Source organism: Trichosurus vulpecula, chromosome 1, assembly GCF_011100635.1.
Source record: "Trichosurus vulpecula isolate mTriVul1 chromosome 1, mTriVul1.pri, whole genome shotgun sequence".
Taxonomy (NCBI): domain Eukaryota; kingdom Metazoa; phylum Chordata; class Mammalia; order Diprotodontia; family Phalangeridae; genus Trichosurus; species Trichosurus vulpecula.
The window spans coordinates 18,871,731-18,943,819 of record NC_050573.1 but is presented as its reverse complement, the minus strand read 5'-3'; positions in this window follow the sequence as shown (position 1 = coordinate 18,943,819).

Below are 72,089 nucleotides of genomic sequence, written 5' to 3'. Positions count from 1 at the left end.
ATCTATCTATCTATCTATCTATCTATCTATCTATCTATCTGTCTGTCTGTCTGTCTGTCTGTCTGTCTATCTATCTATCTATCTATCTATCTATCTATCTATCCATCCACCCATCTGTCCATTTATCTCTCTCTCTCTCTCTCTCTCTCTTGCTCTCCCTCCCTTTCTCTCTCCATTTATCCATTTGTTTATTTAATTTTGGTGGTTGTTAGGTATATTATTCTTCTGGTTCCTCTTCTCTCTCTGTCGTGTTCTTATTGTTTCTGCCTGCATGCCCCTGGCATACATCCCCTCCTCTCCACTCACACAGGCAGCAGCCCCCTAGTTCAGGCTGTCATCCCTTCTCCCCTGGACATTCACAATAACCTTCATAGCCTTAGGTCTCTTACCCACTCTAGTCCATCCTCCACTCAGCAATCAAAGTGAGTTTCCCTAAAGCACTATCCCAAATGTGTCATATCCCTGCTCAGTAAATTCTAGAGACTCGCTATTACCTCTAGGAATAAATATAAACAGGTCTGTTTGGCATTCCTGTCTTCCCAGTCTTTTTGTACTTTACTCCCCTTCATGTACTCTGTGAGCCATCATTACAGTTCAGCTTGCTGCTGAACTGGAACACAAAACTCCATCTCCTGAACCTATGCCCTTGTACTGGCCCTCCCCAAAGTCTGGAATACTCTCCTTCTTCATACCTTCCTCTTGCCTGGACTTTTTGGCTTCCATGAAGACTCTGCTCCAATCCTACCTTCTCCAGGAAAGCTTTCCTGGTGTCCCCCACTGCTAGCACATTTCCTCTGAGATTACCTGGCTAGAGTGCTGGCCCTGGAATCAGGAAGACTCACCTTCATGAGTTCAAATCTGGCCTCAGACGCTTACTAGCTGTGTGTGACTGGGCAAATCACTTCACCCTATTTGCCTCAGTTTCCTCATCTGTAAAATGAATTGGAGAAGAAAATGGTAAAACATGCCAGTTTCTCTGCCAAGAAAACCCTAAAGAGGGTCATGAAGGGTTGGACATGACTGAAACAAAGCAGCAACAACAACATTTTGTATGAGGCTTGCAAGTAAACGGTTCTTCACCACTAGAATGGGAGCTCCTTGAAGGCAGGGACCATGTTTTCCCCTTTTTTGTGTCTCCAGTATTTAGCACAGTGCCTGGTACATAGCAGGCACTTAATAAGTGCTTGTTGATTAGCTGCCTCTCTGTCTCTGATTCTTTCTGTCTCTCTCTGTCATTGTCTGTCTGTCTGTCTCTGTCTCTTTGTCTCTGTCTTTGTCTTTCTCTTTCTGTCTCTTTGTCTCTCTCTCTGTCTCTCTCTCTGTCTCTCTCTCTCTTTCACACACACACACACACACACACACACACACACACACACACACACTCCACTAGTTAGAAAGTATACTAGTCTTGTAGCTAGGAGACCTGGGTTCCAGTTCTAGCTTACTCTAATTTTGTGTGTGTGAGCTTTAGCAAGTCAGTTCCTTTATATGGGCTTCAGTTTCTTCCTTTGCAGAATTAAGGATTTGGATTATATGATCTGTAAGGTCTCACCCACCCCTGACATTCCATGTTCAAGGCCCCTCCCAGCTCTGATATTCCATGAGTCCGTCGTTCAGGAAGCCAATGAGTGTCTGAGCCCTCGTTGAGATGCAGAGGGACAGGGAATATCCAAATAGATCAGCTCATTGAGGGCTGACTTTGCTGGGGGCAGTGGCATCTCTCCTTGGGAGGGTGGGGAACTGGGCCACCAGGAGTCTTCCAATTCCTCCCCCTCAGAACACCTCCTCTGGAGGAAGCTCTGGGTGGGAGGGCAGCCATGAGGGCTGACTGAACTCTCTGCCACTGTCACCTCATTCCCCAAGTCCCTCCAGTTTGCTAAGAATGATAGACAGTAATTAAAACTAAGCTAATAACCTTCTCACTCTTGACATTTCTATGGGGTTTTGGCTCACCATTATCTACATATAGATTAAAAATTGTAATTGGACCAGCGATCAGGTTACAAAAACCAGCCACCTTCCCAATGTTCGTTTGCCAGTGAGTGACACATTGAAATTTTATTTAATCTGAGAAAATTGAGTTGAACTCTAGCACCCTAGGAAAAGCTGAGTTCTCTTAAAGGACTAATATATCAACTAAAAAAAGAAAGCACAAGGAGATGGGTTTAGGGATATACTGCCAGTAGGTGTTAATTCCAGATTCTAATTCAGTCCACTAGTTATGTGATCAGTAGTCACTTAACCTGAGTCTCAACTTTACTATCTGAATAATGGGGGTAATTATCCTTGTAATCCACCAATCAATCAACAGGCATTTATTAATTACCTACTGTGTGCAAGATATTGTGCTGAGCACTGGGCATACAAAGAAAAAAAAAGAAATGATCTCTTAAGGATCTTACATTCTACTGAGGGAAATAATTAAATAATGAACAAGCATTTATGAAGCACCTGCTGTATGTTAGGCACTTGAAGACACGGATCAAAAAAAAAAAAAGAACCTGAAACCATCAAAGGGTTCTACATTCTAGTGAAGAGAAAACCAAGTATACATATAAGTCTATTGAATATAGTTGTTTAGCCTATTCAGTCATGTCTGATTCTTTGTGACCCCATTTGGACTTTTCTGTACCCACTGCACCACCTAGCTACCTGAATTGAATATTGAATATGGAGGGTGTCCCAAAAGTTTTGGTGCTGTTTTCAACTCTTAAAGTGAATATAAACACAAAGTAATTTGGGGAGTCAGAGGCATAAGCAGTTAGGGTGGGGTCAGGAAAGATATCCATGTGGGAGGTAGCGTGTCAACTAAGCTTTGAGAGAAACTAGGGATTCTGAGAAGTGAGGAGGGAGAGTATAGTCAGTACTAAGGAAGGGGGTGGGAGATGGATTATCATGGGTGGGATTCTACACACATAGGTTCCCAAAATGGGTGAAACCACCCCCTGGTGGGGCATTTTTACAATCCAGGGGGCAGTAGTGGCCTTGGGTGCAATTAGGGGGCATTGAATAAAATAAGGGGGCAGTGGAAGCATAAGGAAAGAAGATAGAAAAATTTGAAAAACTATTTGTGAGAAAACCATCTGTTGTGTAACAGAGTTAAAGTCTACATTATTTTCTAAATAAACACACAAAATTCAAGTTATAATTAACTAGTGGTCAAGTCCGCCAACAGGTCTTAACAAGCAAGTGTTGGCAGGCGAGCATGTTGCACATTGTCGGAAAGTCCAGCATGCATCAGCAGGAATATGTTCATGTAATGACTGGTTTACAATATAATACTACATAGTTACATGACCCAATATTGTGTCATCAAAATTTTGATGCGGGAAAACCACCACAAATTTATAATAAATTATTAAATTTAAGATGTGTCATTTAAAAATATGTATTTTTTGAGATGAAGCAAATTTAAAAAAACCCAAAGGATTAGAGAAAGGGGAGAGGTGAATAATGTTTTTTTGAAAAGGGAATGATAGGCCAAATAAGTTTGAGAACCTCTGATACAGGTAGGGTCATTTTTACTAGAACGCAAAGTATGTAGAAAGGGTGAAATGCGTAATGAGGATGGAAACATAGGTTAGGGCTGAGCTGAGAAGAGAATTAAATATCAGATAACAGAATTTGTATTTTCTGTTAGAGGCAATACCAGAGCTTTTTGCTCTACCAATTTCTGAAGTTGTTTGGAGGAAAATATTTTGTAAGCCTTAAAGTACTCCAGAAATGATAATTATTGTGATTTCCCGTTCCTTCAGTTCCCAGGACACAGCAGGAACACTTAGCTGCAGGAACAAGATAGATGTCCTCTTACCCCCTTGCTCAACGATAATGATCATAACCCTATTTTATATGTGTGTGTGTGTGTGTGTGTGTGTGTGTGTGTGTGTGTGTGTGTGTGTGTGAGAGAGAGAGAGAGAGAGAGAGAGAGACAGACAGACAGACAGACAGACGGGGTGAGAGTGGGGCCAGCACTCTCCAGTTTGTAAAATGTGTTCCTCACAATGAGCACATGAGAACTGGGAGCAGGACAAAGATCATTAGCGATAATGTACATTTATAAATTGCCTTTAAACTTGCAAAGTGCTTTGCAAATTTTCTCTTTAAGCCTCATAAGGGACCTGTGAGGTATGTAATTCAGATTATTTTTATCCCCATTTTATTGACTTACCCATGGCCAGTCAGGTGTTCAGCAGGATTTGAACTTACTTAAGAAAGACTTGGTCTTTCTTACCCCAAGTCCAGTCCTCTGTCCACTAAGCCCCCTGAATCCCAGGAGGTAGGTAAGGCCATACCGAGATTTTATCCATGGTTCTCTTCTGAGGTCTCCCTGCAGAATAGAGGTCTTGATGGGCTTTCCAAGGTTATGTAAGTTGACTTGGCTAATCCTACTAATGTGGGAGGCTGTTGAGTATGAGCCTAGCAACATATTTTATGTCATCTTAGGACCATACTAGCTGACCACTCTAGCTCAAAAGAAACTTGAGATGTGTAAATTTAGAGAGGTCTTCATTCCAAATGTTCCTACAGAGTGTTTGTGCTCGACCTGTTGTAGAGCCTTCTGAGCTCATATTGGTCTGATGAATCACAGTTGGATACATTGGACCTTGACCCCGACATAGTGATGTCATTTGGGTCTTCTTTGAGCATGAAGGACAACAACCAACTAGGTCAACAATGATGATGATGATGGTGATGATGATGATGGTGATGGTGACAGTAACTGACATTTTTTGTACTTTAAAGTTTACAAAGTACTTCACATGTTATCATCTTCAGTGCTCACAAAAGCCGGGGAGATATTATCCTCATTTTACCAATGAGATAACTGAGACACACAAAGTAACTTGATTAGAGTCACACAGCTAGTTTATATCTGAAGCAAAATTTGAACTCAGATCTTCCTGACACTAAGTCAGCTCTTTCTACTGTATCAGATTCATGATAAAGGTTGGCCATTAGGTAATGAACATTTTTGGTCTTGGTAGTTGATGAAGAATGCATACTCCAACGTGGTGAGACCTTAATCTGTGACTTGCAGAGGGAGTAGACACGTGGATGAAATACGAGTTTTGGCTTTGGTTTTGGGTTCCTCAATTTATGAAGGGATGTTGAAAAAGCTGGAGAGTATCCAGAGGAGCAGCTAAGTGGTGCAGTGCATAGAGCACCAGGCCTGGAGTCAGCAAGATCTGAGTTCAAATCTGCCTTCAGACACTTGCTAGCCATGTGACCCTGGGCAAGTCTCTTTACCCTGTTTGCCTCAGTTTCCTCACCTGTAAAATAAGCTGGAGAAGGAAATAGCAAACTGCTCCAGTGTCTTTGCCGAGAAAACCCCAAATAGGGTCACAAAGAGTCAGACATGGCAGAAACAACTGAACAACAACAATACTTCAAAAGATCCACTTTCAGAGAAGCAGAGAATCTTAGAGTCAGAAGGAATCTTAGCATCCATCAAGACCAACCTACTCTTTCCACTCTCATTTGGCCCTAGAAGGCAGAACCAATAGCAATTGCTGGAAGCTTGGAAGAGGTCTATTTCAAATCAAGTCAGGACAAACTTCCTAAGGATGGGAGCTACCCCCCAAGTAGGATGGGCTCTTTCAAGAGGTGGTGAATTCCCTAGTTTTGGAGGTTTGGGGAGGCACCACAAAACACAGAGCTCTGGACTTGAGTTAAAATCCTACCTCAGACACTTACCAGCTGTGTGTCGCTGGGCAATTAAATTAACTATTGTTTGCCTCAGTTTCTTCTACTATAAAATGGAGACAGTAAAAGTGCCTACCTTGCAGGGTTGTTGTGAGGATCAAATGAGATGATGATTGTAAAGTATTTTTGACTGTATATATTTTATTTAATATTTTAGTTTTCAATATCGATTTCCACAAAATTTTGAGTTACAAATTTTCTCTCCATTTCTACCCTACCCCCACTCCAAGATGGCATATATTCTGACTGCCTCATTCCCTAGTCAGACCTCCCCTCTTTCACCCCACTCCACCCCCATCCCCTTTCCCCTTACTTTCTTGTATGGCAGGATAAATTTCTATGCCCCATTCCCTATATATCTTGTTTCCCAGATGCAAGCGAAAAAAACAACAATTTTTTTAAAAAAAATTTTAAGCATCTGCTTTTAAAACTTTGAGTTCCAAATTCTCTCCCTTCTTCCCTTCCCACCCACCCTCCCTAGGAAGGCAAGCAATTTAACATAGATCACACATGTATCATTATGTAAAACACTTCCACAATCCTCATGTTGTGAAAAGCTAACTATATTTCCTTCCATCCTATCCTGTCCCCCTTTATTCAGTTTTCTCCCTTGACCCTGTCCATTTTCAAATGTGTTTGCTTTTGATTACCTCCTCCCCCTTTCTGCCCTCCCTTCTATCATCACCCCTTTTTGGCCCCTTCCCCTTACTTTCCTGTGGAGTAAGATACCAAAGTGAGTGTGTATGTTATTCCCTCCTCAAGTTGAATCCGATGAGAGTAAGATTTGCTCATTCCCCCTCACTTGCCCCCTCTTCCCTTCCAACAGAAATGCTTTTTCTTGCCACTTTTATGTGAGATAATTTACTCCATTCTATCTCTCCCTTTCTCCCTCTCTCAATATATTCCTCTCTCACACCTTAAATTTATTTCTTTTTTTTTTAGATATCATCCCTTCATATTCAACTTATTCTGTGCCCTCTGTCTATATTCCCTTCAACTCCCCTAATACTGAGAAAGGTCTCATGAATTACACACATCATCTTTCCATGTAGGAATGTAAACAAAACAGTTCAACTTTAGTAAGTCCCATATGAATTCTCTTTCTTGTTTACCTTTTCATGCTTCTCTTGATTCTTGTGTTTGAAAGTCAAATTTTCTATTCAGCTCTGGTCTCTTTACTGAGAAAGCTTGAAAGTCCTTTATTTTATTGTAAATCAATATTTTGCCTTGGAATATGATACTCAGTTTTTCTGGGTAGGTGATTCTTGGTTTTAATCCTAGCTCCATTGACCTCTGGAATATCATATTCCAAGCCCTTCAATCCTTTAATGTAGAAGCTGCTAGATCTTGTGTTATTCTCATTGAGCATTTCTTTCTGGCTGCTTGCAGTATTTTCTCCTTGACCTGGAAACTCTGGAATTTGGTGACAATATTCCTAGGAATTTTCTTTTTGGGGAATTTTTCAAGAGGCCATTGGTGGATTCTTTCAATTTCTATTTTACCCTCTGGCTCTAGAATATCAGGTCAGTTCTCCTTGATAATTTCTTGAAAGATGATGTCTAGGCTCTTTTTTTTTTTGATCATGGCTTTCAGGTAGTCCAATAATTTTTAAATTATCTCTCCTGGATCTATTCTCCAGGTCAGTGGTTTTTCCAATGAGATATTTCACATTGTCTTCCATTTTTCATTTCTTTGGTTCTGTTTTATAATATCTTGGTTTCTCATAAAGTCACTGGCTTCCACTTGCTCCAATCTAATTTTTAAAGTGGCATTTTCTTCAGTGGTCTTTTGGACCTCCTTTTCCATTTGGCTAATTCTGCCTTTCAAGGCATTCTTCTCCTCATTGGCTTTTTGGAACCCTTTTGCCATTTTGATTAGTCTATCCTTTAAGGTGTAATTTTCTTCAGTATTTTTTGGGTCTCCTTTAGTAAGTCATTGACTTGTTTATCATGGTTTTCTTACATCACTCTCATTTCTTGTCCCAATTTTTCCTCTACTTCTCTTACTTGCTTTTCCAAATCCTTTTTGAGCTCTTCCATGGCCTGAGCCCAATTCATATTTTTCTTGGAGGCTTTTGATGTAGGATCTTTGACTGTGTTGACTTCTTCTGACTGTATGTTTTGCTCTTCTTTGTCACCAAAAAAGGAATCTAGACTTTGAGTTTGAGTCTGAGTTCATTTTTTGCTGCCTGTTCATGTTGCCAGCCAATTACTTGACCCTTGAGCTTTTTGTCCAGATATGACTGCTTGTAGAGTAGAGAGTACTTTGTCCCAAGCTTTAGGGTCCAAGGGCTGCTGTTTTCAGAGCTACTTCTACTCCACTGTCAGCCCAGGCTCTGTCACAGCAGTGCTCCTACTCCTTCAAGAACCAGCAACAAGGACTGCAATACAGATTCAAGCAGAGCACAGCAAGAGAATCTGCCTTCATGCCTGCAAAGTGCTCCTTGCAGTCCCTCTCTGATCTGCTGCTAGATCCTCCTACTGTGTGAGCCAGGGACTCAGGAAGCAGCTGGCACTGTAGCTCTGGAAGCAGCCTCAGGAGTTTCCTGCTGCTGCCACTGTCACAGCTGCACCACCTCCTCCATCTCCAGAGCTGGCAGCCAGACCTCTCTGAACTCAATTCCGCAGTTTTCCCCTAAACTGCTCTTTGGTGTTTGTGGGTTGAGAAGTCTGGTAACTGCCACAGCTCACTGTTTCATGGCCCCAAGGCCTCTTCTGACTGGCTGACTCTGGGTTGGGTCTGTCCTGGTGCAGCCCACACTGGGCTGCCCTCCGCTCTCAGCACGGTGTGATAGACCCTTCCCGGCGACCATTCAGGCAGGCTCTCCTGGGCTGGAGACCGGTTTCCCTCTGCTATTTCATGGGTTCTGCATCTCTAGAATTTGTTCAGAGCCATTTTTTACTGGTGTTTGGAGGGGCTTGGGGGAGAGCTTAAGGAAGTCCCTGCTTTCCAGCAGTCTTGGCTCCACCGATTGTAAAGTATTTAGCACAGGGCTTGGCACATAATAGATACTATATAAATGCATAGCCCCTTCCCTCCTCCCCCTCCCTTTAAGCAGAGGCTGCATAACCATTTGTTGAATGTTTTAGGAAGATTATTTTGGGGGTTATAGGTTGGTCCTGATGGATGCTAAGATTTCTTCTAACTCTAAGATTCTCTGCTCCTCTGAACTTGGATCTTCTGACTAGTAGTAGTAGTAGTAGTAGTAGTAGTAGTAGTAGTAGTAGTAATAGTAGTAGCAGTAGTAGTGGTAGTAGTAGTAGTAGTAGTGGTAGTAGTGGTAGTAGTAGTAGTAGCAGCAGCAGCAGCAGCAGTAGTAGTAGTAGTAGTAGTAGTAGTTGTTGTTGTTGTTGTTGAGTTTTTTCAGTTGTGTCTGACTCTTTGTGACCCCATTTTGTGTTTTCTTGGCAAAGATACTGAAGCAATTTATCATTTCCCTCTCTAGCTCATTTTACAGATAAGGAAACTGAGGCAAACAGGGTTAAGTGACTGGCCCAGGGTCATAAAGCTGGTAAATGTCTGAGTTCAGACTTGAACTTAGGCCTTCCTGACTCCAGGCTGTTTGAAGCATTGACAGATGGACAAGTTGCAGCTTGCCTAATGTCTTAGTAAGTGGTGGGGACTCAAGCCAAGCACTTTTTTTTCCAAGTCTTGTTCTCTGTCCACTACCCTACTCTGTCTCTAGTAAAATAGGATGTGATTTTTGAAAAAAAACACTTTAAAGTGTGTAAAGCTTTGCCATCCTGTGATGTACATCATGACTGTTTTCTTCTGGACTACCTCCTAGCACACAAGGGATGGTAGATTCAGGAAATGGCCATGACCTCCTCAGACCAAAGAGAGAGGCCCTGTCTGGGTGCATCATTAGCCCACCAAATGTGCTTGGCTTTCTCCTAATCTCTATTGCATTTTCTAATTCCCAAAGAATTTGTTCCTTCATTTGTTCCTCTTGACCACTTTGTGAGGTAGGCAAGGCAGGGATTACTATCTCTGTTTTACAGATGAGAGAATTGAGGCCCCTGGATAGGCGTGCCCAAGGTCAGTCACTCAGTTGAATCCTTGTGGATTCCAGGGCAGGGTAAAACCCAACCCCACTCACCCATTCTATGTTAGCTTTGAAACCATAACACTAGATGAGTCTCAATCAACTTAAAGACTTTAGGATAAGTGTCAAAAAAGTCTTTGAAAGACACTGGACAAAAGTGAAATGAAAGGACATTTGTTCCAAACATCTGGAAGATGTGGTCAAGCTTCCAGTCAATTAGTCAGTAAGAATTTATTAGGCACCTATCATGCACCAGGCAGCTAGGTGGGACGGTGGATATAGGGCCAGGCATGGAGTCAGGAAGACTTGTCTTCTTGAATTCAAATCTGGCCTCAGACCAGATTTGTGTGACCCTGGGCAATTCACTTAACCCTGTTTGCCTCAGTTTCCTCATTTGTGAAATGAGCTGGAAAAAGAAATGGCAAACTACTCCAGTATCTTTGCCAAGAAAACCCCAAATGGGGTCATGGAGTGTCAGACACAACTGAAACAACTGTACAATAACACAATTTATCTTCCTTAAGGTAGTAGAATAAATACCCAGAGAGCTAGTTCAGGCTGGCTGACTAAATGTTTCCCAACTAATAATCTTGGGAGGGGAGGGAGTTGAGCCAATGGCATTAGAGTATCACTCCTTGTTCCTCAGGGATATTCTTAGAACCATCAAGGGAAGATAGAGCCAAGATCTAGGGACATCACTCATCAGAGAGAGTAAGAGTTGGGATAAGGACACCTCACATCTTATGTGGGCTGCATTAGGATTTACATTTATTAGAGAGGCAGCTTGCTACCATTGAAAGGATACTGGACTTAAAGTCAGAGATGTAGCTTTGAATCCCAGTTCTGACAATTCCTACATCTCTAGCTCTCATTTGAGTTATCTATAACATAAAAGACATGGACCAAATTATCTCTGGCTATCTCCGCCATTACCTCATCAACCACATCGACTCTAGGCAGGTACCCTTTATCTTCCCCTCGCAGACCCCATAGTTCTGAAACCATGACTACGATCAAATTGAGTCTGACATTGTTCCTGGATAGAGAGTAGCACTTTACCCTTTTTCCCCTACTCACCATTCCTGTAGCCCTTCATCCTAGAAAGTTCTCCTTTCTCGTTTTGAATGTAAGCTTCCTGAGGGCAGCATCTGCCTTTGCTTTTTGTATTTGAGTCCCCAGCACTTAGTTCAGTGCTTGACACATTGTACAGCTTAATAAATGTCTTTTCATCTATCCATCTATCCATCCAACCATCTATCTGTCCGTCCGTCCATCTATCTATCTATCTATCTATCTATCTATCTATCTATCCATCTATCTATCTATCTATCTATCTATCTGCCTGTCTGTCTCTCTATCTTTCCATCTATTCATCCATCCATCCATCCATTTATCTATGTATTTATGCATCTATCTATCTGTCTGTCTGTCTGTCTGTCCATCCATCCATCTATTTGTCTATCTATCTATCTACCTGTCTGTCTCTCTATCTTTCCATCTATTCATCCATCCATCCATCCATCCATCCATCCATCCATCCATCCATCCATTTATCTATGTATCTATGCATCTATCTATCTGTCTGTCTGTCTGTCTGTCCATCCATCCATCCATCCATCCATCCATCTATCTATCTTTTTATCTATCTATCTATCCATCCATCTGCCCATCTATTTGTTCTAAGGCCCTTTCAGTTTAAAATATCATAACCCTATTTAATTTCATTATTGTTCACTTGTTTCAGTCACATCCGACTCTTCATGATCCCATTTGGGGTTTTCTTGGCAGAGATATTGGAGTGGTTTGCCATTTCCTTCTCCAGCTCATTTTATAGATAAAGAAACTAAGGCAAACAGGGTGAAGTGACTTGCCCAGGGTCATCCACCTAGTAAGTGGCTGAGGCCAGATTTGAATTCAAGTCTTCCTGACTTCAAGGCTGATAGATGAGGAAACTGAGGCAAACACAAAAGTTCAATGACTTGCCCAGGGTCACACAGCTAGTACGTGTTTAAGGCCAGATTTGAACTCAGGTCTTCCCGACTTCAGGGATGTCTCTCTATTCACTGGGCCACCTAGTTGCTCCCTAATCTTTTTTTATGGACTCCCATAAACACAGACTTAAATATGGCAAAGACCTCAGAGATCATTTTGTCCAATGCATACACAAATCCCATTTCCTATATATGTTTGTCCAACCTGGGCTTGAGTCATTGACCTAGTACCCCCAGAGGCAGCACATTGCACTTTGTTTAGCTCTAGTTGTTAGGTGATGTTTCTGAATCCGGAATTGAATCTGCTTCCATAACTCCCCCTCCCCCACACCTGCTCCCCATCACTTTCCTGCTGTTGTTCCTGGTGCTTCCCCCTGCAGCCAAATTGAAAACCAAACAAATTTAATCCCCTTTCCATGGGGATTTAGTCTTTCGAAAGAACCATCCTGCCCTCCTAAATTGTCTCTTCTTGACAGCCAGGGGATACAGAGGATAGATCAATGGGCCTATAGTCAGGAAGATCTGAGTTCAAATGTGGTCTACAGTACTTGACCCCCAATCACTGCGTGACTCTGGGCAAGTCATGTTACCTCTTGCTGCCTGTAACCAGAATGGACTTTGTTTTCTTTGAATGACTCAGCTTACCTCATTGAGCTTCCCTGGACACTGGGGCTTGCTCTTCCAGGGCGGGGGGGGTCCAGCGACCGTGCCGGGAATCAGAGAAGTTCCTGTGTGATGAGTCAGGGGGCTGGCTGAGGGGAGGTGTGTTAACCTGGTCTACGCTAGGGGGAGGGGCCAAGTCAAGAACCAATCGGCCCTGGTCGTTCAGGCGGTGCTTGATGATGTCAAAAACTCTATAAGAGGGGAGAGGACAGCTTGAAGATTCTCTCTCTTCCGGTTGGAGCCAGAGACACCTACAGCCAAAGCTGAGCTGCCGATAGCAGAGCTGACTGGAGGCTAGTGGGTAATCTTCTTACCGTAGAGGGGAAGTATGTATACGATTTTGTCTTATACCATCTCGCTTCTCTGTGGCCTCCTGGTTACCCTTGTGAGGCGGACTTATTGGGCCTGGAAGCTTTTGATGAAAATATCAAAATGGGGATGCTGGTTTGTGGGCTTGTTACTGTGGAGTGTAAATACATGCTTTAGTTCTCCTGCCTTCTGCTTAGAGAATTCCTTATATCCTGCGGTTCCGGACCTTTTAGGCACATATGAAATTCTCTTTGAAATCATAAATTCTGCCTTCTTAATATACTGCCTCAATTTCTTCAACTGTAAAATGGGAGTCATACTAGCATTTACCTCCCAGGGTTGTTGTGAGGATCAAAGGTGATAGTATTTGTAAAGTATTCAGCACAGTGCTTGCCACACAGTAGGTGCTTAATAAATGCTTATACTTTCCTTCTCTGCCCCTACTTCACTCAGATATGGTGCCCAGAACTAGAAATACTCTGGGTATTGCTGACCAGTTCAGAGGACCTGCTCCCATCATACTAACTCTCTTGACCCGGACGATAGGCCTCTTGTGTCGCTGCCGAAGATTTAGGAAGCTTTCCTGGTTGGTTGCTAAGAAATTACACTGTTGGCTCAGTGAGTTTGTGGTCCATCAATGCCCCACTATCTTTTTCAAATAAATTGCAGTCTGGCTATGCTTCCCTCATCAGGTACTTGCAAAATTGATTATTTGAACCCAAAGGTAAGACGTTGCACTGTTTTTTTTAAGTGTCATCTTAACAGGTCTGGCTTGACATTGTCCTGAGTTCTCGGATCTTTCTGGATTATTTCCCCTTTTATTATTCCTGCAATAAAACTCTGGCTATCCAAGGAGCCACTTCTGATAATCCCTCTCCTATGGTAAAGGCTGATGTGGTTCAGTGGAGGAGGAATCAGTTTGGAATTCAGTTGGACCACCAATTCTGCAGTCAACTCACATATGGCCTTGGGCTTCTTACTTGGGTTACTCTGGGTCTATTTCCTCCTTTATTTTGACCTTCCTGTTCTAATAGTTTGTATTCAAAGGCCCCTCCCAGCCCTGACATCCCCTGTTCTGAGGCCCCTTCCAGCTCTGACCTTCCCTGTTCTAAGGCCCCTCCCAGCCCTAACATCCCCCATTCTAAGGGCCCTCCCAACTCTGACATCTCTTGTTCTAAGGTCCCTCCCAGATCTGATATTTTCTGTTCCAAAGTGTCTCCTAGCTTTGACATCCCCTGTTCTGAGGCCCCTTTCAGCTCTGACATCCCCTGTTCTGAGGCCCCTCCCAGCTCTGACCTTCCCTGTTCTAAGGCTCCTCCCAGCCCTAACATCCCCCATTCTAAGGGCCCTCCCAACTCTGACATCTCTTGTTCTAAGGTCCCTCCCAGATCTGATATTTTCTGTTCCAAAGTGTCTCCTAGCTTTGACATCCCCTGTTCTGAGGCCCCTTTCAGCTCTGACATCCCCTGTTCTGAGGCCCCTCCCAGCTCTGACATCCCCTGTTCTAAGGTCCCTCCCAGATCTGATATTTTCTGTTCCAAAGTGTCTCCTAGCTTTGACATCCCCTGTTCTGAGGCCCCTTTCAGCTCTGACATCCCCTGTTCTAAGGATCCTCCCAGTTCTGAAATTATCTTTTTAAGGGCTCCAGGATCTCTAACAATCCATGAATCTCTGCCACCTGAGGGACATTCCTCCAGTCTCACAATGTTTGCCATGATTCCTGCTGCTCAGAACCAGTTCTTCTGAAGGGCGAGAACATAAGGCTTGGCCCCCGCCCCCACTAAGGCTTTTCTCTTCAGTTTAGAATACATGCTCCGGCCGCCTCTTGGTTTTGGTTCCCAATTGGGCATTTTTTCCTCCTTGGCCTTTTTCTCTGGGTCAGTGAAGTCCTGATTTTTAAAATTTACTATTAACAGTATTTACTGTGGAGAATTGAGCCAAGAAATGGCAGAAATTGCCTTTCTCTTTCTCTCTTTATTGGATGACAGACAACTTATTCTAAGGGCCTGGGTTGGGAAAAGAAAGAGACTTAAATGACCAAGGAGGTGAAGGGACCAATCCCAGTTTTGAAAGAGAAGCAACCAGGGCAGGGAACATGCGAGTGCCTGAAATGTAAAGGCAGACCCATAGGGGCTGAGGGGAACTTCTGAGATCAAGACTCTTACTTAATAGAAGAATAAACTGAAACCCCAAGATGGGATTTATTTCAGACTGGAACTAGCAGATTGAGTTCAGGAAGGGGTTTGAGAGACAGCCTGTCCAGCTCACCCATTTTTCAGATTAGGAAATTGGGGTTCTGAGATGTTGTGGTCCACTAGGGGTTGCACAGAGGGTTAGTGGTCACCCAGGTGTGCTCTGCTGTTCCGATTAAGTTTTCAGTGTGGGCACCTCCCTTCCACCCACTCCAGTCTATCCTTCACTGGGCTCTGAAAGTGACCTTCCTAAAGCACAAATCTGACTATGTTGCCCCTTACCAATAAACTCCAGTGCCTCCCTATGACCTCCAGGAGCAACTATAGAATCCTCAGAGTGGCTCTCGCCCAACTTTCCAGGCTTCTTACACCTCACATCCTCCCTTCTTCCCCTCCACCACACTTTGATCCAGTGCTTGGTCTCCTTGCAAGAGACCCCAACTCCAGACTCTGGGCATTTCCTCTGACTGTGCCCCCTGCCTGGAATGCTCTTCCTCCTCATTCCCACCTCCCAGCTTCCTTCCTTCAAGTCCCAGCTAAAACCCCACCTTCTACAGGAAGCCTTTCCTAATTCTTCTTGATTCTAGCCCTTTCCCTCTTTTAATTATTTTCTATTTCTCCTGCATAGAGCTTGTTGGCACATTATTTATTTGCTTGTTGTCTCCCCCATTAGACTGGAAGCTCCTTGAGGGCAGGGACAGTCTTTTGCCTTTCTTTGTTTCCCCAGTGTTGAGCTCAGTGGATAGCACATAGTAGGTGCTTAATTTATCTTGATTGAGTAAGCAGTTACCCAACAAAAATTGGCAAATTACTCAAAATTACTATAAATTTACAAATTTCTATAAATTTACAAATTATTCAAAATTACCCTAAAATAAGTCTTTGTTTAGTCATTTTCAGTTGAGTCTGATTTTCCGTGATCCCATTTGCTAGTAAGTGTCTGGGATCAGATTTAAACTCATAAAGATGAGTCTTCCTGACTCCAAGCCCTGTGCTCTATGCACTGTGGTACCCCCTAGCTGCCCTATGGGAAGAGGTTACCCTTGAAGGTCATATAGCCATCCTTTCCATAAGAATGAATTATCAATCATGCATAAGGGTTATTAAAGCCAACTTCAGACCCAGGAATACCTGGGTTCAAGTTCTGTCTCTGGCACTTACTGGCTGGGTGACCATGGCCAAGTTACCTACACCCCTGGTGATGTAGGCAACCCTCTGATTAAAAGCTGCAGAAAAGGTTCCATTTTGCTTTGCTAGAGGGAGTTTCATATGCCAATGAAATAATAGAGCTAGTCCCTATCCCTAATAATTACTGATATTTTCAGTCAGTCAGTCAACAAACATTTACTAAGTGGCTACTGTGTGCCAGGCACTATGCTGAGGGCTAGGGAGACAAACAAAGACAAAAGACAAGTCCTGCCCTCAAGGGGCTTCTAGTCTAATGCAGGAGGGGGAAAATATGAAGACAACTACACACAAACAAAATACGTAAAGGATGAATTGGAGATAATCAGCAGAGGGAAGGCACTAGGATCAAGGGGGATCCATGCATTGTCTTATCTGAACTTCACAACAGCTCTGTGAGCAAGGCTCTATGGATATTATTATGCCCATTTTAGGGATGTGGAAAGACTCAGAGGGACTTGCTCATGGCCACATAGCAAGTTAAGTGTAGGGCCTCTCTTGACTCCATGTGCAGAACTCATTCTGTCTAAGCACCAGGACAGATGAGTATTTGCCTGAGTCATTAATATAAACACTGAGATCTTAGGAGATCAAAGAAGCAGGCATCAGGCTTTTTGTAGGTAAAAAGGCCATTCTCTGCCTCATTTCTCACCTAGCCTTAATCATTGAATGGGTGTTGCCTCAAACTGAGACCTGGGAAAAACCTTAGCTTAAAAAGGCCCGGGTCTCCCACTACATCTGGGGCCATCTCCAGTCATCCTGATCTGTATCTTGCCACTGGACCCAGATGGCTCCAGAGGAGAGCCTGAGGCTGGTGACTTTGCACAGCTTTCCCTCACTTAAATCCAATTCACTTGCAAATCCTGGCATCATCTTCCTGATATCATGGTCCTCTTCCAGAATGAAGGACAAACCAGATCTTAGAAGATCAAAGAGGCAGCAGGCTCAAGGAAATTAGGCAGTGAGTCTAATGTACTCGGGGTGATATCCTCCATCCCCTTCATGCCAAACAAGGATCCAGTGAAGGACTAGTGACTGGAGAGGGGAAGAGTGGGGGTGGGGTGGGGAGCAGGGTTAGGATAAGTACAATAACGGTCTTCTAATATTTGAAGAGTTGTTTTATGGAAGAAGAGTCAGACTCTTTCTGTGTGGCTCCAGAAGACAGAACTAGATGCAATGGTGAGGAGTTAGAGAGGTAGATTTGGGTTGGATTTCCCGAGTCAGAGCTATCCAATGGAATGCCACTGGAGGGAGGGGCTTTCCCTTCCTGGAGGTCTCTAGGCTCAAGCTGAAGGACCGGTTCTGAGAAAGGACTTTAATAGTCGACCACCTCATCCAGCATATCTGTGACTGATGAGTCCCTTCTCTGCCCTCCACATGTATCCTGATTCAGACACAGCTTGGAGACTTCCAGTGAAGGGCAGCTCACTGCGTCAAAAGGTAGTTTGGGATAGCTCCAATGACAAAGAGGTTTTTCCTGACTTCACATCTAAACCTGCCTCTCTAAAACTCCTCCCCAGCCCCCAGACTTGATCTTAGTTCTTCCCTCTGGGGGCAACCCAACTTCAATTAACTAATACCTTTTCGAAGGGATGGTTTTCCAAAGGCAACTGTGCCTAGGTAGCACAGTGGACAGAGTACTGGGCCTGGAGTCAGGAAGACCTGAGTTCAAATCTAGACTCAGATACTTGCTGACTGCATTACCCTGGGCAAGTCACTTAACCTCTGCTTTCAAAAGCATGGAGATAGAAATCATGCTTTTTCTTCTACAGGCTAAAAAATCCCTGGCTCTTCAAATGATTTTTATGTATTGTGATGTATCAGATCATTGATTTTGTTCAGGTTTTATTTGTCCTTCCTCCAGACTGCAAGCTTCCTGAGGACAGGCCAATATCTTTATAATAATAATTCATACTTCTATAGTGTCCAAGGGCAGCGTGGAGTTAGGAAGATGTGAGTTCAAATCCTACTTCAGATACTTACTAGCTGTGTGACCCTGAGTAAGTCACTTAACTCTGTTTGCCTCAGTTTCTTCATCTGTAAAATGATCTGAAGAAGGAAATGGCAAACCATTCTAGTATCTTTGCCAATAAAACCCCAAATGTCACCAAGAGTCAGATATGACTGAAACAACTGAACAGCATTTTGATACTTTCTGTGTCTATATCATCTTGATTCCTGATCACCCCACTTTCATAATTAGTGGTCCCTTCCCCATAGCCAGAAATAATAAAGAAAGAAGAAAAGTAAAAGCAGTTACTTAGAATTAAGCAATATGCTAGCTGACTCCAACAAGATCCCCTAACTCTATTTATTCCCACACCTTTGCAAGAAGGGAGGCAGATATATTTTATTTCTTCTTTGTGGTCATTTTTGGTTACTATAATTTCACAATGTTTGGTTTTGCTGTTTTCTTTTCTAGTTACATCGTTGCAGTCTTTGTGTATGTCACTTTCTTGTTCTGCTGACTTGACTCTGCATCAGTTCATTTAAGTCTTCCTAAGCTTCTTGGTATTCTTCATATACATGGCTTCTTGTACTACAGTAATCAGTTACTCAATGAACTGTCTAGTATTTATTAAATGATGTTCCTGCCCTCAAGGAGCTCCCAGTCTAATGGGAGATACTATGTGTAAACAACTATATGCAAACATGATAATTACAGAATGAATTGGGGGTAGTCTCAGAGGGAAGGCACTAAGATTAAGGAAGACTAATAAAGATTTTTTTTTTTTTGCAGAAGGTGGGACTTTAATGATATTGTTATGTCTGTGTGCCATGAGTAATTTAGCCATTTACCAGTGTATGGGTATCCATTTTATCTCCAATTCTGTCTTATCACAAAAATGTGCTGCAATGATTATTTTGGATTATATGGATTATTATTTGGATTATATGTATTTTGTTTGTCATTGAAGTCCTTGGGATATATGTTTAGTAGTGGGATCTCTGAGTCAGTGTGTCCACTTTGGTCAGTTTCTTAACCTAATTCCAAATACTTCTCTAGAATGGTTGGACCAACAATTATAGTTCCATCTACAGCATATGAGCGTGCCTGTCTTTTCACAGTCCCTCCAACATTGGCTACTGCCATATTTTATAATCTTTGGGTGTAAAGTCCACAGAGTTCTTTACTCAGGACAACCCTGTATTATTTAGTCATGTCTGACTCTTTATGACCCCATGGACCACACCATCCATGGGGTTTTCTTGGCAAAGATACTGAAGTGGTTTGACATTTTCTTCTCCAGTTAAGACAAACAGAGGTTACATGACTTGCCCAGGGTCACACAGCCAGTAAGTGTCTGAGGTCATATTTAAATTCAGGTCTTCCTGATGCCAGACCCAATGCTCTATCCACTGAGGTACCTAGCTGCCTCCAACCCTGTGAAGGTAATGCAAATCTTACTATCCTCATTTCACAGATGATACAAGACCCAAAGGGATGAGATGACCTTGCTAAAAGGCACAGAAATAGATGGTGGGTGGATTTGAATTTAGGAGGCAGAGGGGCATGATGGTAAAAAGCCTTGGATTAGGACCTGGATTCAAATGCTGCTTCTTTCAGTTACCTGTGAAATTACCTGCCTGACCTTGGGCAAATCTCTTGTATTCTCTGGATCTCAGGTTCTTTGTCCACACAATGAAAGAGCTGAGTTAGACGACCCTTACGTTTCTTCTAGGTCTAGACATAGGACACTAAGCACCTGTCCAGGCTTCCTGAGCCCAGCCCTGGCATTCCTAGCATAGCCCTAATAGCTACAAGTTCCCTCTTCTGATGGGTGACTCAAGTATTGCTCAGGATTAGCGTGAAGGTGGGAGGGAAGTGAAGGACCTCTGCTTCTGGCATGGTCAGCACAGAGCTGTCCCACCTGGAGCCAGCCAGCTGGTCCAGAGTCTCCTGGCTCATTAGCAAATGGCTAGCAGGCAGTGGCAGGGAGGGGGTAGGCAGGGCTGGAGTCTTGCTGAGCTCTGAGGAGCTAGGGGGAGGGGAGAAAGGAGATTGAGAAGGCTGCCCCACGGGGTCACTAGGGGTCAGCAGACCCAGACTCTGCTCATGAATTTCATCACGTCAGGCCAGACAAAGAGGAAACTATGAGATACGGTTACCTTGGCAACCCTTTGTACGAAGAGAAGGGGGTGGTAGGGAGAGAGAGGGTGTGGATGTGATGGGGGTGTGGAAGGGAGAGAGAGTGTGGGAAAGAGGAAGGCTGAGGCTGCTCCTGTGTAAAAGAGTGCTAGGGAGCAATGGCAGAGGGGAGCAGGAGGCCCATTTTGAGGCAGGAGTGTCCCTGAGGGCTAGAGGTAGGGGTAAGGGGCTGGGGACAAGGCCCTAGGGCCTTGGGCTTCAGAGGGCCATTGGACCACTTGTCTACACAGGAGAATTAGAATCATAGACTTATAGAATGCTAGTCCTGGGAGGGACCTTAGAGCAGGGAATGTCAGAGCTGGGAGGGGCCTTAGAACAGGGGATGTCAGGGCTGGGAGGGGCCTTCAAACAGAGAACATAGAACAGTGGAACCAGAAGGGACCCTCTAGACCCTTAGAGACCCTCTAGCCCAAGCCCCTCATTTTGCAGAGAAGGACATGGACATTCAGAGGCATCAGATGACCTTCCAGAAGCCACGCAGCTATAAGTGGAAGTCAGGGGTTTAGGATCCAAGGCTTCCAAAATCTTCCCACATTCTGTTGGTGAGGAGTGAGAAATATTTGCCTCTAGAGGCTGACAACTCTTCATCCATCTAGCCAACTCCCTCATTTCACAGAAAAATAAACGGAGTCTCTGAACAGTTAGAGGACTTGTCTGAGGTCACACAGCTAGAGAATGAGAGAGCGAGGATTTAATCCCAGTTCTCTAACTCCAGGTCCAAAAGCTTTTCCATTACATTTTGGTGACCTTCTTGTGGCTTTATTGTCTCTTAATAAAATAAGAACCTTCATTTCCCTCCCCCCATTCTCTTTCAAAAGTCCACGTTGTCTTATGCTTAGTAAAAATGCCTGCAAATTGGAGGAAGGGGAGGAGTGAGGCCTGGCTCCCTTTTGTCAAGGACCTTGAATCTTCACCTTACACAATGGATGGCATTTATCCATTCCTGAAAAACTGTGCTTTAATTGAATCCTTTTCCCCTGTTGACCAACATTGGCATTTCTGCATCTCTCTATCTCCATTCCTGATTGATCTTCCCTTGACTAGACCCTGCTGGGGCTCCGGGCTCTCTCCCCAACCTCCCTGGTGACCAGTCCATCTTCCAGCCTTGAAGTCAAACAGTTATCTGTCAGCAAACACAAAAAGGCACCTGGGGAGCTTCTCATGTTGAAAAAGCCAAGACCGTTTGGGAAGTTAAAAGTCCCTCTGTCATACTTACTAGTCACCCCCTTCATTTCCGTTTTTTTCCAGTTTGGTTTTGGGGACATTAGGTTTTCTTCTCCAGGGCTACTTTGCCCACATCACACTCCCACTGGTGGCTGGAGCTCCAGAGGGTTGACGATGCCTTCTCTCACCAGGGTTCTTGGGTAACCCCAAGGTGTTGGGACATGAGTTCTGGTACAATATTGCTATGATGGATGTTTTGGAAGCACAAATTTATTCAAATGAAATTGATGTATCAGGGAACATTTTGAGCATAATTCCAATTTCAAGTTTGCCTTTGCACAATTTCTTTCTCGAGGAACTTCCAGGATTCAGAAAACAGACCACTTCACAAGAGCCCTTCCCATACCCACTTCCACAAGCAGATTTTAGGTCAAGATAAAGTGCTTTATTTATTGTGTCAAACTACCCCTACCCTCATTCTCATCCCTTCCCCTTCCCGCCATGGACGTAGACTTCAGCTCTGAGACCAGGAGTTTCAAGCCTGCCCAACTTGCCAGGGTGAAGGCCAAGTACCATCAGAGGTGGCCTCTATTTATTGTAGTATTTATGCATTTCTTAATCATTGAACATGTATAAAACTGTGCTATCATTTTATTAGGTGTCTATCTTTTGTGTGTGTGTGGTGCGTGTGTGTGTGTGTCACTGGTGATATTTTTGAGCATTGTGCCCCTAACCCCATTTCCCTCCATAAGCTCCATGGTTTTTTATTGTGCCATTTTGCAGAATGCTGTGGTTTTTTGGGAACACATAAATCAAGTTATAGCAGAACTCATCGTACTATTATTGGTCAGGAGCCCCCATTGGGTGTGTTTCTCTCCTATCCACCACCAATTAATATCTCCCTAATGCCAACGAACCAATGAATATCAATGGACATTTAACCTAGGACTATTTACTGAAAAGACAAAGTAAGGACCAAGGCACAATGATAACTCCTCAAAAGCTGTTGGTCAATCAAGTTATTATTATTAGTAATATAATAATAATAGCTAACATTCATTAAGTGCCTGGCACCATGCCAGATCCTTTGCAAACATTGTCTTATTTGGTCCTCACAACAACCCTGGGAGGCAGGTACTATTATTGTTACCATTTTCAGTTGAGGAAACTGAGGCAAAGATTAAGTGACTTTTTCAAGGTTATGCAGCTAGTAAGGTTACACAGTGATATATGCCAGGCTCTGTGCTAAGCACAAAGGATACAAAAAAGGGCAAAAAATAATCCATTTTCTCGAAGGGCTTACAGTCTAATTGGGGTAGAAAAATCTGGAGCAAACTCTCCTACAAGTCCATGCAGATACCAGAGGACAATGAGTATGATCTTACAAACTCCATGTGGCACAGGGTAGCTCATAACCTCAGTTGGTTAGAAGTCCTTTGCGTCTTTTGTGGAGTCTTTCAGAAGTTCTTCTGAGATAGGTCTAGTTTGTCTTCCTTTAGCTCCTAGATGGATACTGTTCATTATCACTGATGACATGGTGTGTTGGTAAGCAAAATGGGCTCTTAGCACTTAGTTGGCTTTTGTTTCCTTTGAGTAATTCAGTGTATTTCATTGAGCCTTACTAGGTGCTAAGCCCCAGGCCCAAACCCCTGTTAGGTGTAAAACCTATGTGGGTGTGGATTGGTAACTAAGGTGGGGCTCAAGGTGGGGCTAACTCAGGGGAGGGCCTAGTTTACACATGAGCTTGAGTGACATGTCTGGGATAGCAGAGGCTTTTAGACCATGTGGGTTTAAGTCACCTCTTTGTGATGATTCTAGGTCACGTGGGTGAGTCACATGTGTGACTCACGCTGGACCCTGAAAAAGATATAAAACCAGGGGTTGGCTTTCTCTTCTTCGGAGCTCCTACCCACAGCAGTGGTGGTGCATGTGATTCTGGACCAGCCCCTTTCATGAGCTCCAGGGCTGAACCTAGATGTTGGTAACTATGAATCTGTATTTGGTCTGTCTGTTGATGTTTGTAATTTGTTTGTAATTTGCTCTAAAATTCAGTGTGCTGGTCTTTCCCCCTGAACTAAGTGAATGATATTTGTATGCTGAATTAAAGTAAGCTTGTCAACCCCTTAATGTGGCTTTGCTTAGTTAAGCAGATCAAAAGAACCTGTGCTTTTGCAGCGTGCTGGTAGCATTCTTGTTGTTGGGCTCGGGTTGGTCTTACACCCCCACAATAGCTGCTAGCTGGATTGTTGGAACACATGGTCACTTGTGTGTGTTGGGGGCGGGGAGCGGGCAGGGAGACAGAGACTCTCCCCCTTGCTACCTTCTGGTCATGGGAATAAAGGGTTGAAGTTCCTCAAAACATTCCTGTAGCTTGATTCTGAAAGTGGCTGTTGAAATCCTTTGCTGGAGTTTCCTTCTATTGTGTATTTAGAGCCAAAGGTGTGTCTAATTTTTTCAATGAATCCCAAGACATTTCTTGTGTTTATACCTAGCTTTGATTGGTTGACTCAACAGATGTATGGGTTCTCTGTGTTCTATTGCGGTGGATCCCTATCCTCATAGTAAAGACTCACAGGTCCTCAGGACTATGGGGTAGGTCAATTCGATTAGGAACTTTGGGAAATGATCACAGTTTTGGGAGCATTCATTCATTACTCATTTTAGCCACAATGTTCTGAAGCCCTTTTCTACTCCAACAGTCTGTGTTCAATTAATAAACTAGCATTTATTAACCATTTATTATGTGCCAGGAACCATGTTAGTCAGGGGGGACATGAAGAAAAAGTGAGTCCATATAAGGTGAACTTGGAGAGTTCTAGCAGGTACTGGCAGGTGAGGGGACCAGGAGAAGCCTCATACAGGAGATGGTACCTAAACTGAGCCCTGAAAGAAAAGGGGGAGTTCTAAAAGGAGGCATTCAGGGAATGGCTGGATAATATAGTATGAGAAAGGGAATAATGTCAAATAAGTCTGGGAATGTACATGGGAACCATATTGAGGATGACTTCAAATTCAACCCAACCTAATCAATGTTTATTAAGCACCTACTACATACAAGACACTGTGCTAGATAATGGGAAGAGTTTGTGTTTTATCCTATAGGCACTAGGGAGCTACTGAAGATTTTTGAGGAAGGCAGTGAGATGGGTCCACCTCTTCATTCACAGAGGCATTCAAATACTTGAACACGCTCATCATGATTTCCACTTCCCATTCCTCCTTCACCCCAAGTCCTCTCTAGGATAAAGATCTCTGGTGTCATGTACTTATCTTCATGGGGTGTATGATCTCAAAGCTCTTTCAGCATCCTGGTCACCTTCCTCTGGATGCTATCCAGTTCAATGTCTTTTCTACACTATGACCCCCAGAGCCAAACATAATACCTTGAATGTGTCCTGAACAGAGCAGCATACAGAGGGACAGTCTCCTCCTTAGTTCTAGACACTATGCCTCTATTCATGCAATGTAAGATCATTGAAGTTTTTTTGTTATGGAATGATGTTGACTCACATACATATCTTAAAATGATAGAAACTCCTTGGGTCTTTCCATTTTGAACTATTGTCTAGCTATACCACCTCCATCATTGTGCTGTTGATTTTTTGGACTCAAAGTGTAAGACTTTACATTTCCCCCTTTAAAATTTATTTCTAGGGGCAGCTAGGTGGCACAGTGAGTAGAGCACTGGCCCTGGAGTCAGGAGGACCCGAGTTCAAATCCAGTCTCAGACAGTTGACACACTTACTAGCTATGTGACCTTGGGCAAAACACTTAACCCCAATTTCCCAGCCTTCCCCCTCCAAAAAACCCACAACATTTATTTCTAATAGATTTCACCCGCACTTCTAGTTAGGTGAATTCTCTTTCAGTTTTGATTATGTAACGATAATAGCAAAGTGTTTTATTTGTATTATCTCATTTCTTTTGTTACTTGGTCCTACTAAGCTTCCTGTAATCTGAAGATTTCATAAGCATTCCACTTATACTTTCATTGAAATAACTGACAAGAATCTTGACTTATTCAAAGTCACTGATCTGGTCAGTGGTAGAACAGGATATGGAACTCAGGTCTCTTGTCTTGAAGTCCATGTACTTTCCAGTACACATCTTTACTTTCCATTAATATTGTTATTTTAAACTTTTGCAGCTTTTGCAAAGTCATTTAAAACTTTAAAGCATTCTATGTCTATGATACTGGCCTCCTTGTTCCTTCCCCAAGACACTCCATCTATAGACTGTGGGAATTTTCACAGGCTGTTCCTCATGCCCGGAATACTCTCTTTCCTCATTTCCCTCTTCTGGCTTCCTTCAAGTCTTAGCTAAAAATTCAAGCTTCTACAAGAAGCTTTTCCTATCCCCTTAATACTAGTACCTGCCCTCTGTTGATCACCTGTAATTTATCTTGTCTATATCTTCTTCGTACATAGTGAAATTGAACAAAGTAGGCTAGATTTCCTTTAGGCAACCAAGACTTGCTTTAAATGACCCCAAGCATCTCCTCCCTGAAACAGAAGACTTATCTTCTTAACAATAATATTCTTTCCATGTTTGCATGCTATCTCCACCATTAGACTATGAGCTACTTAGAAGCTGGCACTATCTTTTAACCTTTTTTTGATCCCTTGCTTTTATGGACTGATCACATAGTGAGTTCCTCTAGATGGTCCTGTTTGCAAGAAACATTCTACTAGTTGTGGTAAGCCCTAGAACTCTGCAGACTCTCCTAAATGAGATACATAATCACTCCAAAGAGTTTGGTTTAACTATCCACACAGGAAAAATGAAGTGGATGAAGAATATTCATCAGAATGGACTCTGACATGAAATTAGACAATCCATAAAACTGGTCAATCAGCACGTATATCTTAGGCAGACATTGTAAATGGACACTGAACTGAGTTCAGAGTTGACCAGGAGGAAGAAAGTGGACTGGACTGCCTTTGGGAATCCAATAATTGCTTTAAATGATACCAAGTATCTTTTCCCTGAAATAGAAACTGGTCTTTTTAATGATAATATTCTTTCCATGTTGCTGTGTGGCCTGAGTCATGAGATGCCATAGTCTCTGAAGCATTAAAGTCTAGGTCACCCAGAAACTTATAGTTAGTGGGAGAAGACTATAGCATATTACAAGTGAAAAAGAATCATGCAAGTGGCATCAAAGATATCATTAGAGAGAGAGCTGTAACTGGAAATGGAAGATGGGCCAGTCATTTAGTGAGAAAGAAGGGTAACTGATGGACATTTATATCCTTCTTTGGTTCCCATATAAGGTCAAGAGAACTAGAGAAAGATCCCAGCATGTAAGGTGGGCTCCATTTCCTCCCTAAGGAGTAGAGGTTATGGGAAGGCATGAATAAGAGCTGCATAGGATTATGTATGGATGTATGCATGTATGGATGTATGCATGTATGGATGTCTTGAAACTTGCATTATAGGAAGGAGTTCCCTCATTGAAAATAGGTCCATCAAAGTATCAACATAGTGAAATAAAGAATTATTTAAGGAAATATTACACATTTTTCCTTTTTTGTTTCTATGAATTCTTGAGAATGGTGCCCTATGTCTTGATACATGTGTCACAGATCTTCACATGTCCCCCCTTGCCACACCCATCAACCCAATTCCATCTACTCGGAGACCATCACAGGGCTCTGGAGGGTGGTGCCCACCAGAACTACCATGAGACCCCCTCAAACATCTGTCCTACCACCCCAGTCTCCCCTAGAGACCACTACTGGGGGGCTCCTGCCAGTGGATCCAACCCAACCCTCCCTGCCCAGATCCTGACAGGATTTCCCCTTCTCAGTAGCGCTTCCTAACCCCCTTGATCTTGCCATTAAACTTGATGCTGTACCCTCAGGACTGTACCACTGGCCCTTTCCAATCACCTTACAGCTCAACTCTTCTCTATTTGCTGTCCTCCCCTATTAGATTATGAGCTCTTTAAGAATAGAGATGGTCTTTTTCTCTTTTCATTCCCAGTGCTTAGCACAGTTCTTGACATAAAGCAGCTGATTAATAAATGTTTTACCATTCCATTTCATGTGTATAAGTTTCTCTGTCTCTCTCTGTCTCTCTCTGTCTCTCTCTCTGTCTCTCTCCCTTCTCCTCCTCCTCCCTCTCTCCCTCCTCCTCCCTCCCTCTCTCCCTCCTCCTCCTCTTCTCTCTCTCTCTCTCCCTCTCTCTCTCTCTCTCTCTCTCTCTCTCTCTCTCTCTCTCTCTCTGTCTCTGTCTCACCCCCTCCCTATCCCTTTCTCTCTATCCCTGTCTCCCATTCTCTCTGTCTCTGTCTTTCTCTCCCTTCTCTTAGTAAATGAATAACCCTATTCTCATGGCCTCTACCCTACCATACTAGCTACCATAATGACCACATGTGTGGATGGGCCTGTTTCCTTCATCCTTGCAACATTTTCTTCCTCCTGCTAACACACTATACCTTGGCTTGGTTTGATACCAATCACTCATAATGCACCTCGGCTTGGCTGAACACCAACTCACACACAGAGCTTGGCATACCTGGTGGGGTCTCACCATTTTGAATGTCTCACTTTTGTTACAGATTGTGTGGGCCCATGATCTATCAGTGCCACTTAGAAGCATAAATGGCCAATCATATTCCTATCTATATCTTCGTTTGTCAAATCCACATTCTGGGAGCCATTGAAGATAGCTGAGCAGAACCATAGAATCTCAGAGCTGAAAGGAACCTCAGAGGACATTTGGTCATAGGGTCATCGATTTAGAGCTGGAAGGGGACTTAGAGGTCATGGAGTCCAATCCTCTCATTTTATAAGTGAGGAAACTGAGGAGCAAAGAGACTTACCATGACTTACATGACTTACCAAGTGTCACACAGCTAGCAAATGTCTGAGGTGGGTTTTGAACCCAGGCCTCCCTGACTCCAAATCCTGTGCTCTATCCAGTAAGCTCCCTTCCCAATGTTGCTCCCTTGTTGAGTGAGAATCTTGTCTACAACATCTCAGACAAGTAAGTCACATAAATAGCCATTGTTGGAGTGCTTCTAGTGCTGGGGAAGTCACAGTCCCCTAAGGTATTTTTTTTTGCATTTGGACAGCTCCAATTGTTAGGAAATTCTTTCCTATGGAGATCCAATTGCCTCCCTCTATTTTCCACATATCACTTCTAGTTCTTCCTCCTGAGGCCAGGAGAGGATATAAGGAGAGTCTTCAGAAGAGGGACGTAAGACTATTACAAAGTATATGGAAATAGGGAGAGACTGGAGTCAGAGGGGCCAGCTAACATGTTGTTGTCCAATTTATGCCCTAAAATACACAGCAGGAATTTAATAAATGCCCATGATTGAAGGCAACCTCCTGATGCCCTGCAATATTTCCTTCATTCTTGGCTTGGAAAAGCTAGGAGTCAGGGTCTGACTTGGTTCCCCAATTTTCTGAGCAGCTGTCTTCCTGTGCCCCGTGTCCCAGCCTTCAAGGTAACAGGCTAGGGGGATAGTGGGGAGATGAGAGGATGGTTGAGCAGGAGCTCCCCTATTTCTCCCACAACTTCAATCTTACCAGGTTTGCAATCTTGGTGCTGTCTTCCAAATGGCATCATCTGGGCTTGCAAGTTACTTTAAACTCTCTTTCTACAGGGTACCTCTTGCCTTCCAGATAGTGAGGGTGGGTGTGGGGATATTAGTGCTGCCCCCAACCAGATTAAGATGTAATTGGGAAATAGTTAACAATAAATAATGATTCAATAAATCATTGATAACATTATATTTCCAAACTATGTCAATATGCATCCTTATGTGTGGATTAGTGGCCCCATTTCTGTTTGGGTTTGATCCCAGGTGTAATGATAGAAATCTAACCTGGCAAGAAGAACTGCATTCAAATTTCGCCTCTAACACATAAGGGCAGCATGACCTTGAGCTGGCCATGCAATCTATCATTGCTCTAGGGAACTTTCTAATACCATAAGTAGATAGGTGCATGGATGTATAGATGGACAGATAGACAGGATAGATAGATAGGTAGGCAGATAGATAGACAGGATAGATAGACAGATAGATAGACAGGATAGATAGGTAGATAGATGGATAGATAGATGGATGGATGGATGGATGGATAGATAGATAGATGGGTAGATAGATAGATAGGATAGATAGATAGATGGGTAGATAGATAGATATATAGATAGATAGATAGATGGGATAGATAGATAGATGGATAGATAGAGAGATAGGATAGACAGAGAAGATAGATAGATGGGTAGATACATAGACAGATAGGATAGATAGATTGATAGATAGGCAGACAGATAGACAGGATAGATAGATACACAGATAGGCAAATGGGATAGATAGACAGGATAGATAGAGAAATGAATAGATAGATAGATAGATAGATAGATGGATAGATAGATAGGCAGACAGATAGGATAGATATGCAGATAGACAGATAGGATAGATAGAAAGATATATAGACAGACAGACAGATAGATAGATAGATAGATAGATAGATGGATAGATAGATAGATAGATGGATAGATGGGTAGATAGATAGATGGGATAGATAGATAGATAGATAGATAGATAGATAGATAGATAGATAGACAGATAGGATAGACAGACAAGACAGATAGATGGATAGATAGATAGATAGACAGGATAGATTGATAGATAGATAGATAGGCAGACAGATAGACAGGATAGATAGATACACAGATAGACAGATGGGATAGATAGGATAGATAGATGGATAGATAGATAGATGGATAGATAGGCAGACAGATAGACAGGATAGATAGATACGCAGATAGATGGGATAGATAGATAGATAAACAGACAGACAGATAGATAGATAGATGGATAGATAGATAGATGGATAGATAGACAGGGTAGATAGATAGATAGATAGATAGATAGGCAGACAGATAGGATAGATAGATAAGCAGATAGACAGATGGGATAGATAGATAGATAGGCAGACAGACAGATAGATAGATAGATGGATAGATAGATAGATAGATAGATGGATAGATAGACAGGATAGATAGGTAGATAGGTAGATAGATAGATAGATAGATGGATAGGCAGACAGACAGACAGATAGAATCACACATATATAGATGGATAGAACATTTCTTAAGCCTTTACAGTGTGTTATTATTCATTGTGCTAAGTGCTAGGGATACAAATACAAGCAAGCCAGTTCCTACTCTCAAGGAACGAACATTCCAATGGGGAAAGACAGTATATAAAGGGGAGCTGGAAAGTAGGGATAGTGGTGTTCACCTGCTGAATGAAGGGAGCATGGCTGGGGCTTCTCCAGAAATAGTGGTCTGGGTAGGCTGTTTACCAATTAGGACAGCAGGCCTCAGGCCAGAGATTTTTCCAGGATGTGAAGCAGATACTGTGGAAGAGAGGGATCCCAGAGTAAAATGAGTTGAAATATAGCTGGGGGAGAATAAATGAATGCAGTCATTGAAGAGAAGGTAGAAGTTTCTTCACCTGGTGCTCTCCTGTACCAATGAAATCACAGATCCAGTCTCATCTATCCATCCATCCATCTGTGTGTGTCTCTGTCTGTCTATCTATCCAATTATCCATCCATCTATCTACTGAATAATTAGAGGTCTATTTTATCACAAATAAATGTAGTTTCTGAGAGTCATTTTTTTTCCTTTTCAGTTGTGGGAGTGCATTGGTGCCAAAGTTTCTTGTGCTCTGACAGTCACTAGATCTGTGAGTTTCAGTTTCCTATCTAAAATAGGGATAGTAATCACTGTCCCATCACTCATAGGCTTTTTGAGAAGCTCTTTCCCTCCCCTCCCCCTCCCCCTCCCCCTCTTCCTTCCCCTCTCCCTCTCCCTCTCCCTTTCCCTCTCTCTCTCCCTCTCCCTCTCTCTCTCCCTCTCCCTCCCTCTCTCCCTCTCCCTCTCTCTTCATCTTCCTCTTCTTCTCCAAAGGAAGGTAAATTTGGATGGCTGAAAACTGCCAGGTTAACTTGGGGTTTTCTGGCTAAATTTCTTTCTCAAAGACCAAACTTTGAACCCAATTTACTCGATCTCAGGGACTGGACAACAACAGGTCCCTGCCCAAGCACCACTTAATGGTTATTTTTTGGGCCTCCTGGCTCAGAGTGAATGTAAATCAGTAACTGTTTCTCTTTTGGCCAGCAACCCTGAGGATCTTCCCCTCCCAGCTTGATTTTTCTTATGGATTAAAGGGGCCATCCTTTGACTCATTTCTTAAAGAGGCCTATTCACTGAATGGGTGTTACCTCACTCAAAGTGAGAACCTGGAAAGGCCTTAGCCTAAAAGGGCCGGGGTCTTCCAATGCATCCTGGGCCATCTCCAGTCATTCTGGTGAATATCTGGCCACTGGACCCAGATGGCTCTGGAGGAGAAAGTGAGGCTGGTGACCTTGCACAGCCCTCCTTCACTCAAATCAAAGTCAACTGCAAGTCATGTCATCATCTCTTTGATGTCATGGGCCTCTTTGAGAATGAAGGACAAACACAACAAATGTTCAAGTATTATATAAATATTGACTAATAATTATAATTATTTTATTATTGCTATAATTTCATCAACTGTTGATCTATATTCAGAGACTCTATGCGTGGTCAGAAACCTCATGAATAAAAGCCAAGAGACATTTTTTAATGATGGTGTCCTAGGCACAGGTAGGGTGTGCCATGGTACATAGAGTGAGAAGGGCCTGGAGTCAGGAAAGCTCTTCTCCCTGAGTTCAAATATGGCTTCAGACACTTACTAGCTGTGTGACCCTGGGCAAGTCACTTAACCCTTTTTGCCTCAGTTTCCTCATCTATAAAATGAGCTGGAGAAAGACATTGCAACTCACTCTAGTATCTGCCATGAAAATCCCAAATGGGGTCATGGAAAGTCAGAGACAACTGAACAAAAGCATCCTACTGAGCTGAGGCGCATTGTGGCTAGCAGTATTCCAATAAAGTCACTTGTGTCATGGGCCATTGCCTTCCCTTCCAGCCATTTTGGAGCCAAGGTATATTGTAGGGGATGGTAAGTCAATAAGGCAGAATACATTTTATGCAATGTTTGAGTGGTGATGTGGATAGATTTCTGGATTTGGAGTCAGGAAGGCGTGAGTTTGACCCCAGGCTCAGAGCCTATTTGAGGCTAACATACAACTTACATTAAATGTCAGTAATTACTGGTAGAAGCATTTATCAAACAGAGTAAGACAGACATGGTTCCTGTGCCTTAGAGTTTTTGGAAGTCTCCCCTGATCATCTTCAGTCTTACCATAGGTTGGGATAACCAGGATGCCAGATAAAGTCAAACTCAGCCTCATATTCAGGGCTCTCCATGATGGGCTTTCAACCCAAACTTCCATCATTACCTCCCACCACCCCCTTACATGCATCCGCAGCTTCAGCCAGACTGGTCTCCTCATTGTCTCCCATTACTTTCCTGTTTCAGTACCTTAATTCATGCTGTGGTTGATCTAGAAACACCCTCCCAAAGCCTACTCTAACAACACAATCCGATGAGCCTTTATTAACTTTCCATTATGAATAATAATAGCTGGCAGTTATACAGTACTTTGAAGTTTTCAAGACATCATAAATATTGCCTCATTTCATCCTTGCCACAACTCTGGGAGGGGGATGCTCTCATTAGGTAACTGCTATTATTATCCGAATTTTCCAGATAAGGGAACTGAGGTAGACAGAGGTTAAGTGACTTAAGATGACTCAATCAGAATATGTCTGAAGCCGGATTTGATTTCAGGTCTTCCTGACTCCAGGTCCAGAGTTCTATTCACTGCATTATCTCTCTGCCTCAGGTTGTAAGACACCACACTGGATGCTGGAGGTACAAAAGGCAGTTTTTGCCCTACTGGGTGAGGGAGCAGGGATAGGATATAAACAGATAGATATGTATTAGATAGACTAGCTAGGTGAGGCCGCCATGAATAAAGTGCTGGGCTTGGACTTAGAAAGACTCATCTTCCTGAGTTAAAATCTGGCCTCAGATACTTACTAGCTGTGTGTCTCTGGGCAAGGCACTTTACCCTGTTTGCCTCAGTTTTCTCATGTGTAAAATGAGCTGGAGAAGGAAATGGCAAACCATTCCAGTATCTCTGACAAGAAAATACCAAATGGGGTCACAAAGAGTCAGACATGACTGAAACAACAGAACAATAAATATATTGGACAGGATAAAATCAAAATCCTACAGAAACCTCAAGGCTTGGCTCAAGCACCTCCTCCTCTGGGGTGCCTTCCTTCATCATCCAACAGTGATCTTTCCTTCCTCTGATATCGTATAGTGCTCCTGTCTTTAACATTCCTTGGATCTTAAGCGTGGGCTACTTGGGATTTTTGGTGATATTTTCATGTTCATCTCTGTCTTAACTCCTCAATTATATTGTAAGCTCCACATAGACAGGAACCCCATGAATGCCTTGCAGCACCCACCCAGGAAAGCATTAGCTATATCAAAGGTATGCAACAAAGACTGCTTTTTACCCCTTGGTCTGCAGAGAATCTCAGAGTTGGAAGAGACCTTAAGGTCATCTAGTCAAATGTCTTTTTGGTGGAGGAATCCCCTTTACAGCACCCTTAGTGAGAGGCCATCTGGCCTCTGCTTGGGCACCTGGGGGAGTGATGGGGAGATCACTATCTCCTGAGGAAGTTCATTGCATTGTGAGTTATCTTAAAGTTTTAGCAAGTTTTTTTGTATGCTGAGACAAAATGGTAGAAGTGGTATAAATACAAATATAATATACAAATGTAATAAAATACAAAAATAACCTACAAAATGGTATAAAAGACAAAATAGAATCACAGAATGTCAGGCCTCGAGAGACCTTAGAGATCATCTAGTCTAACTCTATCATTATATGGTGGAGGAACCTGAGGCTGCTCGGGACAGAGGAAAGACTAGCGTCTCTGGAGTCACAGAATCTGAGTTTAAATCCTGCCTTTGGGGTTTTCTCTGTGAAATGAGGAGGCTGGCTCAGATGGCCTTTGAGGGTCATCATAGCTCTTGATAATCAACCATCCATCTATCCATCTATCTATCTAATTGTCTGTCTGTCTTTCTGTCTGTCTATCTTCATCTATCCATCCATCCATCCATCCATCCATCCATCCGTCTGTCTGTCCGTCCGTCCGTCCGTCCATCTGTCTGTCTGTCTATCTTCATCTATCTTTGTATCTGTCTATTTGTCTATCTATCTATCTGTCTGTCCATCTGTCTATCTTCATCCGTCCATCTATCTGTCTGTTTGATTGTCTGTCTATCTGTCTATATTCATCCATCTATCTATCTACCTATCTGTCTGTTTTCCATCTACCCATCCATCTGTCTGTCTGTTATTCTATCTATCTATCTATCTATCTATCTATCTATCTATCTATCTATCCATCTATCCATCTGTCTATGTCGTATGAGGCCAAAGGTCATATCACACCATAAATATATGGCAGAACTGGGATTCAAACCCAGGTTCATGGTGTCCAAGGTCAGTGCTCTCTCCCCACACCATGCCTCCTTGCCTTCTATTGACTTCCCCACATTGGTTCTAGTTCTACCCTCTGGGACCAGTCTGAACAAGTCTAGTCCCTTGACCATGTGAAGGCCTTTATCCTTCAAGTCCATGAGCATAGCCTTCCTATCTGATTCTCCTTCCAAAGTCTTTTCTCAGCTAAATGCCCCCAATTCCTTTACTTTAACTGCCACTCAGAATGCCTGTTCCTAGTCTTCTATTCTTAGTCGCCTCTCTCTGGATGCATCATAGCTTGCCGTTGGATTGGAGCAACCCGTGTGGATTACAGTGCCCATTATGTTCAAAGTAGTGTGTTAGGCATTGTATATACAAAGACAAATGACAACATTCCCTGCCCTCAAGGCGTGTACATTCTATTTTCCTTCTTAAAATATGACATCCCATTAATGTTTCTCTGCCCAAGTGTTTGTGTGTCCCTCTGGATCTGACTCTGTGTCTGTTTTTATCTTTTTATCTGTATATTGCAGCAGTTAGGCTAACCAGCCACAGAATGGGCTGCCTCCAGGTGTCAGTAGGCTCCCCCTGTCAAGAAAAGCCTGGAGGACCAGTTGTTGGGGATATTGTAGAAGGAATTGAGAGATGTAGTGTAATGTCCTGGGGAGAGAACTGAATTCAGGAGATCTGGGTTTAAGTTGTCTTTCAGACACTTTCTTGCTGTGGGATCCTGGACAAGTTACTTCACATTTGTGAGCCTCAGTTTCCCCAATATCTAAAATGAAAAGGTTGGAACCAATGGCCTCTCAGGTCTCTTCCAGCTCTATCTATGATCCTATGATCCTAAATCACTTTTATTGGTCTCAGTTTCCCCATCTGTACAATGAGGGGATTGGACTCATTAACACCTAAGGTCCCTTCCAAGTGATTCTAAGATTCTTGTTCCAATTCAGGTTGGGCTGGATGACCTCTGTGGTGCTTTCTAACCTTGAGATTATGATTCTGTGTGTGTGTGTGTGTGTGTCCATTTGTGTGAATACAATAAGATTTCCTCTGTCCTTATTGTTCTCAGAGGTTGTGCTGATGCTCAGTTATGCCTCCAGGTTGCTGGGAGGTGGCTATAGGCAGTGTGGAGACGGGTAATAGGGAATGCATGGGCTTGGAAGGGAATCCAGCTCCTTTGGCCACCCATAAATCTGCTGTGTGCCTGAAAAAAAAACAGCAAATGTGGGAATTTCCATTCTCCCAAGTCCAGTCCTCCAAGATCTGCCATCAAGCACAGCTTTAGACACCTCAGAAAGATGGATTCAGTCAGCAATGACCTCTGCCCTGGCTGCCCATCCTGAGGCATGAGTTGGCTGGAGAGAATGCCATCCGTGGTCCTTGGATTCTAGGCCCAGCCTTGGGGCTCCCAGGAGCAAAATGAAGGGGAAGCAGAGCCCACAGTTCCACACTCTGCCACACGGTGTCACCATTCACCTGCAAGAGCACCCCTCTGTGGGCCACATCCCCACTGCCTGTGTTGGAGGCTGCCTGGCTGCCAATCCCAGCTCTAGGTCCATTTATCATGTTGAGACCTGCTAGTCCTTTCCCAGACAATGAGGGGAAATCGGCCTTTTCAGGAGAGTAGGCTTGTTGTTTATACAAAGGAGTTTGGCTGTTAACACATGTAAAGTAATGGGATCCCCTACTGGCTCTTCCCGGGGCTCTCGCACACTCCGGCAGGCCTGATGGATGGCCCACACCATTCATCTAAATTATGTCAGCGCCAATAAGCCGCCTGCTTCATCTGCCTAGACCAGGGCCCACTTGGTGGCTGTTGAGGCCGCTGGAAGACTTGGTTCTGCTGCCCCTTCCCTAGTATATGGGGTGAGGGGGCCAGTGACCTCCCAGTAACCCATCTCCCCTCCCCAGGTTAGGTAGAAGGGGAAGCCCATCTTTCCATTGGGTTCCACCTCCCCATGTATTATGGGAAAGACTCCCAAGCTCTCTATGGCTCATGACTTGAGGCATGGTGATAGAATGGAAAGTAGGATTGAATTCTGCCCCTTCCCTGGTGGTATGAACTGGAACACAGAGCATGGAACTAAGGAAAGGGATAGAGTTAAGGCCTAGGGTTAGGGACTGGGTCTATGGTATCATTGTATGGGGACTCCCAGATAAGGAAATTTCTCTAGTGTTAGAGATCAGAATCTGTGCTGCAACTAAGAATCTTGGGGAGTTGCCTGGGGGTGGGGGGAAGGGGAGCTGAGAGGTTAAATAGTTTGTCCAGGTTCACACAGCCAGTATGTATCAGAGGAGAGACTTGAATGGAGTCTCTCTTCTCAGATTGGCTCTCTCTACACTACATCTTATAGTTTCTCACATGGTACCTAGCAAGAATTTACCAAGTATTTTCTAAATGAGTGATTAAACAAGTCAATTCACCTTTCAAGACTTAGTTTCTACCTGTAAAATGACTATATCTGGGATACTTCTAACCATGCCTACTGCATGCTGCCAATGAGGAACTGCTTACAAGCATTGCTGGAGAGCTCTGGACTTTTGGTCACAGGGACTGGATTCAAATAATGTCTCTGGGAGCCTTTTAACAAGTCACTTCAATACTCTCCATTTTATTTTCCTCATCTATGAAATTAGGATAATATTTGTGGTGGGCACAGTGGATAGAGTGCTAGGCCTGGAGTCAAGAAGACTTAGCTTCATAAGTTCAAATCCAGCCTCAGACACTTACTAGCTGTGCGAACCTGAGCAAGTCACTGAATCCTGTTGCCTCAGTTTCCTCATCTGTCAAATGAGCTGGAGAAGGAAATGACAAACCTCTCCAGTATCTCTGCTGGGAAAATCCCAAATAGAGTCGTGAAGAGTTGGACACAAGTGAGACAACTGAACAACAATGCTTATGATGCCAGCTATAACTCTGGGCACCGATGTATTACTTGATAAATGACTCACTTGTAAGAGTTGGTATTGAGTTCTGTATCTGGAATCAGGGGGTCTGGGTTTGAATCCTGGCTCTGTGACGCTTTACTCTTTATCTCTGTGGGCCTCATTTCTCCTAATATGAGGAGGTCAGATTAGATGACCTCTGAAGTATTTTCTAGCTTTAAGTCTATGTGTTGATAACCTTAGAAGCTATCATGGAAGAGAGGTATGGTGTGATCAGAAATGGAGGCAGGAGCAAGAAGGAGGGAAAACTGATGCCCAACCCCGATGCTGCGTGGGGTTCCATATTATGTCAAGAGACCTAGAGAGAGGCCCTTCATATGCTGGATAGCTCCCATGTGGAATATTTACCTGGCTATGTACAAAGACACGAGTAGCACTGGATGAAGTGTGATGGGGTGAGATCTATTTAAAAGGAAGGTGAGCATACTTATATTGATGAGATCTCAGATTCATCAAAACTTCATTAAAGTCTCTTTACATCTATCATCCATAGCAACTCATAGCCCCCTGCATTGTAAGGATAAAGAGAATGAGGCTTGGAAGGGATTTGCTCAAGGTCACATACCTAGTTAGTGTCCAAGGCAGGATCCAAATCTAAGTGTCTTCATCCTAAGGTCTAGAGTTGGAATGAACCTGCACAGCATTGTACAGTGGAGAGAGGGGAAGGAAAAGGAAGGAAGGAAGCATTTATGAAGTGCCTACTATGTGCCAGGGACTCATTTGAATTTCACAATGACCTTGAGAAGTAGGTGATATTTTTATCCCCATTTTGTGGTTGAGCAAACTGAGGCAGATGAGGTTAAGTGACTTTCCCAGGGTCACACAGCTAAGAAGGGCTTGAGGTCAGATTTGAACTCAGGTCTTCCTGGCTCCGGGTCCAACGTTGTATTTGCTGAGCTGCCTAACTGCCCAAGGGTATCCATTCTGGAGGTGGAGGAGTTACATTCAAATCCTACCTTGGATGCTCCTTTTCCTGTAAGACCTTGGGCCTCCATATCCTTTTTCAAAGTTTATTAGGGTGAGAGGCAGTAATTTGGCAGCCAAGAAAAAGCTAATGGCAGCTTAAGCTGCAGTGAGAGAGGTATGGTATCCAGGATTGATGATGTGAAAGTCACGCTGTTGAGTTCAGGACTGAGTGCCTCATTTTAAGAAAGACATTGAGTGTGTCCAGAGGAGGGCAACAAGGAAGGTGAAAGGTATTGGAGAATATATCTTCTGAGGATCAGTTTTGAAACAATTGGGAATGTTCAGCCTGAAGAAAAGACTCAGGTAGGGATAGAGAGCTGTGCTCAAGATTTTGAAGGGCCATCCAATGGAAAAGGGGATTTGGCATGTTCTGTTTGACCCAAGATCAGGAACTTCTCGATAGTGGCAAAGATGGCAACAGGATTCAGTGACTTGCTCAGGTTCGCACAGCTAGTAAGTGTCTGAGGCTGGATTTGAACTTATGAATCTAAGTCTTCTTGACTCCAGGACTAGCACTCTATCCACTGTGCACCTAGCTGCCCACCACAAATATTATCCTAATTTCATAGATGAGGAAAATAAAATGGAGAGTATTGAAGTGACTTGTTAAAAGGCTCCCAGAGACATTATTTGAATCCAGTCCCTGTGACTCAAGATCAGGAACAATGGAAAGAAGTGACAAAGACCCCAAGTTAGACTTGATGTCTGGGGGAAAGAAAAAAATCTAAGTCTTCCTCCCAAGGTAGGAGTGGGCTGCCTTGGGTATTGCCGGGCTCACACTTACCAGAAGTCTTTAATTAGGGGTTGGATTGCCACTTGTCTAGGATGTTGTTGGGGATTCTGGCTCAGATATGAATTGTCCTTTGGATGTCCCTTGGAGCTCTGAGATTCTGGGATTCTGTGAGGCTTCAGAGTAGATACTCATCCCAAAGGACTCAAGTTGGATCCCTGAGGAAAGGTGAATCGATCGACACGCATTTTTAATTAAGCACTTACCAGGGGCCAGGCACTGTGCTAAGTGCCAGGGATAAAAGGAGAGGCAAAACCCATGATCCCTGCCTTTAAGGAGCTCACAATCTAATGGAGGAAACAACATACAAATAGTTATGTACACAAAAGATATAGACAGGTTTCATGGGAGGTGTAGTGCCAAAGGGAGTCCACTATCACTGACCAGGACTGGTCTAACTCATTTACAACAGGGCAGGATTACCCAGCTAAATGAGCCCTGAATATGAAGGCAGAGGACTTGGATTTGCTACCTACTCCCTGTAAATCTTCCACTTATCTTCCTTCAGCCTTGTCTGTAAAATTCGGGGTTCAGATTAGATGATGTCTAAGGCTTTTTTTCTGCATTCGATTTTCCGATCTCAGGTTTGAAGGACACACACACAGGTTGGTGTCCAGGTTTGGCTCCCAGAAAATTTGTGAAATCAGTGGTGTTTATGCTTTACTTCCAACTGTCCACTGAGGCTATCTTGACATTTGACTATTACACAAGTTCATACCCCTTCGCTGCCACCATCCTTTCCACTTCTTGCACTAACATAGTCATAAAATCAGTTGTACCGTTTCTTCTGGAAAGGGTGCTTCAGGTGACTCTCCTGTACATCATTTTACTGTCTCTGCGATTTCCCTGACCAAATCTCCCTTCCCTGGCCACCACTCCCCAGTGTGTGTTGAAATCCCCAATGAGAATGTTAACTTCTTGTGGGCAAGAACAGCCTTCCATTTTGTATTTGTATCTCCAGTGCTTAGCACAATGCTCAATATGTGTAAGATCTTAATAGCATCTCATTCATTCATTCAATCATTCATTCATCCATCCATCTATCCATCCATCCATCCATCTATCTATCTATCTATCTATCTATCTGTCTGTCTGTCTGTCTGTCTGTCTGTCTGTCTGTCTATCTATCTATCCATCCATCTGGTCATCCACCCATCTACCTATCCATATATCTATTTATCCATCCATCTATCCATTCATGTTGGTGGAAGTTAGTTTTTGGTCTTCCTGTTCCAAGACCTTCAATTCATCTTATGTTTACTGTGTACCTACTAAGCACAAAGCCTAGAGATAGGTAAGCATTTTCTCTCATCCCTTCCCTTCCATTGAATTTTTAGGATCTTAGTTCTCCTGGCCTCCAAATCATATTTCTCTTTTTAAAAGAAGTAGCACGATTTGGTGTTGGATTTAGAATTAGAAGAACTGGGTTTGGAAACCATCTTTGCCACTATCGAGAAGACCTAAGTTCAAATCTGGCAACAGATACTTACTAGCTATGTGACCTTGGGCAAGTCACTTAACCACTGTTTGCTTCAGTTTTTTCATCTGTAAAATGGGGATAAGAGCATCTCCATCACAGTATTCTTGTGAGATTAAAATGAGATAAAATTTGGAAAGTGCTTAGCATAGTGCCTGGCACTTAGTAGGTGCTATGTGAATGCTGGCTATTACTATTGTTACTTTGACTATTTCACCACAGTGAGCCTCAGTTTCTCCATCTGTAAATGAGAGGCTTGGACAGGGCTTCTTAAACTTTTTCTACTCAGGATGCCTTTTTGAATTTCAGTAGTGCCGTTGGCACTGTGTGGCCAGAGGGCATGTCCAGTGCAAAGTGCACGTTCTTTGGGTTCAGAACTAAGGCTGCAGCGATGTTGCATGATGCAACACAGGCAAGAACCTTGGATTCGTTACATGTTTGATTTTAAATTCATTTTTGGTTGTTTCATATTCAGGAGCTTTTTTACTGTTGCCAAATTTTTTGAGACCCCATATGGGGTCATGACTCACAGTTTAAGAAGTGCTAGACTAAATGACCTCTGAGCTCCTGTCCGACTCCAGATGGATGGTCCTCTGCTTCTGTCATCTTCCTCTAAAAACCTGTTCTCAGGTTTCTCAGGAAACTGCTCTTAGCAGCTGAGGGAGCAGCTTAGCTCTAGGCTGCTCTTAGCATGGTGCCTGGCACATAGTAGGCACTTCATATTTATTGACTGATTCCTTTTCTGAGGGGACGTCATAGGATATAGAGTAGACAGGACCTTAGGAGGAAATGTGGTGTTGTGAGAAAGAGGTTGGATGTAGAACAGATAACTGGAGTTCCAACCTCAGCTTTGTCGATAACTACCCTTAGGACTTGAAGCAAGGCATAACCTCTCTAATCTTCAGTTTCTTTCTTCATTCAATGAGGGGGTTGGACCAGCTTTCCTCTGAGCTCCCTTCTAGCTCTGGACCTATGCTCCTATAATAGGCCACAACCACCTCCTTTTATGGAAGGAGAAAGGAGTCTCAAGGAGTTCTGCAAAGTGTGGCTGGTACACGACAGAGTCCAAATCTCTGCTCTGCCTTCCTGGGTTGAGAGCTAAGGGATTTTACATGTCTTCTTTGGCTACTCGATACCGAGTTGAAAGGTTCTATTCCCTGTGAAATTGATCATTCCATTAACAAACATTTATTGAGTGCCTACTATGTGCCAGCACTGGGCTCAATTTAGGGATGCAAAGACAGAATGAAACCATCCCTACCTTCAAGTAGCTCAGGCTGTACTGCAAGGAGACAGTATGTATACTTACGTATAAGACAAATGTGAGATGATTGTGGGGAGGCAGCCATGATCACAGAATCACCAAATCTAAGAGCTAGAAAAGACCTTATCAGCCATCTAATCCAAACTACGCCAGATATGGAGCCCCACCATCACATATGCCACTGTTGTGGTAGAAGAGGCTTGGCAAAGGCTGTGGCATTGGAACTGAGCTTTGGAGGAAGCCAGGGCTCCTAAGAGTGTTATCTGCTGAGCTTGTGAAGGAGGGGCTTCAGGGGCAGGAGAAGTATGTTTATGTTTTTTGGAGGTGATGATATCACTGGGGCTCCTTACTTGAGCTAAGAGGAAGGCTGACCTTTCTCTGGGCACCTCTGTTGGATAATTCTGGAGGAAAAAAACTTCAGAAGGGGAAAGAGACAAGCACTGTGATTGAAATGCTACCATGTTAAATTTTACATACACTTAAAAAATTAACATAGAATGAGTGACTTGCCCAAGGTCACAAAGACCCAGAATGGCTTTTAATCATCTTTGGGGATTAAGACCAATATTTTGTCTACTTCACCAGGATGTTTACACCTAAGAGGCCTTCTCTGTCTCCTAGTTCTATATAACAGTTGTAGCTGGAAGAGGCTTCATTTTCACCCCCTACTTTCTGCCCACCCCACTCCAATTAAATAAGGGTTCACCAGTGCAAACAGAGAGGAGGATTAGAAGACCTTTAAGGTCCCTTCGTGCTCAAAAGGTCTTTCTTTCTTTCAAGAGGGGTCGGGCCCTGAAGCTTATGGTCAGACAGCACTCTGGGAGGAAGGAGGGAGCTCTTGGCTTTCCCTGAGGCTGTTAAGCACAATGATTATAAAATTAAAATGAAATGAAAAGAATAGTGCTTGCTTTTTATGAGGCCATTAACCCAGGAATGGCTAGAAAAGAGGGGTCTGGTCATTAATCCGCACTTAGCCCCGAATTAGTCATGTGACCATCATTCCCTTTGGCACTTCTTCTAACATCAAGTGGCCATAATGGACACAGTGTCAGGATGATGGATTTTGGTGGACATTAGTGTGGTCAGTTTGGCGGGGCTATTGCAGCTGGAGCTCATAAGGAGCAGGACTGGGTGACCTGGGCCATATTGGCTTGCCCCAGAGCTAAGTGGCTGCTAGACCCGAGGACGAACTTGGACTCACAGATGTCTCATTGCTTCTTTCTTTGTGGTGTCTCTGCTTCCCTTCCCTCCTCTTACTCCCTTAGAGACCATCTAGGTAAAAGCCCTCCTTTGACTCAACTATTTCAATAGCCTCTTAATCAATCTTCCTTTATCCAGTCTCTCTCCTTCCGATCCAAGCCGGTGTGTCATCCTGTCACTCAAGAATCTTTGGGGGCTACCTATTGTCTTTTGAATAAGGTCCACATTCATACGCTAAGTGGATTAATTTGGATTTTACTCATTGTCCAATGGTTAGGTTCTTTGGCTCCAAACCGCTTTTCCAGACTTAGCTCGCACTGCTCATCTTTATCCACCAAGCATGCACTGAGCCTCTACCATATGGGAGGCGCTGCCCAAGATTCTGGGGTAGGGTAGAGAGGAAATCATTTTTAAACTCATCCTTGGCTTCAGGTAGATTACAGTCTGTCAGTGAAGGTACTGAGGGAACTCTCTTCAAGGAACTGAAAAGTATGGCATGTGAAAGCAATTAACCTTGTTTTTGGCCCCAGAGGTCAGGACCAGGAGCAGAGAGTTCAAGTCACAAAGAGGAAGAATCACATCCGATGTCAGGAAGAACTTCCCAGCAATGAGAGCTGTCCCACAGGGAACTGGCTGCCATGAGAGGTGGTGGGATCCCCCTCTTTGGAGGTCTTCAAGGGGAGGCGGGGGGACCACTTGGAGGAGGTCACAGGAGGGGATCATTTTGTGTATGGGTTGGATACCATGACTGCTGAGATCCCTCCCAACTCTGAAACTGATTCTGTGATACGTGCAAAGACTTCTAACAGCTCATGTTGCCCTCTATTGTTAGTCATCTTTTAGGCAATTTTGGTCCCATCCAAATAGCAAGATTATAAGCTAGGTGAAGTGGTTAGAACTCTGAGCCTGGAGTCAGGAGTTCAAATTTGGCCACTTACTAGGTGTGTCATTTAACCTGGGTGAGTCATTAACCACTCTGCCTCACTTTGCTCAACTATGAAATGGGGATAATAACGCATCGACCTTGCAGGGTTGTTGTGAAGAGTAAATGAGAGAATATTTGTAAAGTGCTAAGCACAATGTCTGGCACATAGTAGGTCCTTAATAAATATTGCTCGTTTGCTTGCTTCCTCCCTCTTTTCTTTCCTCCCTCACTTCCTTCTTTCTTTCCTCCTCCCTTTCTTCTTTCCATTGTTTTTTCATTTGTTCATTTGTTCCTTTCTTCTTCACTTCTTTCTTCCCTTCATTCTTTCCCTCCCTCTTTTATCCCTCCTCCTTCCCTCCTGCTTTTATTTCCCTCTTCCTTCCTTTCTTCCTTCCTTCATCCCTCCCTTCCTTCCTTTTTTCCTCTATTCCTCCCCCTTACCTTCCCTCCCTCCTTCCTTCCTTCTTTTCTTCCTTCCTTCCTTCCTTCCTCCCTCCCTCCTTCCCTCCCTTCCTTCCTTCTTTCTTTCCTTCCTTCTTTCTTTCCTTCCTTCCTCCCTCCCTTCCTTCCTTCCTTCTTTCTTTCCTTCCTTCCTTCCTTCTACACCTTTTTGTGAATCACTCAGGCTCTGCTTGGGCTTTGTCTATGTGGCCAGCTGAAAGACTCATACTAAAGAGAGTAGGCCTGGCATGGAGGCTTGGCAATCTGCTGTTCTCTTCCTCCTGACCGACCTTTTAGAGCATACATTGGAAGCCATCTAGTTCCTTGAGGGCAGCGACTATCTTTTGCCTCTTTTTGCATCTCCAGTGCTTAGCACAGTGCCTGGTACATAGTGGGGCCTTAATATATATTTCTAGATTAATCAATTACCTATTATGTACCAGACATAAAGAGACAAAAAGAATTCAAAATTCCTGCCTTCAAGGGGTTTACAGTTTCCTAGAGGGGCAGAATGTATAAACATGTAAGGAAGTAGAGGATAAATAAGAAATAAACAGAACATGATGGTGGGGGGAGAGTCAGGAGAGGCCTTTTGAAGCAGATGGTTCTTGAGTTGAGCTCCAAGGGGCAGAGGGGAGAAACAGAGCAACCCATCATTGTGGAGGGGGAGGGGGAGGCAGGAGAAGGGACGCTATATCTGGGGAACAACATAGTGGGCTGGTTTGGTTGGAGCAGAGTGTACCAAGAAGACTAATGGTGACTTTCAGTCTGGAACAACTTCATGAAGGGTTGTCAGAACCAAATTGAGACAGGATATAGTCTTAGAGGTCATGAGAACCTCTTGAACTTGTTCAGGAGAGGAGGGCCAAGGTTACAGCTGCGCTTCAGCAACGCCCCTTGGCAGCTGGGTAGAGGATGGAGGCTTGAGTCAGGGAGACTAATTAGGAGGCTTTTGTAATAATTCAGATGAAAGATGCCAAGGCCAGTGTGGCTGTCACATGAGTGGAGAGTTGGGATGGATGTGAGAAATGCTGTGGTTGTAGAAATCACAAGATTTGATGGTGGGAGGGAGGGAGGGAGAGGGAAGAGTTGGGGGTGACGTGCTTCTTTTGGGGCTTCATGCCTTGCGTAGAGTTCTAAGGACATTGTTACATAGTAAGGTTCCATAAATTAGGGTGCACAGATCACCAGAGCTTGGAGAGGCTTTTTTCCATAGGATAGAGAAGGTCAGAATTGAGATGGCTTTTAGAACACAGTTTGAGAGCTGGAAAAGAAATCTTAGAAGCCAGAATGTTGGAGGGAGAAGGGATCCTCAAGAGTCATCTTACTTAGGGGCAGCTGGGTGATGCAGTGGGTAGAGCACTGACCCTGGAGCCTGGAGGAGCTGAAATCAATATCTGGTCTCAGACACTTGACGATTACTAGCTGTGTGACCCTGGGCAAGTCACTTAACTCTGATTGCCTTGCCAAAAAAGTCATCTTACTACTTTTATTTTAAAGATGAAGAAACTTCACCTGGGAAGGAAGATCCCTCTTTCCAGGCCTTCTCTGGAGCCTGAAGAATTAAAATGATTTGCCCAAGGTCATACAGAGCCAAAACTGGAACCTGGATCTCCTGACTTTTAGTCAGGGGCTGATTCCATTACCTAAGACTGCAATGATTGAGTGATCAGCCTCAGCCCAATTTGGCATTGACTAAACTTCCTGGTTAATTAATTGGGATGAGGGCAGGATGGAGGAGGGGGAGGGGGAGCACCATGGGCCTTGGATGCTATTGTCAGCAGTTTGGTGTGGGGGTCATAGGTAAAAACAAATTCTTGTGGCTTCCGACTGGTTCTTCCCACATCCATCCCCCAAACAACTAAACCACAGTGTGAATAATGAGATGTCCTCTACCTTAGCAACTGTCTGATTGTGTGAGAAACGGTCTCCTGAGCTGCTGCCAGAGAAGCTGCTGGTATTTTAAGAAATCCAGTTATGTCAGGGCACCAGGCGAACCGTGTGTTTGTCAGCACAGCCTGGGAACTTCATTCCAGCTGCCTGGGAGCTGGAGGAGGGAAATATTTTCAGCTTTCTTTACCCTCATCTTCTACCCCTCCCTCGTCAAAACATACTGATCCCATGCCCCATTCTTTCATGACTTGGCTCCTTGATAACATGATGATAATCCCACTTACTTTACTACTGTAAAGATCTTTCCCAGATTCCAGTGCCTCCCCTGTCCCTACCAGATACCTTTTATTTATTTTGCCTATATTTTTAGCATAAGCTCTGAAGCTCTGATCCCAACTTCCACTCTCACTGCCCACCTGGGTCCTCAGAGAATAGTTGTTATTTGTCCATCTCCAGGTTCTAAGAGTAACCCAGAAGGTTTGGTGTAGGGGGTGGGGAGGAACCTCCACTGGCATGTTTCATCTACTGATTATCAGTTGATGTGAATTAGCCCACAAAATTTCACTTTTATTGGCATTACTAAGGTGGTCTGGTAAGAAGAGTTGATAAAAAAACACCAAAAAATACTCCAGTCCTTCCAAATGATGCGGTGCTTGGGTGCTTGTTCTACTACCCTAATTCTAACAATCTCTGCTTGGGCGCCTGTGCCTGAACCCCAATTCCAAAACCACATCCAGTTCTAAAATCACATCTCTCTCTAGCCTCAAAATACTATCTCTCAAGCTCAAGGGCAGCATGCCCCAGCAACACACTAATCTCTACTCCTTTCACAGTAGGCAGCCCTGTGTACTGATAATTGGCTGTGCACTGGGACATGACCATATTCACTACTTACTGACCTTACGGATATGTATCCTAGATATAGTCAAATGTATACCTTCTTACATTTATTTTGTCTAACAAGACATTTGATGAAAGCCACCTAGATATTCCCAGTCAGCCCTGACTGATAGTTAACTTAGTGGTGATTCACAGTCAGAACCACACACCCTAGGAGCCCCACCTTGGGTTATTTCCTGGTGAACTCTGGGTAATACGCCTGCACAGCAGTTACAAAAAGTGCATGTTCCTTTAAGAACTGACCACCCCTTAACCACTCCCTAATCCCATCCCAAAACACCTAATTGACATGTTTCACCCCTAAATCTCTTATAAAAGCTCTCCCTGCACCCCTCTAAGGTTACAGTTTCACTAAGAACTCTTGCCTGCTGTAAAGTGTAATAAATCTTTGCCAACTTGACTTAAAGAACGCTTGAGATCATGAATTCATTGTAGATGGCCCCGACCCTCTCCAGTACTTGGCTCCTTGAGGGGCACTCCCCCTCAACCGGGAACTCCAGTCCTGGGAACTTTAGTTTTGGGATTCCTGAATCCCTGGGTTTTTCTCCCTCAACACAAACAATAGGCATAATCTCCCCCAAGTAGATATGAAGTGTAGGGGGAAATGAGCTCAAACCTAGAGTACATTAGGTAGCAGTTACTCATAACTCTTAGAAGTCTTTTTCTCCCCGTCTTGGGTTTTTCATGAAGTTCTGCACAGGTCTGTTGTAGCTTTCTTCTAGGTTTCTTGTAGAGCCCAGAAGCTGCCTTTTCTCAGTGCCCCATTCATTCTCAGTTCCAGATGCAGACACTACTTTCTAGTCACTGCTGTTCTAGAGAAAGAGCTCATGGCAAGTCCAAATCTTCTGGACCTTCTGACCAAGGGGTAGAGTTAAGAGAGAAACAGAAGCTTCCCCTCAGTGATTCCCACTAGTGGCTTGGGTGGTATTGCTCTGTCTTAGCTCCCCCCTAGAATTCTTGAATTTTAGATGAGTTGCTACAAGTAGCTAGGGGGCACAATGGATAGAGTACTGGGTGTGACATCAGTAAGACCTTGTTCCAGTCTCACATCAAACATTAAGCAGCTTTGTGTCTCTGGGCAAGTCATTTAATATCTACATGCCTCAGTTTCCTCAGCTATAAAATGAGGATAATAATAGCACCTACCTCTCAGGGGTGTTGTGAGGACAAAAGGAGATGCTATTATAAAGTGCTCTGTAAAATATTTTTTGAGGCAGTCAAGGTTAAGTGACTTAGCCAGGGTGACACAGCTAGTGGGTATCTGAGACCAGATTTGAATTCAGGTCTTCCCGATTCCAGGGCCAGTGTTCTATCCAGTGTATCACCTAGCTGTCCCTAAAGTGCTTTACAAATCTTAGAACACTACACAATGCTAGCTACTACTACTATAATTTATTTTATGCATGCTCCACAGAGCATGACTGTCTCCTCAACCAATCCCAACACACTTCCTGTGTGCTGTCATTTCATTTCACTTCACACAATGGCTGGAAACATTCTACTCCTTCCCAACTTGATTAACTAGGTTGTTCATACTTAGCTTAATGTTTTTTTGTGGCTGATTCAGTAGATGTGTTCTTACCTGATAAAAGTTTCTTGTTGAAGGGCATGCATCACCAAGACTAGTTGATCCCTTTGTACCTGTGATGGGTGTGTGTGTGTGTGTGCTTCTGCACACCAAAGTTAATCAACAACTGAGCCAGGAAGAGCTGAACACTCAATGGGCTTAAAACAAGAAGTCACAGCCTATTTCTTTTCCTCTTTCTTGCTTTGAAGGCTCTGGGAGCTCTCCTCCATCTTTCCAAGGAGAGGAAGAGAAGATGTTCCATCTTTCAGCTCTGGGCACTTTCTCTGGCTGTCTCTTGTGCCTGCAATGTTCTCCTTCTGTTCCAACTGCTGATTTCCCTGGCTTCTTTAAATCCCAACTAAAATCCCATCTTCCACAGGAAGTCTTTCCCAGCTCTTCCCAATTTTAGTGTTGCCCCTCTCTTACATATGTTTTATTTATCCTGACTATAGCTTGCTTGTCTATATTTTTTTTTTTTGCTTATTGTCTCCCTCATTAGTGTCTTGAGAGCAAAGATATTCTTTTTCCTCTTTTTGTACAGTGTCCAACACACAGTAGGCACTTAATAAATGTTCATTGACTGACTGCCTAGGTAAGCCTGAGACTGGATATCAAATCCATGGGTATCTCTTCTACTACATTTTTCTTTCTCTGATCCCTGGTAACTAGTCAACAATCTTCCAGTCTTGGTGGCTGCTTCATGAGCTGAACTGATCTGGAGTCATTAAGAGGTCTGGGCACTGCCCAATGGCAGGTGATTCCTGCAGTTACACCTTTCCTAGAAGGGAAGATGATGACACTCCTGGCTAGCCAGACAATGTGGTCTTTGAGTGAGTTTCTGCCTGGCCAGTTCAGATTTAGGTGAAAGTGACATCTGTTCAACATTTTCTGAAGTCTCCTTCACCTTCCAGGAGAGTATCACAGAGATGATGGACTTCTATGAGTCCTTTGAGTGTTTTCTATATCTGTTTGTGGGCTACTGGGAGTCCTTTGCTATGGATTACTGTTTTTATGTTTTAAGTATTCATCATTGTGTACATGAGTGTTCTGTGTTTTAAGCATTTTTTTTTTCTGTGTTGGAGAGAAAATAGCTATCCTGTATCTCTTATCTGTTTGTATCCTGAGTAATTTTTCAAGAAAGGACCTTGTTGATCTCTTTGGAGAGATGTTAGATTAGTGAGCCTTATTTAAGATCTATTTAAAGGATTCTTCTTGGAACTCCAGGGTGGAGACATTATAAGCCAGAGAATGTGAGAAAAATCTAATCCCTTCTTTTTGGGGTCAGGTTTTCCTATGACTGAACCCAGTTCATGTGAGTCCTGAGCTGATGCCCTTAGTAGGAAAAGGCTTCTCCTCTGCAGTGTGGGTGACATAGAGAACATAGATCCTGAGTTTAAGAAGTCTCAAGGAAGGCCAATTCCAGTGGTGATGATGGGTAAGGTTACAGCTGAATTTACAAATGGCTTAGTTTCTACATCCTTGCCTTGCCCCAGGGTAATCTTCCTGGTTACTCCCCTGGACTTTGTTAGGATGCGAAACAGACCAGGGCTCTGAGTTCTAGTATTGCCAACAAAATATGAAGGTAGAAGGGGATAACTGAAACAGGCTGGAGCCTGAAGTCAGCAGACTTGGGTTCAGGTCTGGGCTCTGTTGCTTATTAGTTGGCAGCTAGGTGGCACAATGGAGAGAGTACCGGGCCTGGAGTCAGGGGTTCGAATCTGGCCTCAGACATTGACTAGCTATGTGACCTTGGGCAAGTCACTTAACCTGTCTGCCTCAGGTTCCTCAACTGTAAAATGAGAATAATAATAGTTCCTACCTGCCAAGGTTGTTGTGAGGATCAAGTGAGGTAATATCTATGAAGAGCTTGGCGCGGCATCTGGCACACAGTAAGTTCAACGCAAATATTAGCTATTATTGTTGTTGTGAGATCTTGAGGAAATCTCTCAACCCCTTCAGGCCTTGGTTTCTTCATCTGTAAAATGTGAGTGGGTTGGACTACATGGCCTCCGAGGCCTCTTCTATCTCTAAATCTATGTTTCTGTCATTTCTTTTAGACTCAGTTTTTCTACCTACAGAATGGAAATAATTGTGCATTACCTATGGCATGTTTTTTATTGTTGTCATTGAGTTGTTTCAGTCATGTCTGACTCTTCATGACCCCCCTTTAGGGTTTTCTTGGCAGAGATACTGGAGCAGTTTGCCATTTCCTTCTCCAGCTCATTTTACAGATGAGGAAACTGAGGCAAACAGGGTGAAGTGAGCTGCCCAAGGTCACGCAGCAATTAAGTGTCTGAGGCAGGATTTGAACTGAAGTCTTCCTGATTCTAGGCTGCCCCTTAGGACACTGGCACACTGCATTTATAAGTGCATTCCATGAGATCTGGGACTATATTTTAGCTAATTTTTATGTCTTCCCCAGCCCCTAGAACAAGAGATTTGGACACACTAGATATGTAACAAGTGTTTGTTGCTGTTGACCACTCTGCTATGTGTTAGGCACTACAGGGGAGAAGAAGCTCTTCCAGAGCTTACAGATTAGCAGGTGAGATAGCAATTCCCAGGCCATCTATGACAATGGGAAACTGAAAGATTCTCATTCTGGCTGTGTCTTGGGCCGCTGGTGGTGGTGGTGTGGCTGGGAGAGGAAGGACAGAGGAGATTGGGTTGGGGGTGTGGGATTCTGCTACTTAATCAATTTATTAGGCATTTGTTAGGGGCAATTAGATTGAGGGACCTTGAATCACGAAAAGCTAAGTTCAAATCTGGTCTCAGATACCTACTAGCTGTATGACCCTGGGCAAGTCACTGCATCTCTCTGTGTCTCAGTTTCCTCATGTATAAAATGGGCATCATAAAAACCTCCAACTCACAGGATACTGGGAGGAATCATAACATTGTAAAGCACTTTGGAAACCTTGATCGATTATATAACTGATGGCTGTGACACCATTATGGCCAACTCTACTTTGCATCTGCTGCTCTGCCTGGTTTCAACTCCATGGACAAGACACTGGGTAACCCCTGGTATCTCCCCTCTCCCTGCCCCTGCCTTCCGGTCTCCTTTTGTGTACTGTCTCTCCTCCCCTGCCCCATTACATTTTAAGCAACTTGAGGGCAGGGACTGTCTTTCTTTGTATGAGTATCCCCAATGCTTAGCACAGTGCCTGGCCCATAGTAGATGGTTAATAAATGTTTTTGGGATCAATGATGATGATGCAGCTGCTATACACTAGGCACTGGCTTGGGTTCTGGGGATACTAAAATGTCATATGAAGGAAGAGAAAGAAGTGATAAATAGGAGTACGTATAGAATGGATTTACGTGTATGTATTGTCTATATTATATATATGTATACACACACACACATAGATGTATTTGTGTCTAATGGTAGCCATCTCTAGGGTGGAGAGAAGGAAGAACAAAAGGAAAAAAAAGAAAGGTACAGGATAACTTTATTATAAATTATATTTTATATAACTTTAGATATATTATTTAGATATATATATACACATATAAAACTTCATTATAGATAAAAGGAATAGCACAGTATACATAATAGATTTGCAGTTTCACATACAATCATCTTTTTTTCTATTCTACTATGTTATAGAAATGCTTGTTTTGTTTCTTAAGTTCAGAATAAAATAAATAAAATGAAAAACAAAACTCAAAACAATTGCAACATGTCTTGCAAAAAAGTTAAATAGTTCCTGCCCTCATGAAATTAACAGTCTAGATGGGGGAGACAATATAGACACATATAAGTATGTAATAACTCCTCTTGGCTCACTGTTGATTTTATTCTTTGGTGTTGGGACTGTGGGATCACCCTCTTACAGGTGCAAGATAATTTTTAGGGGAGTGATCAGGAAAATCTTCAAGAAGGGAATGGTGCTTGAATTGAATCTTGAGGTGTAGGAGGTAAGAATTCTAAGAGAATAAATAATTAAAAAATACATAATAACAAATAAATAAATAATAAAAAAATAAGAAATAAGAAGTGTATTCCAGGCATGGTAGACAGCCAGAAGTATTGTGAACTATGTGTTAGGGTTCTCTCTGCTGCTGTACTGCTATCCCTGACACTCTGGGTTCTAGATTCCTCTGTCCTGCCACCCCACTCTCACCCCCATCACCTCCCCGGCACTCCATCTTCCCCTACTACAAGGGACTTAGCACCTACTATTCAGATAGGGTGTGCAAGACAGAAGAGATCCCAGCTCAGCTTCTCATCTTTCCCCTCACAACCTGCCAATGTAGTTATCATTGTGTGTGTTTGAAGGGGAGGAGTGGGGAGACTAGGACCCAGAACAAAGCATCACTTCCCATGACAGAAATTTGTATTTTTAGTTACTGAACCCTGGGGCTGCAGACTCTAGGATTTACACATGCTGATACAGTCTTAACTCCCTTCCTTTCTCTCTCCCACATATAGACTCAATCCTCCCACTCCTTGGGGCTGTTTTCTTCCATCCTCTAAACCCTTCTCAATAGGAAATATCCTACCACTTCTTAAAGAGGCCCAGGGCATGACTACCAGCTGTGAGCAGCAGGGACACAGCTGTTCTCAGACTCTGAAACAAAGGCTCCGAGGGGGCTATGTGTCCAGAATGTCTGAGGGGCAGTGGAAGTGTCAGCCTGCCTGGAATGCCAGTATACCATAGTAGAAAGAACGCTGGACAGATCAGGAGATCTGAGCCTCAACCAAAGCTTGTATGTTTCCTAGCAGTGTGACTTGGGGTAAGTACCTTTATTCCAATTTCCTGATTTGCCAAATGGACATAGTAACAGTTATACTGCCAACCTCATAGAGCTATAGTGAGGAAAGTGCTTTAGAAACCTCAAAATGCTCTAGAAATTAGAGCTATCAATGAAAATGGTGAGTTTGTGGAGGGGAGTGGTGGGGCAGGCCATGACTATGGTGTTTGAGTACTGCCTGGGAGGTAACATCATACAATGGAAAAGACCCTGGCTCTTGGGTCAGAGGAGCTGGTTCAAAATTTCATCTTCATTGCTTACTACCTGTGGGGCCTTGGGCAAGTCACCTAACCTCTCTAGGCCTCAGTTTCTGCCCTTGTCAAATGAGTGGATTGGACTCAAGGCCCTTCAAAGTCCCTTTCAGCTCTCAATCATTACCAATAACAATACAAAATCTTTGCTCGTTTCACAGATTTATGTCTCTGGGGTTGGTACAGTTACAATTAATTTTCAGGGATTTCATACTGAATTCACAGATAGGTCCCACAGAGGCTCAGAGAGCTGACTTGTTCCTACATTCACTCAGGCAGTGGGTGGGAGCTTGAGATGTGACTGCAGGAAACTTGGTATCAGAGGACCCAGGGTTGAGTCCTATCGCTGGTGTGCACTAAATATGTGACATGGAACTTCCCTCACTTAGCCCATTTCCTTCTTTGTAAAACAAGGAGGATGATGCTTTGCTTAGCAACCTCATTGTTGAAAGTCTTAAAATGCTAAAAAAAAAAAAAAGTATTATGGCTGTTATTACTGTTACACTTATAATTTATATTACTGTTATCTTTATGATTTTCTTGTCATGGTTATTTTATTATTGTTGTCTTTGTTCTTGGGATTATTATTGTCTTTATACTTATATTGCTTGGCCTAGCCTGTGTGAATCACTGAACAGAGTAGGACAGGAATGGGAACAGAGGGATGAGTTGCTACATCCTTTATCCTTTCACTGACTCCCTTTGAAGGGGGGCCTTTTTTATCAGATATTTAGTCCAATCTCCTCTCTTTAACATTAGGAAAAGTGAGGCCCAAAGGAGTTCAGTAACTTGCTCCATAGTCACCATGTTGTCGTTACATGGCATCGGGAGGTGCAGAGCCCATACGGAAAGGTACCTTGGAGAGCTCCCTGAGCTGCGGGGCATAACACGGGGAACTTGCTCTGGAAGGAACCTTGGATATTAGCGAGAACGGCCCTCTTGTTGTTTTCCTTTTTAAAATTTGCTAGCTTCTGCTTTGTACATCATCTATTTTTTCTCAGTGTAACCCTTCTTCCCCTGAGAAAAAGAATAAAAAAGAGGAGGAACAAAACCAATTCAGCCAACCTATTGAAAGCTCTTACACTGTGTATGCACTATTCTACATCCTGAGTTCCCAGCTTCTTCTCATCTCTCTGATTCTACAAATGAAACTGAGGCTTAGTGACTTGTACAATTCCTCTGTGCTATTCTTAGAACCTGAAATCTCCGTGGAAGAGGACCCTCCCTGGTCATCCCAGAGTGTGTCCTGAGTGTGTGGGGTAGAGTCAGAGCCAAAAGGAGCTTTGAGATCCCTCAGTCCCAAGACTATTTCAGAGGAGGAAACTGATGTCAGAGAAGAAAAGAGACTTCCCCAAGGACCCGCAGTTGGTAAGGAGTGGGGCAAGGTCTACATGGTACCAAACGGCTGCTGGGGCTTCCTCTCTCTTGCCTCTTTCTCTTGCTGGAGCAAATTCCTGATAAAATCTCCTTGACTTTGGACACACAGAGGCAGCATGGGATAATGGATAGAACTTGGACTCAGAAAGACTCAGGTTCAAATTCCACCTGAGATGCTTATTGTGTGACCCTGGGCAAGTCACTTGATCTCTCTATACCTCAGTTTCTTCATCTGGGAAACAAGAGTGTTGAACTTGACCTCTGAGCTCCTTTTCAGCTCTGACTCTATGATCTTGTGAAAGAACGGGGGCTTTGGAGTCAAACACCCCAATACTGAATCAAACTCTGTGACTTACTCGTTGTGAGACTTTCTTTCCTTGTGCTTTAGTTTCCTTATTGAGAAAATGAATCATTCTGGATCTGACCTTAAAGAACCATTCTGGATCTGAACTGAGGATGCCAAGCAGATGCAGTAAGTGTTCTGGATCAAGCAGTTCTTAGCCCTGGAAAGACTAGCAGTATCCCACTTTCACTACCTGCTAGTGGGCTGAGACCCAGCAGTGTGGTCCAGTGTGGTTCCACTGAAAGAGCCTTGTCTGGCATCTGAGAACATCGGTACAGAACTATCTCTGTTGCCCACTGGTGACCTTGCCCAAATCACTGAACCCCACTGTGCCTCAGTTTCCTCATCTGGAAGGTAACATGGATGTGCTAACTAGCCTCCAAGGTCTCTTCTGGCTCAGATTTTCAGTTCTAGTAATAGTTATGCTACTAACTTGCTGCATCCCTATGACCAAGCATTTTCCCTTCCCGGGTCTCAGTACTTCCCTCTGCTGTTGCTGTATTTCAGGGCCTCATCCCCACCAACCGGGTGAGAAGTCCCTCTGCCTGGACTCACAAAGCATTTCTTAAGGACCTACTATGTGCCAGGCACTATACTAGACACCAGTAATATAAAGACCAAAAGTGCTCCTAATATAAATTATATGAAATATACTAATTATAGAAGTGCAAAGCTACATATGTGTGTATACATGGCAATATAAAGATATAGAACAAAATATATACTATATATACTATACAAAATATATACTATAAATACAAAATATATCTTAATTACAGAAACACAAAGCTACACACGTTTGAATGGATATATGGTAATATATCAACATATATGTATATGTTAGATAATAATACAGTAATTACTATATTTTATACTTACATGTAATATAAATTTAAATATATAATATAAATAAAATGTTAATTACAGAAGCACATATCCACATATATGTGTATATATGTTAATAACCTCATATTGTATATATGTATATACACATACATATGTGTGTATATATAACAATATATACTTGTATGTGAATATTCTATACTTTATGTAGTATATACTAATTAATATGCCATATACTATATATTTATATGTAATATAAATAAAGTATAATATAAATGTACATTAATTATAGAAGCACATATGTACATATATGCACATATGGTATATGTAAACATATATTCTATACTTAGTATATATTATATAGCAACTAATATGCTGCATAGTATGCATTTATGTATAATATAAATGCATATATTAATTACAGAGGCAGTGGGGAGCTATAGAGAGCTGGTTTTAGAGTGAGGAAGACTTGGGTTCAAGTCCTACCTTTGATATATCCTTTATGTGTGATCCTGGGTAAATTGGGCCACTTAGGGGCTCTCTATGACTAAATTTAGAGCAGGTACCAGTCTGTATTGGTAGACAAGGTTCCTTATAAAGAACTCCCTAACCCAATCAAATCATGAATCTGGTAAAAAAAATGCAAAGTAATTTTGGGATAAAAAAGATACTTCTAATGAATGGGGATATTTATTGTATGAGAAATGTCATTTGGACTGAACCTGAAAAGAAAAAGCAAGAGATTCCGAGGGGTGGAAGTGAGGAGGAAGGGTGTTCTAGGCATGCCTTTGCAAAGGCATAGAGGTTGGAATTGGAAACTCATGTTTCATGATAGCAAAGAGGCCAAAATTTAGCTACACTTACTTTAATTAAGCCAACATTTCCTCAGTGTCTACCAGGCTTGGTGAAAAAGAAATAAAGAATTCCTCCCCTCTTGAATTCTCCAGGGGGAAGTAAGGAAGGTAACAGCACCAGCAACTGGAGACATCAAGGAAGTCATAAAAGGGGGTGTGGCACCAGAGATAACAGAGATAACTGATGCCTGGAGGGAGAGATAATCAATCTCAGAATTTGGGAGAAATTGGGGAAGGGACCTCTGCAGCCTGGAATCAAACATATCATCAACCACAATAATAACAGCAATGATAATTATAATAGATAGCATTTATACAGCACTTTAAGGTTTGCAAAGAAATTTGCATGTTATCTCAGTTGAGCCTTGCAACAACCCTGGGAAGCAGGTGCTGTTATTATCCTTATTTTAAGTTGAGGAAACTGAGATAGACGAAAGTGAAGTGACTTGACCAAGGTCACAGAGTTAGTAAGCATCTCAGGTTGGATTTGAACTTAGGTCTTCCTTACTCTAAACAAATTTGCTACTGAGCTGCTTCAATGAAATAGATCCTCAATGTAAGATACAAGTAGTCATCCACCTTCTGTTTCTTGTCCTCCAAGGATGGGGCTCACCACCACCAGCCCATTCCACTGGAGGATGGGTCTCATTGTCAGGTCACTCCTGCCCTGCAGCCTAGAGTGACCTATTTGCAGCTCCCCACACTGCTCCTGGCTCTGTCTTCTGCCACCATGCAGAACAATACTCATCCCTCTTCTCCAGAAAAGACCTTCAAATACTTGAGGGCAACCAATGTGCCTCCCCAAATTCTTCTCTTCTCCATGCTTAATGAATGCTTGTAGATTATGTGGTGCATAGAAGCATAGTGTAAATCTGGAAGGTTCTTCAGATGAGGAAAATGAGATCCAGGGAAATACAATGACTTTGGTATCGGAGATTTGGAGCTTGAAGGGATCTCAGAAATCATTTAATCTGACCTCCCCATTTTACAGATGAGGAGACTGAGGCTCAGAGAAGGGGCTCCACCTCCCTTAGCCTCCTCTCCATTTGGAGGACCAGAGACTAGACTATTAAACTCCTCCCAATACCTTCCTTTATAGAAGGCAGAAACTTGACTCTTAGGTCACTTCTCTTTCCATCTACTGCCCTGCCTGGTTTCAACTCAACAGAACAAGACTCCAAACCTTCCTTGCCTCCTTTTTGTGTTGTCTTCTCCTTTAGATTGTAAGCTCATTGAGGGCAGGGACTGTATTAATTTTTATTAGTTGCATTGCTTAGCACAGTGCCTAGCATATCATAGGAGCTTAATAAATATTTATTCAATTGGATTGGATTGGAAAAGACTTGTCCAAAGTCATACCAGCAGGGATTAAACAGAACTGATATTTGAACTCAGGTCCCTGATTTTAAACCCAGAATGCTTTTGACTCAGAGCACACTGCTTATGATTGAAGGCTTCACTACCTACCCCCCCCTCCACTTTTCCTCCCTTTGCTCATGCTTTTTCCTTTGTTTGGAAAGTCTTCTTCACCCCTCTGCCTGGTGAGGTTCTGCTCATCTTGGAAATCTCTCATGAATTGTTAACTTCTTCCAGGAAGCCTTTCCAATTTACCATTCAGTAAAAACCTTCTCCCTGCCATGTGAACCTGCCTGCACCTTTCTTGTGTCCCCTGTCCTTCTGTGATTTCATTTATGTGTGGAGACTCCACCAAGGTAGATGAGAAATTCATCAGTAATTTATAGTCCTAGAGAAATACCTGAGGGCATTGAGAGGTTGGATAGCTTGCCTATGGTAACCCAGCTAATATGTGTTGGGCATAGACTTTGTACCTAAGCTCATAGGATCTTAGCTCTCCCTCACTTAAATCCAATTCACTTGCATCTCATGGCATTATCTCCCTGATGTCATGGTCCTCTTCCAGAGTGAAGGACAAACAACAACATAGGATCATAGATTTACAGCTAGGAAGGACCTTAGAAGTTGTTGAGTCCAGCCCCCTACTTTACAGGTGAGGAAACTGAAGCTCAATTTGTGACTTGCCAAAAGACACACAGAAATCTTTATGGCTATGAATCTGCTCCTTTATGCACCAATGCTCCATCTCCATTTACATTGTTCATTACATTTACCTGTAATACAACGCCCGATGATATAACAAAATTTGGGGTCTTTGATGTATTGCTTTGTAAGTAGGAGTATTTATTCTATTATCTTACTAAACTGTTCAAATCCACAAAGGCTGGGACTTCATCTGACTTAACTGCAGCTCCCCCAGTGCTGAGCTAGCCCATGGCAAGGACTTAATAAATATTTGTTGAATTGACTTGGGTTGGAGACCATGGCCCCTGAGGCCCCTTCCAATTTAAGGATTCTTGGGTCTGAAGGATCTCTGAGGTTCCCAGCAGCTCTGAAATTCTTTGATGTTTGGATGCTGTGTAGACTCATCTGTTGCCATGGAGAACAATGGGGGTGGCAGCAGCAGCAGGGAGAATGGAGGGTGGAGCCAGCCATGTTCAGACAGGCATGGAACCATCTGATCCCTCAAAGATCAACTGAATGCAGTCATGAGGAGTCCCTCTTGGAGCACCATACCTGGCTTCTTGCCTAGACCTGGACCTTGCCTCTCAACAGTCTCTGACCAGAGTTTACCCATGAATCTGGGTGGACACCCCAATTCTTATACACCTTCTGTCCCCATTTGTAGTTCTTCAGGCTTCATACCTCTAGACCTGTTTTTCAGAGTCAGAAAATTCTGTTCCCTAGTGCAAGTAGCACAATGCCCACCTAATTGGAACAGCACAAAATTTCCTTCAAATGCCATTGGGGAGGCCACATGACTGGGGAGGGAGGAGAGGTCACTCACCTAAGATGCCTTCTGATTTGTATTCTTGCTAATTAGGCACTAAACTTAATTCTGTGCTATTGAAGTCCTGTAAATGCAGACATAGCTCCCTAAATTATGACAGCTTGGGACAAAGCTTCTGTCAGCCTTTTTAGGTATGGCTTTGCTGGTTCTTGTTTCAGCCTCATTCCCACCATGATTGTGACGTTCTTTCCTGCTCAGAGAGACTTTTATGTGATCAAAGAATTCCAATTTGGAAGGGAACTTAGAGGTCCTTTAGTCCAGGAGTTCTTCACCTTTCTTGTGTGTATTATGGACCCCTCTGGCATTCTGGTGAAGCCTGTAGTCCCTTGGAGAGCAGCTAGGCAGCCCAGTGGCTAGAGCACTGGGCTTGGAATTAGGAAGACTCATCTTCATGAATTCAAGTCTGGCCTCAGACACTTATGGGTAAGTTATGTCACCTTGTTTGCCTCAGCTTCCTCATCTGTCAAATGAGTTAGAGAAGGAAATGGCAAACTACTCTAGTATCTTTGCCAAGAAAACCCCAAATGGTCTGACACAAAGAGTCAGACACAGCTGAAGACAACTGAACAACAAATAGTCTTGCTCAGAACAATGTTTCTAAATGCATCAGACAAAATACATGGGATTACAAAGGAAATCAATGACATTGAAATATGGCTATCAAATATTTATAAAAATAAAGTTCACAGCACCTGGGTTGAGAACCCCTGATCTGGTCTAATCCTTTCATTTTACAGATGAGGTACCTGACTCCTGGAGAAGTAAATGGTGTAGAATCGCTGATTTGGAATTGAAATGGACCTTAGAGGCCATGTAGTCTGAGCCCTGTATTTTGTAGTAGGAGAAACTGAGGTCCCAGAAAGGGGAAGTATTTTGCCTCTGGTCACAAGGAGTCAATGAGCAGAATTGGGATATGACCCGTGGTCCTCCTGAATAGAGATTCAGTGTCTGTTACATTCTATTGTGCTTAACTGGGAAGGGTTGAATCAATAGTTTGAGGCAAGGGACCATTTTGGGTTTGTCTTTGTCATTCCAGAATGTAGCAAAGTTCATGGTACACAGTAGGTGCCTAATAAATGCTTGTTTCATTGAACCAAAATGAATCATTATCAGTTTCAGCCCTCTGTGACACTATAAAAAAACACAACAAACTTTGTGGGAGGAGGGGACTGAGAGGGATGGGGTCACAGCACTTTAATGAATATGATGCCAGGGAAGAAAGGAAAGGGCTCTCTAGAGGTTTGGAGGAGGTCAGGGCATGGAGAAGATACAGCTGAGATTCTGCTATGCTAATGATGGGAAATGGTGGCTAATTTGACAAGCCAATTGGAGTCACAGTGATTGCATTTGACTTTCTGACTAATGATGAGGGATGAACTCTCTGTTAGTGCGACTTACAGTTGAATAGCCTTGGGCGATCACCCAATCAAATGTTCAAAATGTTGCCGTGTACATTGTCTAATAAAGCCGTAAAGAAAGGGCTTCGCTAAATGATTTGTCTTTTAACCATCGTAATGGAATTTTTTGTAACATTGTTTTATGTTGGAATGCAAAAAAAATTATTACAAGTAATTAGAGTCATTTCGATTCCAATCTCTTGCCAGAGCTCTGACACTTTCTGCATCTTCTGTCACGTCGAACAAGTCAGCTCATAAAAAAAGAAAGAAAAAAGGAAAAGAAAAAAATAGAAGATGCAGTTGGATTGAGAACTCTGTAGAATAGGCTGGAGCATGGCAGTTGTCCAAACTCCTTTACTTTGGGGAAGAATAAAGGGGGAAGAGGAAAGCAGGGAGATAGGAAGAAACAGGAAGTTGGGGAGGGAGTGAGGGGTGTCTTAAACTGACTTTTCATACATTGGTTGATCTTATTGGGGAGGAAAGAAGAAAGCCAGATTCTAAATGCTGATGAGGAAGGGAAGGCCCATTTTCTAGTCCAGATTTTATGAGCAACTCAATATTCTGGCTCAATGGTTCTTTTTACTGAAATGCCACCTGTGGCTTCAATCTATTCTTGATGCAAAGGGGTCTTGATGTTCAGGTGGAACAACTCCCAAATCCAGAATAAAATAATATCCTCTAATAAAATAAAAGAGTCAGGGAGCGTTAGAGTGGAAAGGGATTTTGGAATAAAGAACTGAGGTCCCTTAGAACAGGGAATGTCAGATCTGGGAGGGGCCTTAGAACCTAGAATATCAGAAGTTGGAGAGACTTTAGAACAGAAGAGCTTGGAGGGAGCTTAGGACCTGGAATATTAGAGTTAGGAGAGAGCTTAGAATCTGGAATATTATAGTTGATGGAGAGCTTAGAACATAGAATATTAGATCTGGAAGGTTACTTAGAATCTGGAATATCAGAGGTTGGAGGGAACTTAGAACCTGAAATATCAGAGGTGGAAGGGAGTCTAGAATATATAATGTCAGAGGGACCTTGGAACCAAGATGCCTTAGAATATGAAGTTACAGAGCTGGGAGGACCATAAACTCATATGATGTCTGAGCTCTCATGGGCCTCGGAGTCATAGCACAGAAAATTTCAGGGCTATAAGGAATGAATACTTACTTCAAAGCATGTAAAAATGTGCCAGACACTCCAAGGTACAGAGATCTTTTTCCTAACTTAAAAATGTATTTAACATTTTGAGTTCCAAATTCTATTCCTGCCTTCCTTCCCTCCTCACCTTGAGACTGTAAACAATCAGATATAGGTTATACATGTGCAATTCTGTAAAATATTTTGATATTAATCATTTTGTACAAGAAGACTTGAATAAAAGAAAAAAAGGAAGAAAGAAAGTGAAAAATAGTATACTTCAGTTTGTATTCAACCAATATCAGTTCTTTCTCTGGAGGTGGATAACATGTTACATCATTGATTCTTTGGGATTGTCTTGGATCATCGTATTACTGAGAAGAGCTAAGTCATTCACAATTCTTCGTTGTAAAATATTGTTTTTACTGTGTACAATGTTCTCTTGATTCTGTTCACCTCACTATGAATCAGTTCATGTGAGTCTTTCTAGGTTTTTCTGAAATCATCTTGCTTGTCATTTCATATAGCACAATAATATTCCATTACAATTATATACCACAGCTTGTTTAGCCATTCCTCGATTGATGGGCATTCCTTTGATTTCCAATTCTTAGCCACAAACATTTTTATACAAATGGTTTCTTTCCCTTTTTTGATGTCTTTGGGATATAGACCTAGCAGTGTCATTGCTAGGTCAAAGGGTATGCACAGTTTTTTAAAATTACTTAATTAATTAAATTAATATATTTTTAGTTTTCATCATTGATTTCCACAAGAGTTTGAATTATAAATTTTCTCCCAATTTCTACCCTCCCCCCCACTCCAAGATGGCATATATTCTGATTGCCCTTTTCCCAAACAGCCCTCCCTTCTGTCACCACACTCCCCCCCCCCCCACCCATTCCTTTTTCTCTTACTTTCTTGTAGGGCAAGATAGATTTCTATGCCCCATTGCATATGTATCTTATTTCCTAGTTGCATGCAAAAACTTTTTTTTGAACATTTGTTTTTAAAACTTTGAGTTCCAAGTTCTCTCCTCTCTTCCCTCTGCACCCACCCTCCCTAAGAAGGCAAGAAAGTCAACATAGGCCACATGCATATCATTATTTAAAACCCTTCCACAATATTCATGTTGTGAAAGACTGACTATATTTTCCTCCTTCCTATCCTGTCCCCCTTTATTCAGTTTTCTCCCTTGACCCTGTCCTTTTCTGAAAGTTTTTGTTTTTGATTGCCTCCTCCCCCTATCTGCCCTCCCTTCTATTGTCCCCCCTTTTTATGTCCTTCCTCCTTCTTTCCTGTGGGGTAAGATACTCAATTGAATGTGTATGTTATTCCCTCTTCAGGTCAAATCCCATGAGAGCAACATTAACTCATTCCCCCTCACCTGCTCTCTCTTCCCTTCCTACAGAACTGCTTTTTCTTGCCACTTTTATGCAAGATAATTTACCCCATTCTATCTCTCCCTTTCTCCCTCTCTCAAGATATTCCTTTCTCATCCCTTAATTTTAATTTTTTTTTAGATATCATACCTTCATATTCGACTCACCCTGTGCCCTCTGTCTCTCTCTCTATGTATATTCCCTTCAGCTACCCTAATGCTGAGGTCTCATGAATTATATATATATATATATATATATATATATATATATATATATATATATACACATATATGTACATACACATCATCTTTCCATGTAGGAATGTAAACAAAACAGTTCAACTTTAGTAAGTCCCTTATGATTTCTCTTTCTTGTTTACCTTTTCATGCTTCTTTTGATTCTTGTGTTTGAAAGTCAAATTTTCTATTCAACTCTGGTCTTTTCACTGAGAAAGCTTGAAAGTCCTCTATTTTATTGAAAGTCCATATTTTGCCTTGGAGCATGATACTCAGTGTTGCTGAGTAGGTCATTCTTCATTTTAATCCTAGCTCCATTGACCTCCAGAATATCGTATTCCAAGCCCTTCGGGCCCTTAATGTGGAAGCTGCTAGATCTTGTGTTATCCTGATTTTGTTTCCACAATACTCAAATTGTTTCTTTCTGGCTGCTTGCAGTATTTTCTCCTTGACCTGGGAGCTCTGAAATTTGGGAACAATATTTTTAGGAGCTTTCTTTTTGAGATCTTTTTCAGGAGGCGATCGGTGGATTCTTTCAATTTCTATTTTACCCTCTGGCTGTAGAATATCAGGGCAGTTCTCCTTGATAATTTCTTGAAAGATGATGTCTAGGATCTTTTTTTGATCATGGCTTTCGGGTAGTCCAATAATTTTTAAATTATCTCTCCTGGATCTATTTTCCAGGTCAGTGGTTTTTCCAATGAGATATTTCACATTGTCTTCCATTTTTCATTTCTTTGGTTATGTTTTATAGTATCTTGGTTTCTCATAAAGTCGCTAGCTTCCACTTGCTCCAATCTAATTTTTAAGGTAGTATTTTCTTCAGTGGCCTTTTGGACCTCCTTTTCCATTTGGTTAATTCTGCCTTTCAAAGCATTCTTCTCCTTATTGGCTTTTCAGAGCTCTTTTGCCATTTGAGTTAGTCTATTTTTAAGGTGTTATTTTCTTCAGTATTTTTTTGGGTCTCCTTTAGCCAGTCGTTGACTTGTTTTTCATGGTTTTCTCACATCACTCTCATTTCTCTTCCCAATTTTTCCTCTACTTCTCTAACTTGCTTTTCCAACTCCTTTTAGAGCTCTTCCATGGCCTGAGACCAGTTCATGTTTTTCTTGGAAGCTTTTGATGTAGGCTCTTTGACTTTGTTGACTTCTTCTGGCTGTATGTTTTGGTCTTCTTTGTCACCAAAGAAAGATTCCAAAGTCTGAGTCTGAATCTGAGTCTGGTTTTGCTGCCTGAACATGTTTCCAGCCAACTTACTTGACCCTTGAGTTTTTTGTTGGGGTATGACTGCTTGTAGAGTATGGAGTACTTTGTCTCAAGCTTGAGGGTCTCCACTGTTGTTTTCAGAGCTATTTCTACACAGCAAGCTCTGCCACACCAGCGCTACTCCTCTTCCAAGAACCACCAACCCAGAGTGGACTCAGATCTAAGCTGGCTCTGCACTCCCGCTCTGATCTGCCATTTAATTCCTCCCACCAGGTGGGCCTGGGGCCAGAAGCAACTGCAACTGTAGTTCTGTAACTGCACTTCCTCTACTGCCCCAGGGGCAGTGGCTGAACCATGAACTCCTTTCACTCTGTCCCCAGAAGTTTCTCTCACTAACCTTCTCTGTTGTCTTTGATGTTTGTGGGTTGAGAAGTCTGGTAGCTGCCACAGCTCACTGATTTAGGGCATTAGGGCCTGTTCTACCCCGCTCCTGGTCTGGTTGGTCTGGGCGCAGCCCATATTTGGCTCTGCTCTTCTCTGCTCCCAGCTCCGTGTGATAGACCTTACCCAGAGACCACCCAGGTTGTCCGGGGCTGGAGCCCTGCTTCCTTCTGCTATTTTGTGGGTTCTGCAGTTCTAGAATTTGTTCAGAGACATTTTTATAGGTGTTTGGAGGGACCAGGGTGGGGGGAGCTCACGCAAGTACCTGCTTTCCAGCTGCCATCTTGGCCTCGCCCCTGGTATGCACAGTTTTATAGCCCTTGGGGCATAGTTTCAAATTGTTCTCCAGAATGGTTGGATCAATTCATAACTCCACCAACAATGTTTGCTACCCAGTTTTTCCACATCCCCTCCAACATCCAATATTTTCCTTTTTTCTCATGTTAGCCATTCTGATAGGTGTGAGGTGGTATCTCAGAGTTGTTTTATTTTGCATTTCTTTATCAACAGTAATTTAAAGAATTTTTTATATGACTATAGATAGCTTTGACTTCTTTGTCTGAAAACTGCTTGTCACATCCTTTGACCATTTATTAATAGGAGAATTACTTGTAAAAGTAATTAACTTGTAAATAATAAATACATAAATAAAGTAATAACTTGTAAAAGTAAAAAAAAATAAATTTGACTCAGTTCTCTATATATTTGAGAAATGAGGCCTTGTCAGTTTTCTGCTTTCCTCATAATTTTGGTTGCATCAGTTTTCTTTGTGCAAAACCTTTTTAATTTTATAAAAACAAAATTATCTATTTTACATTTTGTGATGCTCTCTATGTCTTCTTGGTTCCTAAATTCTTTTCTTATCCACAAATCTGATGGATAAACTATTCCATGCTCTCTTAATTTGCTTATGGTATCACCCTTTATGTGTAAATCATGTACCATTTTAATCTGTTACTGTTAGCTTTTATTATTAATTTATTTTTAGTTTTCAACATTCACTTCCAGAAGATTTTGAGTTCCAAATTTTCTCCCCATCTCTCCCCTCCCTCACCCCAAGATGGCATGCATGATGATTACCCCTGCCCCCAATCTGCCCTCCCTTCTATCATCTACCCCTGCCTCCATCCCCTTCCCCTTCTATTTTCCTGTAGGGCAAGATAGCTTTCTATACCCCATTGTCTGTACATCTTATTTCCCAGTTGCATGTAAAAACAATTTCTAACATTTGTTTTTGAAATTTTGAGTTTCAAATTCCCTGTCCTTCTCCCTCCCCACCCACCCTCATTGAGAGGCAATCAATTCAATATAGGTTATACATGTGTAGTCATGCAAAACACTTTCATAATAGTCATGTTGTGAAAGACTAACTATATTTCCTCCATCTTATCCCTCCCCCCATTTATTCTATCCTTTGACCGTATTCCTCCTCAAAAGTATTTGCTTTTGATTACCTCCTCCCCCAATATGCCCTTCTTTCTATCACCCCCCTCTCTTATCCCTTTACTCCCTGCTTTCCTGTAGGGTAAGATAGATTTCCATACCCAATTGAGTAGGTATGTTATTCCCTCCTTAAGTCAAATCCAATGAGAGTAAGTTTCACTCATTCCCTCTCAATTCCCCCCTCTGCCCCTCTGATGTAAAAGCTTTTTCTTGCCTCATTCTACCTCTCCCTTGCTCCTTCTCCCAGTACATTCTTCTCCCTCCCCTTAATTTTATTTTTTAGATATCATCCCTTCAAATTCAATTCACCCTGTGCTCCCTCTGTATCTGTCTGTCTATCTATCTATCTATCTATCTATCTAGATAGATAGATAGATACTACTTTAATATTGAGAAAGGTCTCATGAGTTACAAATATCATCTTTCCATGTAGGAATGTAAACAGTTCAACTTTAATAAGTCCCTTATTATTTCTCTTTCCTGTTTACATTTCCATGCATCTCTTGAGTCTTGTATTTGAAAGCCAAATTTTCTATTCAGCTCTGGTCTTTTCATCAAGAATGCTTGAAAGTCCTATATTTCATTGAATATCCATTTCCCCCCTGAAGTATTATACTTAGTTTTACTAGGCAGGTGATTCTTGGTTTTAATCCTAGCTCCTTTGACCACTGGAATATCATATTCCAAGCCCTCCAATCCCTTAATGTAGAAGTTGCTAGATTTTTATATTATCCTGATTGTGTTTCCACAATAGTCGAATTGTTTCTTTCTGGCTGTTTGCAATGTTTTCCCTTTCACCCGGGAACTCAGGAGTTTGACTACAAGATTCCTAGGTGTTTTCCTTTTGGGATCTCTTTCAGGAGGTGACAGGTAGATTTTTTCAATTTCTATTTTACCCTCTGGTTCTAGAACAACCTGACAGTTTTCCTTGATAATTTCTTGAAAGATGATGTCTAGGCCTTTTTTTGATCATGGCTCTCAGATAGTCCCATAGATTTTAAATGATCTCTTCTGGACCTATTTTCCAGGTCATTGGTTTTCCCAATGAGATATTTCACATTGTCTTCTGTTTTTTCATTCCTTTGGTTCTGTTTTATAATTTCTTGATTTCTCATAAAGTCATTAGCTTCCATTTGCTCCATTCTAATTTTTAAAAAATTGTTTTCTTCAGTGATCTTTTGGACCTCCTTTTCCATTTGTCCAATTCTGCTTTTTAAGGCATTCTTCTCCTCATTGCCTTTTTGGACTGGGTTACTCTATTTTTTTAAGTGTTATTTTCTTCAGCATTTTTGGAGGGGTCTCCTTTTGCAAACTGTTGACTCATTTTTCATGATTTTCTTTCAGCACTCTCATTTATCTTCTCAATTTTTCCTCTACTTCTCTTACTTGATTTTCAGAATCTTTTTTGAGTTTTTCTATGGCCAGAGACCAATTCATATTTTTCTTGGAGGCTTTGGTGTAGGAGCTTTGACTTTGTTATATGTTTTGGTCTTCTTTGTCACCAAAGTAAGATTCTATAGTCTGATTTTTCCCCACTGTTTGCTCATTTCCCCAGCCAATTACTTGACTTTTAAACTCTTTTTTAAGGTAGGACTCTACTTCTAGTGTGGAGGGTATACTGTCCCAAGCTTCAGGGATTTTGTGCAGCTCTTTTCAGAGGTACTTATAGGGACCTGTAAATTTTCAGTTCTTCCAAAGTGGTATGATCAAAGGAGAGGTGTTTATTTCTCTCTTGGCCTGTGCTCTGGTCTGCCTTGGAATTGTGAGGAGGATTCCCTCTCCACTGCTGCCACAAGCTCTGTCACACCAGTGTTCCTCCTTGCCTAAGGACTGCCACCTACGACTGTGACCCAGATCCAAGCATAAGCAAAACAAGAGAACCCTGCCTCAGTGCCAGCAAAGAGATCCTTGCAATCCCCCTCTGATCAGCCACTCATTCCCCCCACCATCTGTGGGCTGAGAGCTGCCAAAGCAAATGCCACCACCATCACTGCCACTTCCACTGCCCCTGGGATGGGGCTGGATCACACTACTCTCTCACCCAGGTCTGACAGACCTTTCCTACTGACCTTCTAAGTTGTCTTTGGTGTCTGCAGGCTGAGAAGTCTGGAAACTACCACAGCTGCCAGGGTTTCAGTCTCCTAAGGCCTGCTCTGGCCCTGTCTGTGATGGTGTGGCCCACCCTAGACTATGCTCTTCTCCCAGCTCTTCTCCCAGCCCAGCACAACAGACCTTTCCTGTTGACCTTCCAAGCTGGAAATTTGTTTCACTCTGTCATTTTGTGGGTTCTGTTGCTCTAGAATTTGTTTAGAGTCATTTTTACAGGTATTTGGAGAGGTTTGGGCAAGAACTCAAGCAAGTTTCTGCTTTTAACTCTGCCATCTTGGCTCTGTCCCAATCATATGCAATTTTGACCTTGTTTTGGTATATGGTGTGAGATGTTGGTCTATACTTGGTTTCTGCCATACTATTTTCCAATTTTCCCAGGAGTTTTTGACACATAATGAGTTTTTGTTCCAAAAGCTTGGATCTTTAGTTTTATCATATACTAGATTACTATGGTCATTTACTATAATGTAATTTGTACTTAATCTATTCCACTGATCCACTACTCTATTTCTTAGCCAGTACCAGATGGTTTGATAACCACTGTTTTATTATACAGTTTGAGATCTGGTACATCTACACCACCTTCTTTTGCATTTTTCATTGATTCCTTTGATATTCTTGAGCTTTTGTTCTTCCAGATGAATTTTGTTATTATTTTTTCTAGCTCAGTAAAATAATTTTTGTGATAGTTTGATTGGCATGTGATTAAATAAATACGTTAATTTAGGTAGAATTGTCATTTTTATTGTATTAACTTGGCCTACCCATGAGCAATGAGTATTTTTCCAATTGTTTAGATCTGACTTCATTTGTGTGAAAAGTGTTTTATAGTTGTGTTCATATAGTTCCTTGGTTTGTCTTGGCAGGTAGACCTCCAAGTATTTTATATTGTCTACCTCTATTTCAAATGGAATTTCTCTTTCTATCTCTTGCTGCTGGACTTTGTTTGTAAGCCATTAGAAATGCCATTGATTTTTGTGGGTTTATTTTGTATCCTACAACTTTGCTAAAGTTGTTAATAATTTCAAGTATTTTTTAATTGATTCTCTAGGATTTTCTTAGTATAATATCATATCATCTGCGAAGAGTGACAATTTTGTTTTCTCATTGCCTATTCTAATTCCTTTAATTTCTTTTCTCTTATTGCTATAGCTAACATTTCTAGTACAATATTGAATAATAGAGGTGATAATGGGCATCCTTGTTTTACCCCTGATTGTATTGGGAAGTCTTCTAGCTTATCCTCATTACAGATAATGCTTGTTGATGGTTTTAAATAAATATTACTTAACATTTTAAGTTAAGTTCCATTTATTCCTATGAACTCTAGTATTTTTAATAGGAATGGTGCTGTATTTTGTTAAAGACTTTTTATTCATGTGTTGAGATAATCATATGATTTCTGTTGTCTTGTTATTGATGTGGTAAGTTATACTGACAGTTTTCCTAATATTGAAACAGTCGGTTTTCTATTTTCTATTTTCCAGGTCACTTGTTTTTTCAATGACAAATTTCACACTTATTTATTTATTTTTACTTTTATAATTTTGTTTTATCACATCTCATGGTCCCATAGAGTCATTAGTTCCTACTTGTTCTGTTCTAATTGTTCAGAAATTATTTTCTTCAGTGAGCTTTTGTATTTCCCTTTCCATTTGTCTAATCCTATTTTTTAGGAACTTATTTTCCTTGGTAAGTTTTTGTATATCTTTTCCCATGCTATTAAGTCTTTTTTCATATTTCTCTTGCACTACTCTCATTTCTTTTCCCAATTTTTCTTCTACTTCTCAAATTTGCTTTTTAAAATCCTTTTAAAGCTTTTCCAGGTATTCTTTTTGGGCCTGAGACCAAATTACATTTTTCTTTGAGGCTTCACATGTAACCATTTTGATACTATTGTCTTCTTCTAAGTTTATGCTTTTATCCTTTCTAGCACCACAGTAACTTTCTATAGTCAAGCTCTTTTTTGTTTTCTGATAATTTTTCTTCTATTTCTTTTTACTTAGTGTTTTTACGTGAGAGTTGGGTCCCAAGCTTTTTGTGCTGAGGCTCTGCGTTTTATTGCTAGCTTTCACTGGGCTTCAGGGTTTAGCTGCTTGTTTTCTCTGGAGAGTATGCTTCCCTTCTGGCTATCCTGGGGGGTGTGGCCTCCATGTTGGCCTCCCCTGGATGTAGGGTTTAGCTGCTGCCCTATTCCAAAGGTGGGTCCTTG